This window comes from Gossypium raimondii, chromosome 7 (assembly GCF_025698545.1).
Source record: "Gossypium raimondii isolate GPD5lz chromosome 7, ASM2569854v1, whole genome shotgun sequence".
Lineage (NCBI taxonomy): Eukaryota > Viridiplantae > Streptophyta > Magnoliopsida > Malvales > Malvaceae > Gossypium > Gossypium raimondii.
In genome coordinates this window covers 45,567,618-45,628,565 of record NC_068571.1, presented here as the reverse complement: position 1 = coordinate 45,628,565, position 60,948 = coordinate 45,567,618, and the positions used below count along the sequence as shown (strand labels likewise).

At 31.9% G+C, this 60,948-nt stretch overlaps 3 protein-coding genes, 1 long non-coding RNA gene and 1 other non-coding gene across 10 annotated transcripts; 3 read left to right on the top strand and 2 right to left on the bottom strand.

Moving 5' to 3' along the window:
* The first annotated feature begins 826 nt into the window (after positions 1 to 826).
* Positions 827 to 5,293, top strand: LOC105788089 (uncharacterized). 2 transcript variants are annotated; one of them, XM_012614819.2, is made up of 7 exons: positions 827 to 967; positions 1,103 to 2,630; positions 2,730 to 2,811; positions 2,981 to 3,047; positions 3,710 to 3,895; positions 4,024 to 4,084; positions 4,856 to 5,293. In XM_012614819.2, the coding sequence occupies exons 2-7, from the start codon at positions 1,127 to 1,129 to the stop codon at positions 5,020 to 5,022; spliced, it is 2,067 nt and encodes a 688-aa protein (XP_012470273.1). In that variant the 5' UTR covers positions 827 to 967; positions 1,103 to 1,126; the 3' UTR covers positions 5,023 to 5,293. The 2 variants fall into 2 exon arrangements, with proteins under 2 accessions (XP_012470273.1, XP_012470265.1); XM_012614811.2 differs by having other exon boundaries at positions 2,978 to 3,047.
* Positions 5,294 to 14,484: 9,191 nt separating this feature from the next.
* On the top strand, positions 14,485 to 20,432 carry LOC105788104 (protein LONGIFOLIA 1). The gene is made up of 5 exons (XM_012614836.2): positions 14,485 to 15,537; positions 16,269 to 16,339; positions 16,647 to 18,713; positions 18,793 to 18,943; positions 19,362 to 20,432. The coding sequence occupies exons 1-5, from the start codon at positions 15,393 to 15,395 to the stop codon at positions 20,207 to 20,209; spliced, it is 3,282 nt and encodes a 1,093-aa protein (XP_012470290.1). The 5' UTR covers positions 14,485 to 15,392; the 3' UTR covers positions 20,210 to 20,432.
* A 3,855-nt stretch (positions 20,433 to 24,287) lies between these two features.
* TRNAT-CGU (transfer RNA threonine (anticodon CGU)) lies at positions 24,288 to 24,359 on the top strand. Its single transcript has one exon. It is a non-coding gene; the product is annotated as a tRNA-Thr (tRNA).
* A 2,988-nt stretch (positions 24,360 to 27,347) lies between these two features.
* On the bottom strand, positions 27,348 to 32,256 carry LOC105788111 (transcription factor TCP5). Of its 5 annotated transcripts, none has more exons than XM_052633227.1 (4): positions 31,874 to 32,256; positions 30,873 to 31,652; positions 30,734 to 30,798; positions 27,348 to 27,505 (listed from the first exon to the last, which is right to left on the bottom strand). In XM_052633227.1, the coding sequence occupies exons 2-3, from the start codon at positions 31,624 to 31,626 to the stop codon at positions 30,752 to 30,754; spliced, it is 801 nt and encodes a 266-aa protein (XP_052489187.1). In that variant the 5' UTR covers positions 31,627 to 31,652; positions 31,874 to 32,256; the 3' UTR covers positions 27,348 to 27,505; positions 30,734 to 30,751. The 5 variants fall into 5 exon arrangements, with proteins under 5 accessions (XP_052489187.1, XP_052489186.1, XP_052489185.1 ...); XM_052633226.1 differs by having other exon boundaries at positions 27,352 to 27,489; XM_052633225.1 differs by lacking the exon at positions 27,348 to 27,505 and adding an exon at positions 27,567 to 27,740.
* A 4,257-nt stretch (positions 32,257 to 36,513) lies between these two features.
* On the bottom strand, positions 36,514 to 38,772 carry LOC105788138 (uncharacterized). The gene is made up of 3 exons (XR_001131890.2): positions 38,604 to 38,772; positions 38,365 to 38,451; positions 36,514 to 36,745 (listed from the first exon to the last, which is right to left on the bottom strand). It is a non-coding gene; the product is annotated as an uncharacterized LOC105788138 (long non-coding RNA).
* Between the last annotated feature and the right edge of the window lie 22,176 nt (positions 38,773 to 60,948).

Below are 60,948 nucleotides of genomic sequence, written 5' to 3'. Positions count from 1 at the left end.
TGTTAAAATTATTAATTAAAAATAAAAAATATTTTTTAAAATACTAATTATAAATATTTAATGGTTATATTTAAATATTTAAAATATAGTTTATATATTCTAATTAAATTTTATAAATAATTAATATTTATTGCCTAAAAATATTTAAAATTTATATTTCATATATATAAATATTAACAACAAGTTATAATAATTTTTTATATTTTTACTAAAATATAATAATATTAACTAATTTAAATATTATTTAAATGCATATTTGTTACTTGATAATAACATGTCTAAAATGGACATTTTATTTTTCAAAAGCATTTTTTGACAACAATGCTAAACACTCAAATTTTAAACCAAACTTTCCAAAAACACTTCTCAAAAGCACTTTTCTACAGCACTTTTCTAAAGCATTGCCAAACTAGCCCTAATACTTCAAAAACTACATAGAAGAAGAAAATCTTGATAATCATAATGATGTAGATTCAAATTCAAATGATAATAAAGTGTATAACCCAACAAATATGCATTAGAACAATTAGATAAGAGGTTTGTTTTTCTTGTTATTTTTATTAATAATCGTGTTATTGAATACTTTTTAAACTAACATAATACATATGATAATTAATTTTAATTTTTGTTACTTGTTTAAAATTTATTTTTATTATACCAATAATTTTATATGACAAAAGGAAATTATAATATAAATTGTATTTCGTTATCAATCAAACACGTCTAAAAATTATAATTTTATAATTACAAAAGAGTAAAGTTGCTACTATAATAATTACACTTTTATTCAACAACTCTCTAATTTTCAAACATATCCTAAAATTTTAAAATATTTAATGATAAATCATTATTTCAAGTTCCTTTATTACTGGGTTTAGGGTTTGGGGACGGAAGACAGTATGACAATAAAACCCTAAATGCAAAGTCTGCAACAACTTTCTGGGTCGGCGCTGCTCATTATTTTCAGGTTCTTCTTTAAAACATTTCCCCCTTTACCTTCGCTCATTTTTAAGGGATTGTTTTGATGCTTCATTGCTTATTTTATAGCTTTAATCTTCTGCGCTATTTGTTTTAATTTTTAATTTGCGGTGAATGAAAACAGGATCGACCTTGGAATTAAAAAAAAATGGAAGTGAAAAATGTTTCAGAGTCATCGGTCTCGGATGCTAAATTGAGTCGTTCTGAAAGGAAGAAAATGAAGAAACAGAGGATGGAACGAGATATTGAAACTAGAAATGGTGAATCCCTTGACAAAGCAGCTTGTTTAGGAACAGAGGACGTTGATTTAGGGGCAGAGCAATCGAGTCGTTCGCGTAAGAAGAGAAAGAGGAAAGAAAATTCTTTTGTGGAGTCATCGGGATTGAAGGAAGAACCGAACTCGTTAATGAATGATTCCGTGTCAGGTAGAGATTCAAATGTACAGACTCCGGGGAATAATGTTTCGGAGAGTCCATTGAAAGGACAATCGGCTGATTCAGAAAGGAAGCGAAAGAGGAAGAAAAAGAAGAGTAAGATGGCTACATCTGTGGAAGTTGACAACTCTTTGGTAGATGAAAAGAATGAAAGTGATTCTCATTTGGAGCCTGGACTGGAAGGGGCTCAATTGAATGAACAAACTGTTCAAGCGGAAAGTAAAAGGAAGAAGAAGAAGAAGGGGAAAGGAAAGAAGACAACGCTTAATGTCATGGAGGATGAAGATATTAGCTCAAAGAGCAATGGCAAGGACAGTAATGAAGTTGAAAATGAAAGGTGTACTGAACCTCAAATTATTAATGAAAAGAATATTAGAAAGGAGGATCCTATTTCTATATCTGAAACTGTAGAGTCGAAAAATACTAACAAAATTTCTTTGATAACTTATAAGCAAAGTGATTTTTCAGGAATTCAAAATCCCCATGTTGATGGAGATATTGTTATGCCTGAAACTGAAGTTATTGAAAAATCAAAAAAGGTAAAAACCCATCACAAGAAGAAGAAGAAGTCTTCTAATCTATTGGGAGATGGTTTAGAACATGTCCAGGAGAATGGCCCAATACAGATTTCTGTTGAGCATAGAGAGAAGGAGCCTACAATTGGTTGTTCGGAAAATGGGTCCGGTGAAGTACCAGTTGGTCACGCTATGCCTGCACAGGCTTCAGGGGAAGCATTGGGCAACAACATAGGCATTGAATCTGATCTTAAAGGAAGGAAAAGAAAGAAAAGAAAGAAGTCGAAGGATGTTGAGAAAGAAACCAAGATGGAAGAAGTTAATCCTTCTCCTTTGAATTTGGCTGTTGCAAAAGATGATGTTACACTAGCAGCTAATGTTTGTCCTTCGAACTTGTCTGTCACAAAAGATGATGTTATACGAACAGCTAATGTTTCTCCTTCAAACTTGGCTGACACAAAAGACAATGTTACACTAGCAGCTAATGCTTCTCCTTCAAACTTGGCAGTCGTAAAAGACAATGCTACACTAACAACTAATGTTAAAGAGAACAATTTCTCACAAACATTGTACTCTTCATTTCAAAGAAAAAGCGTCTGGCGTCCTAGGAAAAAGCTTCTTGTGCTTGATTTGAATGGAATTCTTGTAGATGTTGTTCAACAACCAAAAAGAAAGCCAAATACTAGAGTAGATGGGAAAGGAGGTAATAAATAGTAATTGAAATAGAAATATCTGAAATCTTTGTTTGTCTTCCATTAATTATACTTCGACTGTGGCTCATGTTTTCTTTTTTTCTTTACAGTTTTCTTTAGACCGTTTTGTGTTGAATTTCTCGAATTTTGCTTCAAGACATTTAATGTCGGAATCTGGTCGTCAAGAGTAAAGTATGCTCCTGCCTTTGCTTGAGAAGTGTCTTCCATAGTTATACTGTTATTATTATTATTATTATTATTTAAGCGTTGCTATGTTACATAAGTGAACTGTAGAATTTAATGCTCCTTCATGAATGACGCCATGCCTTGACCGTGTTGCTATTAATTGTTGTTGCAGTAGAAACATGACGAAGATGATTGGGCTTCTTCTTAGAAAACAATGGAAACGTGAACTGTTTTTCTGTTGGGTAAGCAACATTCCCTGTGGTATTTAACTATTCCCAGTAATGGGATAATTGCCAAAGTTTTGGTTAGCTAATTAGTCTATATCATTTCTTTCTTGTCTTTTTCATCGTATGCATGGCCTTCAATCAATGAGCTACATTTAAATGATTAGTTAATCACATAAGGTGGTTTTAATTAGTATGTGTGATTTTTTAAAATATAAATGACATACTGAAGCTGAACTATACAGTATACAGGTTGTATATTATTCCAAGTTCAATTCTATATGCTTATATCTACCCTACTACTAATACATCTATATCTTATGGAACATTAAATGATATAGTACTTAACACATAGTAACACCCAACATTTCTAAATCTATCCAATCCAGCCTGTTGAATCACGAGTATGCAGACTCAAAATACTCGAGAGATAAAACAGAACCTAAGCAAACTAGCTTTGTTACTTTCCTTTTTTAACTAAAATAATATTCTTGTTCTAAATAAATCTGATTTTCATCAAGTTTTGTATTTTATTGGGGGGAATATAAGCCAGATATGCAAAACTCTTGTGGGCTAAAGTGGCATGAAATTTTTTTATAAATGCTTCTCTCTTTTGTAAGTACATTAATATGTTAGTGCTGTGTATAATTTATTCGTCTCATGGTATGGGTTTCTTGCAGGACCGAAAGCTGTGTACAATTACAAAATTCAAAACCCTCGAGAATGAGGAGAAACCGCTTGTTTTGAAGGAACTTAGAAAATTATGGGACAGGTGTTTACCCGAGCTTCCTTGGAGGAGGGGCGACTATGATGAATCAAACACACTATTGTTGGATGATTCGCCATATAAGGCTTTGCGAAATCCTGTGAGTTTTTAAATGTTTTCCTTTATTTGCTTACTCACTTGGTGAATATGGCTTATTTAACACTTTGGATTGTTGAAATTCAAATGCTGCTCTAATACTTATGCTAGCTTCTATCTTTTCATTCGTAGGCAAATACTGGTATATTTCCATATCCTTATCAATACACGGATGCCGATGATCATTCATTAGGTGAGACATGAGTTAAGCATGTTTTAGGGAATTAAAGGTACACAAACAGATTGACCGCGATGTAGTATATAAGCCTTCACAGGGGGCATATTGTTGATCTTACCTTTTAGGCCTTTTTCACAGAAGAGAAAAATGTAAAAGTGAATCTTATTAAATAGGCCCTGTAAATCCTACTCTTTAACTATGTTAAAATCATAAATTTGTTGGGTCCAAATACGTCTTTCTTGTCAGGGAAATCCGATAATGGAGTCATTGTATTTGCATGTATTACTGTGTTATAAAGTTGTGTTGACTATATGGAACAGTGTACATGCAGTCAGTAATCATATTAATGTGATTGTCGTGCCATTATCTCAAGTCGGTTATGCATATATATATTTATCTTCTAGGTATTGTGAAAACATCATTGACTTAAATCATTTCCAGCTGATCTTTTCAACAGTTGGTAATACTTCATTAACTTCTGCAAGATCAATGGATATACCGTTGTTTGGCTTGCCCATAACTTTGTAGATTTGGCTAGTGACGGTTTAGTTATGTTTCAGTAACTGGATATACTCTCATATTTCAGCAAAATTTTTTTGGGGGGGCTGGGGGGGAGCCCAAGCGGCTTTATAGATCATTACCTGTATATGATATTGGTCCATGTTACAGATCTGGCATTAGAGTTTGCATCGACGGTCATCTGTAGTGTACCTAATTCCTTCATTTTATTTATTCTTGTGTATGCATTTTATCACAATTGTCATTGTTAAATAATGTATGCAACAGCACCTGGAGGAGATATTCGGGACTATCTTGAACGGATAGCTGTAGCAGAGAATGTTCAGAAGTTTGTGGAGCAAAATCCATTTGGGCAACAGGCTATCACAGAGGCAGATCCGCATTGGGAATTCTATTCCCAGGTTATAAAAGATTTGAGGTTACATGCTGGGTAATTCCCATGCTGATATTTTGAATGGTAAGTCCTCCAATTTGGCATCTTTTTAAGTGATGTTAGCTGAGCTGCATTTAGAGTTTTGTTCCAACATTAGGCCTTTCATACTACACACTTGAGATGGCCTTCCTTTTATTGGTAACTCTCAATTCATTTTCTAGTGTCTTTACACATTTGTTCTCCGATGAGTTAAAATGTTGCTTCAATTACACCGATGTATGTTAGAATATGAGTAGGAGGATATAATCTTTCGAGGACGTTTCAACCAACAATTGTTGCTTTTTCTCTCTTTTCAAATGATAGTTATCCCTATGCACCTTGGAATGAGAGCAAACATGAAAATAGAAAGCATTAAATAAGTTGATCCATGAAATCTCTCTAATACCAAACTAAAAAATATACATAGGTATAATCAAGTGTTAGGTGCAGTAAGGGATATTGTATTCCCAAGGAAAGAACGTAAATTTGAACTTTGGAGTTGAGATATTATTGAGAGAGGCAGTAATGAATTTTGAATATGGACGGTAAAAACAGACATGAAAGATAAAAAAAATAAAATTACATAGGTGCAGGTATTGTGCAAGTATTACAACTTCTAATACAATTTTGGACACTTCTATTTGTTTATCTATACTATTATTTAAGCTTTTGATTGAGTTGGTGTTACGAGTCAACACGGTGGTTAGTGAAAATATCCTTTTGTACTTAAATTAAGTTATATTATTTAAGGGTATTTTAGTCGTTTTAATTTTTTTAAAGATCATAAAAAATTACATATGGTGTGATTTAAACTCATACCACTTGCACTGATAAAACTTTAATCTTACTACTCAATCAATTTTTTATTTTGTTCCATATTTTTAATTTTATTATACATATTTTATTATTTCTATCAATTGATAATGTTTTCGATTAAGTTAATATCACAAGTTGAATTGACACGAATTTAAGATTGATGACAACATCATAATAAACTATTGTAATGCATTTAGGATTCTTAATTTGATGTATTTAGGTTTTAAAATTTTGTTTTACTCACAATTTAATTTTTATATTTTAATATCATACATAATTTGTATTATTATTAATTGATTTTAAATTATACATTTTATTATTTATGATATGTTATTTTTAAACATACTTGTATATTCTAAATATGTAGTTTTCACGTGTATGTAGTGAATGTGATAAGTTTCGTTTCGATAGATGGTGTTCCAAGTCTTATAAGTTCAATCCATAACAAAAATTATTAAAAATTGGTTCGATCGATTTTTTTGGTCTAGTGTAATTAGTTCCAAACAATTCATTTAAAAGTTGTTTAACCTTTTGTCCGAATTGATGTATGGTTGGTTTTTCGTGTGATCGGTTTGTCTAATCTGAAGGTGTTCATGGCTGGTGTCGGGTTAGATTTAGTTTGGGTTTAGGTATGATATTGACGAACTTTATATTTGTTCAAGTTCGATTTTGCTTGAAATATGAGTTAAAAATTTTATCCGAGTCTGCACATATTTATAAATAGTTAACTTAAATTCATTTTAGGCTTGCTGGCCTTGCTCATATTATTATTTTTAAAATTAAAATTTATATTATTTTTAATTTAATATTTTTATAAATTTTATATATTGTTAATTTAACACTTTTTAATGTTTAAATTATATTAGTATATAATATATATAATATTGTATATTTAATTTTTATGTGTTATAAATTACATAATATATAAAAGTAACATGGTATAAAATATTAGACTTTTAAAAAAATGGGTTGGGCCAAACTCGATTCGTGAATGTTCAAGTTTGAGTTTACTCTATGTTTGCCCTATAAATTTATTTTTTAGGTTTAATATTTTTATTTAAACTCTTAAATTTTAGTTAGAACAAAAAATGTGATTCATGAATAGATGGGACTCCATTTGAGATGGTATAATCTTTGATGTGTATGGGAAGTTGAAGGTTGACCAAAATTCGGAACCTCAACAAACTAACTACCATGTGTTACAGAATCCTTGAAACTTTTGAGGAATATCTCAACATCTCATTCTTGGTTCTCATTTTCAGCCAAATTAAATAAAAATGAAAATGAGGTCCAAATCCTGGGTTAGGAATAGAGATGGTTGAAGGAGAAGAAGTTATGATGTGGTCCCTTGGTGGTTATATATATAGAATGTGGATGGACCCCCACCCCTACAATTGGGCCCAACCTACAGCTGTGCATTGGATCCAATCACTTGATATTCTCCTTGCTTCCTTCAGTTGTTAACAACCCTGTTTATTATACCTTCAATGCATTCCATATTTATAAATATTGTTTCATTGATGAAGTTAGAAATTTTATTAGGAGGAGCCGAGATAAGATTATAAAATTTTGGGACCAAAACTACAAGTTTTATATAAACAAAATACTTAAATTAAATTATTAATGTTTTTATTTAATTAAAAGTTAATAAGGATTAAATTGAATCTTTTAATTTGGGGAGGGACATTAAAACAATTTTTCATTGAGCCAAGCGCACCTTTTGCAACGCCCTGATGATGATGATGATGATGATTTCTTTTTAAGGCCATAATTTGGCAATCAAGGAGATTCGGTGAATGTAATTAATAATGTTTCCAATTTTTAATAATTGGATTATCTGTATTTTAGGTTACATTACCGCTGTTGATGAAAGAAAATTATATAATAAATATACTTATTAAAAATTATATAAAATTAAATCAAGCTTGACTGAAATAATAAAATTGAATGTTTGAGGTTTCTAGCCTAAATTTTATTATGAATATATTTTTTATTAATTTATAAGATAAGAAAAGAGAAAACGCTCTCATAATAATATAATTTATTTTACAAAATAAATATATATTTTTAATTTCTCCACTAAATTGGGACTCAGTTGATAAGTGATGCTCACTCAACTAAGAGTTTTATTATAGTAAAGATAACGAGATTTTAATACAATTATGATTAACTAGATTATGGCACACTCATGTTGTGGGTGAAAAACAAAATTATGTCACAAATATATCCATAAAAATCGATATGAAAAATAAATGAGGTTTTGGTTCAAATGAAGTAAAGATGTTGAAATTTATAGTGTTTTAGGTTTAAATCTTATTATGTGTTTGTATTATTCTACTTTTATATGAAAAGATATAAACACCCTCAAAAAATATAATTTATTCTATAAAGCAATGTTGTTTTATAATTTATTTTATGTGTTTTAGGTGCTTGAATTGACTTGTGATACAAATTTAGTGAAGAGATTAATATGTAATATGTATAATATCAGTATCATGTTTTTTTTTCAATTTCATATCATGTTTATAATAGGAATTTGGGTTGATATTAGACTTGTTCATGAGTCAGGTCAGGCTGAGCTTGGACAAGTATTTTTGCACCTCGGGTCGATCTGGTCGAGCTCGAATTAATTTAAATAATAAAAAATTTAAATTTAAATATAATATATATAATATCAATTAAAAATATATTTAATATTTTTTAAATTTTTGAATAGTGTAATGGACATTTTGGGTAGATTGATCGAGCCAAAAACTGGCCCAACCTTAAAATTTTTTTGGCATCGACTCTTGGTCCAACCTGATCCATGGATACATAAGCTTTTTTAATAATCCCATTACATGTTCTAATCATATTTGTTCCTTTTTTTTATAGAACTATTCATAGTCCCTCCAACTGATAAATAGGAGGATAATGCGCTTTAACATACTCGAACCCATACTCTCCTACATTGACAATAATGCCATATCAATCAAGCTAAATCTATCATTATACAAATCAATATGAATTTCATTAAAAATATGGATACACAATTATTAGTAGAAATATTATTTTAAAATCTACCTTTTAGAAATAAACCTACTTTATTGAAACATTATTTGAATTAGAAAACGTATATTTCTCACTAATATGCTTTAAAAAGAATAATTGGAAGATGAAAAAGCTATATATGGTACTAGGAATATGGGTAAACTATCTCATTAGTTATTTTAATATATATCGTTTTATTTAATTAATTTTAATTTTTTCTTTAATTTAATTATTTATTGTTAAAGGATAATGAAAGTCTAATGGTGCATTTTATGCTAGTCACTTTAAAATTAGGGTAAACTAGTCATTAGTCACTCTAAATAGGGATCATTCTTATTTTAGCCACCCAAAACTTTTCATACAAATGCACTATTAACATTCCGTTATCATTTAACGATATAGTAACTAATTCGATCAAGTACTTTTAGAATAATCAAATTAACAAAAAAATTAGATGATTAAAATAAAATAACCCTATTTAAAGTGACTAAGCGCATATTTTATCCAAAAAAACATGTGTACAAACGTGGTTAAACACTACCTTAATACTATCTTTAACCGACTTAAATTTGGTGTATTTATTAAATATAAATTTTATAATTTTTTAGTCAAAAGTGAATGTAATAATTTCAATAAAGTTTATAGTCCGACTCTTGAAATATGCACGTGTATCAACTTTTCCCTAATTTAGGATTGATTTATTATTAGATTGGATAATACAAATTAATTAAATAAAATATAATTATTAAGGTAGTAATTATACTCTCTTATAATTACAATAAATTGTAATTCTTCACACGTGTTTTACTTGCCAGAGTGTAAATACATCGTAATTTTCTATGTTATACTTGATGGTACAAATTGTAATTAAATATTTACATACTTTATATTTTAAAAATATTAGTATAACAATAAATAATTTTAAACGAGTAATAAAATTTAAAATAAAATCATCATGCGCATTATGTTAATCTAAAAAGTAGTTGATAATACGATTACTAATAAAATAGTAAGAAAAATACACATCGTATGCAATTTTATTTATTTGTTCTAGTGCATATTTTTGAGTTGTTCTCTCTTTAATATTTAATATATGCTTATTATACTAAGTTCATTATCATTTGAATTTGAATCTACATTACTAAGATTATCAAGATATCCGTCTTCTGTTTACTCTTCGAAATATGGATTATCTCAATTCAACCTGCAATTCAAGTTATGAAATATGCAATATGCTAGTATGATCCAATCTTGTTTTTTTACCCGCGGTTTTTTATCCTCTTCGGAGGGATTTTTTCACGTAAAATATTTGTGTTCGATCTTTTCGATTTCTTTGTTGTTTTACTTGTTCATTGCTTAACCGAGTTTATCCCCAACAATTCTTTTAAAAATAGATTTTTTTTCTTTCGATTTTATTTAGATAAAACGGGTTTCATGTGAGAACCAAACTCAAACCGAATTGTGCGATTTAAATGATAATATCAACTCGAAATTGAACCAAACATTACAAAGCCCGAACTGAATACATCGGTTTGGATCAATTTTTAGATTTTCTCAAGCCCTAAAATTCATGAATTTTCCAATTTGACAAATAATTAAACACAAAAATTTTAATTAATTAATTGTTTCTTCAACAAACAATTTTAATTTTCTCGGATTAGCAAGTCTTTGACTTGAAAAACAAAATTGGGGATATTAGCACAATTACAAAAAGAAAAGTGTCCAAGTCATTGACTTGGACTTTAACTACTACATTTAAAATTGCTAAATAAAATAAAGAGTAATTTAAAACCAACACTCAAGTTTTACTTATACAAATGAAGAAATTGGCTGCCCTTCTTATCTTTCTAATATTTCACTAATTAATCAATTTTATGAGTCTACATGTCTAATTCCTCTCATAATTTTCATGTTTAACCTTCCATTAATCTTGGGACCTAATCGATTTTTAAATTTAATTTAAATCAAAATAAATTTTATCACATACTTATGCGTGTGAAAACTATAAATATAGAACACAAATGTGTGTCGTAATAAAACATACGGCTTGAAACTAATTAATAACAATAACCATGAACTAAAATTAAAAAAAAGATTAAATTGTTTACCATTATGTTGTATTCAATCTTGAGTAGGCGTTGAGTTAACTTGTGATACCAACTCAATTAAATACATTATTAATATTAGAAATCCTATCACATGCATATGTGTGTGAAAACCATAATTTTGAACACAAATGCGTGTTTAAAAGTAACACGCAATAAATAACGAAATATGATATTTGAAATTAATTAATAATAATACATTAAATATGTACATTATTGAAATGAAAAATTAGATTAAATTGTTTATCATTGTGTTCTCATAAATCTTAAGCCGTGTCGAGTTAATTTCGACGCCAACTTAATCAAATACATTATTAGTATATAGAACTAGTGGAGGTGATAATGTGTGAATAATAAAATTGAAATATATCAAAATATCAAAATAAAATTTTAGTTGAGTGATAAATTAAAGGTTTTTAAATATAAATGGCGTGGATTTAAATATCACTATATGCATATTTTTTTGGTTTTTTTTATGTGAAAAGACTAAAATACCTTCAAATAATAATAATATTTTTTTAATTATAGAAGGACATCCCAGTAATTTTTTAACCGAGTTGGTGTCTGGTTGACTCGTGACACCAACTCAGTCAGATGTTTTATTAATGGTATAGATACAACTGGTGGAGATAATAAATTTTGCATATTAAAAAAATGTATAAAAAATATCAAAATAAAAATTTGATTGAGTTGTAAATATAAACTTTTTCTACTTCAATTTGTGTGGGTACAAATCCCACCATATCCATATTTTTATTGATTTTTGTTAAAATAAAAGACTAAAATACCCTCGAATAATATGATTTATTTTAATTACAAAAGATATTTTCATAATTTCCCTATCCGAATTGGTGTCCAGTTATCTCGTGACACCAACTTAGTCAGGTTTTTATTAATAATACGATATATACTATTGATGGAAGTAATAAAGTATGGATAATAAATTTAAAATGTATAAAATTACAAAAATAAAGTTTTAGTTGAGATGTAAATAAAGGTTTGGCTTGTGCAATTGGTTTAGGTTCAAATTTTACCGTATGCATATTTTTATTACTTTTTTGAAAATAAACTCACCAACTCGCTTAGGAGCTTAAATAATAGAAGTATAGATATACAATTGATGAAAGTAATAAAATGTGCATAATAAAATTAAAATCTATAAAATTATCAAAATAAAGCTTTAGATAAGTGGTAAATTAAAATTTTACTTGTGCAATTAGTTTTATTAGTTTTTTAAAATGAAAATGCTAAAGTATCCTCGGATAATATTAGCTTTTAATTACGGAAAGGTATTTTCGTAATTCTTGTAACCGGGTTGGTGACCTAGCTTTAGTTGAGCGATAAATTAAAGGTTTTACTTATGCAATTGATTTAGGTTTAAATCCTACCATATGCATATTTTTATTGGTTTTTTTTGAAAATGAAAAGACTAAATCTCATTATACACATATATTTATTATTTTTTGAAAATGAGAAGGCAAAATACCTCGAATAATATAAGTTATTTTAATTACAAAATGCATTTTCATAATTTCCATAACCAAGTTGGTAATCCGATTGAAAGTGACACCAACTCAATCAGAGCTTATATAATAATTAGAAATCCTATCACAAGTGTATGCATGTGGAAACTATAAACTTAGAACACAAATGTGTGTTTAAAATAACATACAATAAATAATAAAATATATAGTTTGAAACTAATTAATCATAATAACACATGAAATTTGTACCATATTAAAATTAAAAACTAGATTAATTTGTGAGTAAAACGAAATTTAAACACATAAATACATTAGATAAAAAAATACTAAACGCACTACAATTATTTATCATAGTTTTGTCGACAATTGTGAGTTAGAGTCCAATTGACTTATAACACCAATTCGATTAACAATATTATTAATAAATAAAACTAATGGAGATAATAGCTCGTGCATATTAAAATAAAAATGCATAAAGTATATTAAAATGAAGTTTTGGTTAAGTAATAAATTGAACGCTTTATTTAATCTAATTGATGTGGGTTTAAATCCCACCATATACATATAATAAAATTTTTGTTAAAATGAAAAGACTAAAATACCCTCAAATAGTATAACTTATTTTAATTACGGAAATGTATTTTCATAATTTATTAACTGAGTCGGTGACCCGGTTGAGGGTGACACCAACTGAGTAAAACACTTAATAAATAGTAAGTATAAATATACAACTAATGAAGATAATAACTCGTGTATATTAAGATAAAATGTATTAAAATAAAACTTAAGTTGGATGGCAAGTTTAAGATTATACTAATTTAATCGATGCGGTTCAAATCTCATCATATACATACTTTAATTTGTTAAAATATCTTCAAATAGTAAACTTATTTTAATTTCAGAATCGAGTTAGTGATTTGAAGGTGAAACCAACTCATTAAATAATATAAATATAGATTAAAAACAATTTAATATTATTATTTTAAAAAGATTGAATAAAATTTCTCTTAAAAAGCAATTCAACTTCCAAAAATATATTTGGGGTCTAAGTTTTAGGTACCAATACTAATAATGCATCCATTATTGATTAATTTTTCTTTATAAGGTTGTAACTTTTTTGCGATCTTTTGGTAAAAGAAATGTCCAAAAGCCAAGCTACGATCAAACTTTTTAGACTAGGCGATTTTTAATTTAGATTAAATATTAGAGGTATCGTATTCGGTGTGTTTATACTCGGTTTTAGCTTTGAGATTTTGTTTCTTAACTCCAAGAAAAGTTCAAAAGAGTTTACGAAATGTATTAAGAATCTATCGAAGAAATGTTTTATCATTTTGGCCTTAGCGGGATTCGAACTCAAGCTCTAAAGGATCATTATATAGAACATATTATTTTATTTGAAAGTTTTACGAGTACAATTAAAATACAAATACAAATACAAATATATGTCGCTAATATCAAATTATTACAATTCAGGTTATTCGAAGAATTACGAAGTAGAATTAAACCATTCAGCACGATAGATTAAAAATTAATATAATCTAAATTATTACAATGGTAATTGGAGGTTGAAGTGAGTCTCCACTTGAAAATTTTTTAATTGTCTTCATCCGGTCTGACCTACTGATCTAATTTCATTATTAGTTTAATAAATAATATTATTATAATTAAATTTAAATAAAATAATTAATAAATAATAATTGGGGATATCAAATTTTGATGGTCTAAAAAACCGCGTGAGGCCTACCAACTGCCCAAAAGTCTTTAAAATTTAAAAATCGTAATTTAATTATTATCATTTTAAATAATTTTGTTAAAACTTATCAATATAACATATTTATTTTTGTCGGACAAAGAATTTTAAATAAAAAATAAAAAAATAAAATCTTAAATTTTATCAAAATACAAGTACTAACAACATAATTTTAACCCTAGTAGAAAAAAAAAAGTAAACAAATTCCCGAAATTAAATAATTAAACAATCTTAAGGTAATGAAGAAGAAAGAGGAAAGGAATGCTTGTTTTGATTGTTTTGTCTGACTCCTGAAAGAATCACATGGCATTGGCATGCAAAGCCAGCTATTATCTATACACTCCCCCCTCCTTCATCCATTATTCCACATGGATTTCTCAGATAAGATGAACATCTCTCTTTGAAAAAACACCTCTCACTTCACTATTTTTCTTTTAATTCCCTGTCAGTTCATTGCCCATCACATTAATGCTCTTTATTTACATGTCATTATAACTTACTTTCTCTTTTCTCTTCTGGGTTTTTTTGTCTCCGAGGATGAGCACCACCCTCACATTTCTCTTTTTCTTGTTGGATCTCAACAGTTCTGTTTCTTTTTGACAGATGGGTCTTTTAGTTTTGTGAAATGGGGGTATTGGGTCCCTTCCCCTTTTTTCTTTCTTTTTGTTTGTATTATTATTATTATGAGATTCAACACTAGGCATTGTTTGCTTTGCCTGTCAGATTCTCAATAAGAATCCTTTTTTTTTTTAAGTAGTGTTTGGGTAAGTTCTTTTTGCCTCTTGCAATTTTGAGCTTTGGAGGGTTTCATTAAATTGTGGGGGGTTTGAGTTTTGATTGTGAAAAACAAAGACAATTTTGATATTTGTTGGTAGCCAAAGTTACTGAATTTTATGAGGAGTTTTAGAACATGCACAAGGAAGAAATCTGAAAAAATTTTGATGATTCTGTTTAAATCAAGCAGTGTTTGAAGTTAATGTTGGAGAAAGGTGAAACAAGAGACCTAATATTTGTTCTCATTGGTTCTTGAATTAATAGAGTTGATTCTCAATTGAATCCTTGTAGTCCATATTAGCAAAGAAATTGGTTCTGGTTTTTATGGTGAAAGAAGAGAAATAGTGGTTGCAATTCAATTGTTTGAAGAAAAAGGTGGACCAAGAAGGGGGGAATTATTAGCCTTTTTAGGTTCAATTATTTGAAGAAAATTATGGCTGCAAAGCTTCTACATTCATTGGCAGATGAAAATCCAGATTTGCAGAAGCAAATAGGATGCATGGTTGGGGTTTTCCAAATCTTTGATAATCATCATTTGCTCACCACTAAGCGCCTCAGCCATAGGAATCTTCCATCAGGTAGCTCTTTTAGGGATGTTGGCATTTTCTTTTTTGATGAAATCTATGTATTTTTTTTCATTGTTTGGTGCAATATTCATATAAAATTTGTGTCAATGTTCTTTTAGTTCATTGTCACTAGCATTGGCCGTGTTCTATAGCATTATTATCTATTGGCATCTGTATTTTCATGTTTCCTTTTTTTGTCTAGTCAATACTTTTCAATGATTGATGGCGCAATATTCATATGAAAAATGTGTCAATGTTCTTTAATTTCAGTTTCATAATTCATTGTCACCAGCATTGCCCATTTCCTACACCATTCTTATCTATTGGAATCTGTATTGTGTATATGTATGAATATGATTCATGTTGCTCTGCTGTCTGACTCAAAATACGTGGAAAAACTTGGAAAATTTACACATACCCGTGCTGGACATATGCCTGTGTTCGACATTCATTCTACTCGTAGTTTATGATTAATGTATGTTTGAGTATTACTATTACAGTGTGGCCTATGCTCCAACTAATTGTCATGATTTCAACTGCTTTCTATCTGTTCATTGATGTAAGGAAGTTGGATTCTTAAATGTTTTGAAGTAATGCTGTTGTATGAATGAATCTAATGGAAGAGTTTAGATTATTTAAGCTGAGTTTTATCGAAGCTGAATTTCTATTTAGAGCTTGTTTCATTTTCGCTTTCCTTTTTTTAGTATTTTGTAAACTCAAACATTTCATTCGTGCATTTGCAGGTAATTCCCACTTGAACAATGGGATCCATGAAGGGGATTCAAATAATGTATTCCATCGACAAACAGCAACAGTAAGTCTCCAGAAATTCACTCCGCATTTCTCATCCCCCTCCCTAATGTCACCATTGTTTTTATGTTGTGCAAGATCGGATGGTTTGTGGTTCATTTCTTCACTAAGTAGTTGCTTCCCTAACATATAAAAGATTCTCGCTATTGTGTTGCGATTTTATCTTGATGCCTCAGATTATGTTCATATGATACTTTCTGATATCTGATTGTGCATGCTGATTACTGAGATTGCTTCTTTAATTATTGAAAGTTAGTAAGGTGATGCCATTTTTGTACCAAAATCTGTCCTTACAGTCATTTGGTTTCCAGGAAATGAATATAAACAGAAGTGGGAATGAGAAACAAAGAATTTCGATGGAATCTCCAAGAGCATCTTTTTCATCATCACGCTCATCTTCTTTTTCTTCGTTGGATTATAACAAAACAGCTCAGCAAGGGGTCCCTTTCCCTGAAAATCCTGATAGGGACACAGCAATGAATCGACCAAGTACTTCTCCACATTTGGGGCCTCAATGTGTTGACCTCCGAGATGTGGTTAAGGATTCAATGTATAGAGACGCAAGAGGACTGTTGGTCAAAACAGCAACTAGAGAGGAAGTATTGGGCAATACGGTGAAGCATAGAGATTCGCCGAGGCCATTTCATGTTCCTAAATCAGTGGATGGGTCTTATGGTGTCAGGGTCAATGGAAAGAAAAATGTGCCTGATGATTTAAAGGAGTCTCTTAGAGTTCTTGCAAAACTTCGGGAAGCACCTTGGTACTTTAACAATGAAGCTCGGGAACTTCAAAGGTCATCACAGGAAGCAAATGGTTCATGGAAGTCAATTTCACGGGACACCCATGCGCCTCGGTTTTCTTATGATGGAAGAGAGGGCAAACATTCATCTTTTGAATCACGAGACACCTTCAAATCAGCACCAAAGCTTAAAGAGCTGCCGAGACTTTCTTTGGATAGTTGCGAAAGGTCAATGAGGAGTTCAAGTTATCTTACGGAAAGTTTTCGTAATAGTGGCAACTTGGACAGTGGAGTTGCTAATCCACCACAACCACCGGGAGCCCCGAAGCGCCCTCCTAATGTTATAGCCAAGCTGATGGGCTTGGAATCATTGCCGAGTTCTTCCTCAGCTGATGATGGGCAGTTGGGTGTGATTAAAACCTGCTTGACTGAAGATAACAATCCCTTCTCATGGCCGCTAAGAGGAAATGATCCGAACAAGCCAACCGGAACTAGCTCTACGAGAAGCTCATCGAAAGAACCGACATCTCCGCGGTGGAAAAATCCCGACTTGATCATGAAACCTATTTCTAGTTCAAGGTTCCCTATTGAGCCAGCACCATGGAGACATGTTGATGGAACTCGAGGTTCTCGGAAACAACCTCTCAAACATGTAAAATTTCCAGCCAAGAGTCCAAACACTTTCCCTTCCGTTTATGGTGAGATTGAGAACAGACTGAAAGATCTAGAGTTTAAACAATCCGGAAAGGATCTCAGAGCTCTTAAACAGATAATAGAAGCGATGCAAGCAAAGGGACTCCTTGACACCCGGAAAGAACAAGCTGCAAACTTGGTGAATCAAAGAGGCAATGAACCAAAATGTGCAAGCCTCGATCAGAATCCAAGAGGCCAGCAAAGTCTGCCGAACACTCGCATCAACACTTCCACAGCTAGGGGTTTGGATTCTAATAGAACATATGAATCTCCTATTGTTATCATGAAACCAGCAAAACTTGTTGAGAAAGGTGGTATTAAAGCTTCAAAAGTAATTCCAATAGATGACTTTTCCAGCCTTCCCAAGATTCAAAGTGGGGGATCTGTAGATAACAAAAAGGGTTTGACAAATACTCGAGTAGCTCGAGATCGTACTGCCAGAAATAGTCATAGCGGTTCTGCTTCCAGCTCTACTGATAAGAAAGCTAGTAGCAGGAGTATTAGGTCCATACAGCCTTCGATGAAAGGTCCGAAAGAAAGTACTGCAACTACAGTAAAGAATTCGGGATCGATGAGCCCAAGACTGCAGCAGAAAAAGCTTGAATTGGACAGGCGATCTCGTCCACCTACTCCACCATCTGATCCAAGCAAACCCAGAAAGCATTCCAACCAGCATTCATCTGAGTTTGGTTCCCCTGGTGGTAAACATAGACCAAAATCTCCAGAAATGCAGCAATGTGATGACCAACTGAGTCAGATAAGTACTGAATCACGGGCTTCTAGTCACCAAGGTGATGACATTTCTCTGCAATCAGACAGCAGTATCATCCTGCCGTCCAAGTTAGATGTGGAAGTCACCAGTCATGAACAAACTGTTGGGATCATTGATAGTCAAAGCCCATCCATGACGGCAGTGCAGTGTTCAATTTCCGACTTAATGCCGAAGGTGACATTTTATTTTGAGTCTTTACAATTCATTCAATTCTTCTTTTTGGTTACCTTATCTTACCTTACCTTACATGCAGAAATCAACATCAAGAATGGTTGAGGACGAATCAATGGAAGAACCTGCTGTGGTTGCTCCGGAGCATCCAAGTCCAGTTTCTGTCCTTGATACCTCGGTTTATAGAGATGATGAACCATCTCCAGTAAAGCAGATATTGAATGCCTCTGGAGGTAATAGTTCTGTTTTTGGGGATACTTGGTTCGGACCTATAAACTGTTGTGAATTAGATTAAAATGCAAATGTTTCTTAGTTTACGCATTCAATGCATATTTTATTCTTTGTCAAACATTTTGTTGCATGTCTGTATAAAGTTTTAATGCAATGAATCCAAGCAATGCATACTAGTTATAATCATACTCGACTAATAAGTACGATAGCAAAAGGCAAAGGAAAAATTAAGAAGGAAATCATATCAACATTTCATTGTGATTGCCACAATTGCTGTTTTTGTAAATATAGTATAAGTCCTAATACTTTTTGAGTATTTATATGCCCTCCTGACCGCATTATCCCGACTGACTGAGAGAAACCAATTGTCTCAAATAGATCTGTGAACTAAAGATCTCACTCAAATATGCGTTGTATCAGGTAATGGTGCTGAAGGTTTGAACGAAGATCACAAGGAAGAGCAATGGAACCCTGCAGATAAGTGCTTGGCTAACAATGTGGGGTCTGGTCTTACATCCGAGATTAATCGCAAGAAACTACAGAACATTGAGCATTTGGTCCAAAAACTGAGAAGACTTAACTCCGGACATGATGAAGCCAGTACGGATTACATTGCATCCCTTTGTGGAAATACAAATCCCGATCACAGATACGTTTCTGAGGTATTATTAGCCTCAGGCCTTCTACTGAAAGATCTTGGTTCTGGCTTGACAACATTTCAGCTCCATCCATCAGGCCATCCCATCAACCCGGAGCTGTTTTTTGTTTTGGAGCAAACCAAAGCAAGCTCTTTGTTATCAAAGGAAGAGAATAACACCGTAAACGCTGGATACATTTCCCATTCAAAGTTGAACCATCAGAAATTCCATCGAAAGCTTATATTTGATTCTGTTAATGAGATTCTAGTTGGAAAGTTGGCTCTATTTGGAGCATTTCCGGAGCCTAGGATAAATTCCGGCAAGTTGGCAAAGAAGACCCTCACTGCACAACAGCTTCTAAAAGAATTATGTCTCGAGATTGAGCAGCTTCAAGCAAAGAAACCGAATTGTGACCCGGAGGAAGGTGAGGATGGTCTGAAAAACATATTGTGGGAAGATGTAATGAGTCGATCAGAGAGTTGGACGGATTTTAACAGTGAGATTTCGGGGATGGTGCTGGATGTTGAACGGTTGGTCTTTAAGGATTTAGTTAATGAGATTGTGATTGGCGAAGAAGGTAGCTTACGGGCCAAGCAAAGCAGGCGGAGGCGGCAGCTGTTTTCCAAGTAAACTATTTGCAAAATGCCTTCTAAATGTTTTTTTTTTTCCTTTTTTTTTTTTTTTGGTTTTAATGAAAGTATAATAATTGATGGATAAGAATTAAGAACTGCAAGCAATGTTTTGTATCATACTTTCTTAGATTATGACAGCATTCATATTTTGTATTAAAACTCATTGTATATGAACTCATGTTTTGTTTTATGCTGATCAGCTAATGGTCTATGATGTTTCATGCCCTGTCTTGTGAACCGAAGTACAGTTCAAGTTCATTACAATCAAGTTTGCATGTAATCTCATAATTCTTGTATATGCTGCAGTTGAATCTGTTTATTAACTTTTATCTGCAGTAGTAAAATAGATTTGGATAATGAATATTTAATAGTTTATATTCATATCTGGATAATAATTGAAATGTTATTGGAAGTTATATATACATATATTCCTAGACGGGATGAGCCATGTAGCTTTATTGACAGATATATTCAAGTATATCATATCAGCACGTGTCTCTTTATCGAGCATTTAGAGTTTGTGTGATGTGGCATGGTTTTTATTCTTGATTAAGGCAATGAGCCTTGATAAGATGAACACTTGATGAGGTTTCTTTCTTTTTTTGTTTTGGCGTGGAATGCACCTATAGCTGTGCAGTGAAGGGATAATGCGCATGCTACAGACAAGTGATGTTTGACTTATTCATAGCACCCTTTGAATTTATGATTGCGGATGCATGTAGAGTTTTAATTCATCAAGAAAATTGGTAGATATCAAAAATTTATTTAATGAAATCTTATGTATGATTCAACTTAATTTTTAAAATTTGATGAAATCGATATATATATTTTTCAATTTTTAATTAAATCCAAGGAAAAAAATGAAATGTATGTTAAAAAGTAGAAAAACATAAAAACAAATTTAAGATAATTATTTGGTAATGAAATTAATTAAAGGAGATGTATGATCAAATCCATAGTGAAAATTTTTAATTTTACAGGCGGAGTTGATATTTTGTGTATTATTAAATTTTATTTAAAAACATTAAAAATAAATAATAAGGTATGTGACAAAATCTCAACTACTTGTGAAATAAAATTTTTCACAGCCAGCATACCAATTGATTATCCCCATATATTATTTATGAATAATTATTTGGTATACTAGTGAAAAGTTTTAACTCCACAAGTGATGTTGAGATTTTACCATGTGTTCTTAAATTATATTTAAAAAATTAAAATAAACAAATAAAACACTCGTTTTTCCACGACTTGTAATTAAATAATTACTCATTATTTATTTTGTTGAGTATCACTCTTAATTCAGTCAAATTTGAGAAATAATCTTTCAGTTAAACTTTATTTATTTGTTTCAATCAAACTCGATTAGTCTAGATTATTTTATTATTATTTGACTTATGAATTTAGCCTATAAATAGACTCTTTTATAACATTAGAAAATACACACATTAGAGATTAGAACTCATAACACATTTAGAGAATTTTGTGTTTACGTTTTGAGGGTTCTTTGTTTTTTGGTTTTCGGGGTTTAGTTTTTATCTCCATATTTTGTTCTCTTTGTTTTTTTGTCATTATAGTAAAATTATCTTTACCCTTGGTTTTTTATCCTCTTTGGAGGGGTTTTTCCACGTTAAATTTGTGTGTTCAATTTCTCAATTTATTCTGCTATTTTTTTTTACTTGTCGCTTAATCGGGTCGATCCCAACAAGTGGTATCAGAGTTAGTTCAATTTTCATATATCAGCCCGTTTAGAGATGGCAGCAACAATGTTTGAAATTGAGAAGTTCGATGGTGAGATAAATTTCAATATGTGGCAAGTTCGGATGATGGCAATTCTAGTTCAAAGTGGCTTGAAAAAGGTTGTTATCGAGAAAAAATCTAAGAATTTAAATCAAACAGAATGGGAAAAGCTTGATGAAAAGGCTTTGTCTGCAATCCAGTTGTGTCTTACGAATACAGTATTGCAGGAGGTATTGATGAAGTATACCTTATCCGCCTTGTGGAAAAGATTACAAACTCTTTATGCGACTAAGTTTCTAGCTTAGCATTTAATGTTGAAATAACGTCTATTTACATTTCGTATGAACGAATGTGAGCTTCTTAGAGATCATATACGTCAATTCATTACTAATTTAAAGAACGTTGAGGTTCAGATTGACGATAAAGATCAAGCTATGCTATTATTGTGCTATTTACCCATTTCATACAAGTCTTTCAGGGAGACCCTAATTTATGGCAGAGATAAACTCTTGTTCGAAGATGTGAAGGGTCATTTGTTGAGTAGAGACAAACTCGACAATGAGTTTGGTTTGGATAACAAGGCAAGATAGGCAAGCTTCTGTTTTGGTAGCATCAAAGAAATGAGACAAAAGGTGTCGCTATTGTAAAAAGTTATGTCACGTCAAAGCAAATTGTTATAAACTGCTAAATAAAAGAGCTGCTGAGAGTAACAAGGAAGATGTAGCTGGTGCTAATTTGGCCGATGAAAGCGGTGATGATTTTTTGTTAGTGTCAACGAGCGATAACTCCAAGCTCACGTCCGAGTGGATCATAGATTCGGGATGTTCTTTCCACATGTGTCCAATAGAGAATGGTTCTTCACATAGAGTTCGGTTGAAGGTGGAGTTGTGCGCATGGTAAATGATTCATCTAGTAAGGTAATTGGTATTGGTACTGTTAAAATTAGGATACACGATGGGATGATTAAGACACTCAGATGTCAGATATATACCTGATTTACGAAAGAATCTCATCTCCTTGAGTATTTTGGACTTGAAAGGATGCAAAATCAACATCAATTCGAGCGACATTAAAGTGTCTCGTGGAGCTTTCGTTTGGTTAAAAGGTAAAAGAACCGACAGTCTTTATATTTTGGAAGGTTCTACAGTGATCGGTGAAATCAAACATCCCTCGTCCGTTATAAAGTCGAAGTCGACTCGTTTGGAGCGGAGACAACTTGGTCATATGAGGAAAAAAGGAATGACCGTTTCATTGAAGAGAGGTTCTCTTTTGGATGCAAGTTTTGAAAAGTTAGCGCACTATGTTCGTGAAAATCAGACTTAAGATAGTTTTAATTTGGCAGTGTACAAGTCGAAGGCTAGAAGTCTTCCAGTTTCTAAGAATAGATTCGACTCAGCTAATTCCTTGCATAGTTCAAGATAGGCCCGTGGCGGGCCTTGGCAAAGATGAGATTAATGAAATATGAGTCAAGGTGGAGATTTGTTGAGTATAACTCCTATTTTAGTCAAATTTGAGAAATAATATTTCAATTAAACTTTTTTTATTTGTTTCAATCAAATTCTGATTAGTTTAGATTATTTTACTATTATTTGACCAATGAATTTAGCCTATAAATAGGCTTTTTTACAACCTTAGAAAATACACACATTAGAGATTAGAACTCATAACACATTTAGAGAATTTTGTGTTTATGTTTTGAGAGTTCTTTGTTTTCGGGTTTTCAGGCTTTAGTTTTTATCTCCATCTTTTGTGCTCTTCGTTATTTTGCCATTTCAGTAAAATTATCTTTGCCCTTAATTTTTTATCCTCTTTAGAGGAGTTTTTTCACGTTAGATTTGTGTGTTCAATTTCTCAATTTATTCTACTATTTTTTTACTTGTTGCTTAATCGGGTCGATCCCAATATATTTATTTTTAAATTTTTTAAAATACAACTTACCAACTTCACTTATAGAATTAGAAATTGTCACCTCAATATATTGAATAATTATCCTATATATTTTTTGTATAAGTTCGATCATATATGCTGTTTTTGATAATGTGCTTTAGTGTATTTAAACTTATATCTTCTTACATTGATATGCCAATCGAGTAAGACACAAACCTAATTATCCTATATTTTAACTCATAACAAACATGTGATAAAGAAACGTAATGACATTTACCTTTTATCCAAAACTCAAGTTTTTATATGAGAAGTAATAAACGTGGCCGAAAGTTTTCAAAACCAACAGTTTATTATTATTGTTTTCTTCGAAAAAGAAACTAGGGATTCTCATCAAAAGTAGAAAGATTTAGTATTAATATATATCTAATTTACTACAGATTAAAGCAACTGCCTTCGTAGCATAGTGGTAGTGCGTTCGCTTCGTAAGCGAAAGGTCGCGAGTTCGATCCTCGCCGAGGGCTATTTTTTGTTTTTTATTTTCAACATTTTTTTGTTATATGGGCCTTTGTTTTTTGGAAATCTTAACGTGCAGATTCAGCCCATAAGAAACATCCTTGCCTTTTCTGATTTTTTAAATTTCTTGTAGTAGCAATCATATTTTTCATAATGATAAAAAAAATATTTTCCATAAAAATAAAACACGCTTACTTTTCATAATGATAAAAATTATTCTCCATAAAGAAAAAGTATAATAGGTTCCTTTATACGTGTGAAAAAATCTAAGTACTTTTTTATTGAAGAGATATATATATATATATATATATACACATATATTATTTTCTTTTATCTATGCTACCATTTAAATTTTTGGCATAATGTCTTATTTGGTCCTCCAACTTTATAGAAAAAGTCATGTTAGCCCTCTATTTAATTCTCTCTTTTAGCCATTGAACTTGTATTTTTGTCAAATCACCCTAAAATGGATGAAAATGTTACATTTGTTAACTTTGTTGACACGGTATACACGTGGCATGTCAGTATATAATTAATTTTTTTTAAAATTTTAAAAATATCCATTTTAGGGGATTAGACAAAAACTTAAATTTAAGAGATAAAAGATGCGAGAAACTAAATAGAGAGCTAAAATGACTTTTTTATTTTTTGTAAAATTTGAGGGCCAAATAAGTCATTATGCTTAACTTTTTTTACTAAATTAGTGTCACCTTCAACCGAGCCCAATTTAATTATGAATTTACTAAAACCCCTTACTTGTTACAAAAGGATAAATATTATTTTGAGGATATATTTTTTATGTTTTATATAAAATCTAAAAATACATACACATAATAAGATTCAAACTCAACATCATGAACTCTATTTTTTCAATTCTTTCATTTCAAGTAAAGACATATTTAGTATTTATATCAAAATTTTAAAATTTATTAAATAATTGATTTCACCCATAGGTTACAATAATTATTTTCACCTATCATCCCAACACACGGAGATAACCCTACATTGATTGGGTTTGAGGTATTTAAGAAAATGGCAACTGTTGGAGTTCAGAAACTCAACATCCAAATTTTATCTTTGAAGCCTTTGGATGGAATATAATGAAATAGAGCCACTTTGAGGTTCCTTATAAAATGAGGTATAGAACGAAGCCTTTACGAGGAAGTTTTGAGGGTTACGAAAGAAACTTCGAGTTCATATTGGTCATGGATTGAGAATGAGAATTGAACTCTATGAGATAATCTCCCGTTGTTCCTCAGTAGCTCAGCGGTAGAGCGATCGACTATTGACTGACTGGTCGTAGGTTTGAAACCTTTTGATAAAAAAAAAGTTTAGATTCTTAAGTGAGAAAAGTTCTATAGTTTAAGGGTTAAATTTTCATTTAAGCCTTTATTATTATTTTTATATAATGCATATTTCTATTTCTAACACTTCAAATCATTAAATTGGAGAAAAAAATAAGCGTGCATCCAAACTCACACTCTTTTTTATTGGTTTTGATTTTCAAATGCTTTAGTATAAAAATAAAATAATTAAAAATTTCTCCTCAATCAAATTTGCAAAACTTTTGACAAAAACTTAAAATATTATTTTCAAGTATTTCCAAACTCATAAACTTGATTAAAATGATTTAGAACATATTTTTTTTAGTATACAATCCACTTTAAAAAGTCACTAAAAATACTTCTAGACATTTTTAACCAAGTCCGAGGTATAATATTGGTACCTTGACCTAGTTGTATTGACTCGACTAAGGCAATAAGCAAAATTGTGAAACCTTGGAGAGTAGTGCCGCAACTAACCCAAAAGTATTGGTACTTCTAAGGCTATATCGGTATGAAGCCTAAGGCTATATAGCAATAACCTTGATAGTCTACTACTCTCTTTAGGAGCTGCATCGGTACTAGCTACAGTGGCAGAGCCAGGGGCCGACAGGGGCCCTGACTCCCCTTAAAATGGAAAATTTTCATTTACGCTCTTTATAATTTATAAAATTTTAAATTAGTAATGGTAAAATTGCACTTTGGCCTCCCAAAAATAATAAAATTTTGATTTAATCGTTTAAAAATTATAAAGATATAAACTATTAAAATAGTGAAATTACATTTTTACTATCGTAAAAATATACAACTTAATTCCGCCCCTTCCCCCCAAAATTTGTATCAATACTATGTAATTGCAGACTATAATTGATACATGAATTCAATGCTACAACGGTTCCAATCATCTTCAAACTTATTAGAAGGTATAAATATGGATCAAAGACACTCAAATGAAGACAAGAAACAAGCCTTCAAATGATCAAAAAGCAAAAATCCAATATTTTACTTGATTATTCTCATTTTCACTTGTAAATACTTGTGAGTACAACTCTTATTCATTATCTTGAATGTTGATTTGTATTTGAGAGAGCTAATTATCTGTATATCTACCTTCTAGAGGTAATCATTGATTCACATTTGTAATTCTCTTTTTGTGAGGGTTGCTTAAGATTTTTAGGTAGAAAATTTTAAGGGAAAGTGATTTTATCTTGTCTAATTGAAAAGATGGTGTTGTAAAAATGAAACCTTACTCTTAAAAGATTTCGAATTAATGAATTTGAAAAGCCCTTAATGGTGGTAAGTTAAAGATAGTGGACGTAGGTAATTAGGGCTAATCACTCTAAATCACTTGTATAATATTTTTGGAGCTTCATGTTTTAATTTTTTAAAAGCATCGATCTACCGTTCTCTTGGTGCACATTGATCATAACATTTTTGTTGTTACAATACAATCGATACGGATTAAAAAAATTAACAAAAAAAAGGTTTTATTACTCCTTAAAATACAATATATATTCATTCACCCTCATCTAAATTATTATTTAATAATAAAATTAAATTTAATTATTAAAAGAAAAACAAAGGCATTTTGTTTCAATTACGATAAAAGGGATCTCATTAAAAAAATGTTACTTTTGTTTATTTTTCTCATGATTATTGATTCATCTAATAATTTTCAAACTTGGTCCTTGAATACACGTGTCCATATTTTAATAAGCAAAAGAAGAGAGATCCGAAGGGGGCAACTTGCAACAGTCCTTTTAGTAAGGCTTTTCTTGGATCTTGTGTCACACTGTTCCTTTCCAGTCTTTCTCATCTGCAACCATTTAGAACTGTAGACATTTATATCTTTTGTCCTACACTCCACCTTTAAAAAAAAAAAAAAAATAATGCATGGAAATAAAATTATTGTTGAGAAAATGACACTAGATGAAAATGGCAGGTTGTTGATGTTAACATAACATAATAAGTTAAGCTCATGCCCCAGCCGCTCCCCCTCCGCGTGCAGTCCTGCATCCATCCGCATGCTCCCTTTTATAGAATAGTGAAATTGCTTTCCAACTCCCTCTATTATAGGAACTAAGTCAAATTAGTCCTTTTACTATTACATGCTTCAATTTAATTCCCGTCAAAAGAATAAAATAAGCCCAAATTGTAATGAAAGTAACATTTATTGTTAAAAATGAAATAAAATATATCTTTTTCGTTTGCAATTTAACTCTAAAATAAATATTTCATTTGCAAAATCATAAAACTTTCAAAATATTAACCGTGTCAATTGTAAATGGTGTTTTAAAAAAAGAAAATTTGAAATTTGAATTTATTTGATTCTTTTTAATGGTGAAATGATTATATTGACCCTGAATTTATTTATAGTTCTTCCACTAAATCAGTTTGTCCTAGTTTATGAAAATGTAGCATTAAGATGAATAAGATATCGTAATATTAAGATGATGAAGGTCGGGTAGTAATAAGAGTTTTGTGTGATTTAAAATTAAAGTCTAATTGATAATATATTTTTGTGACAAAGTAATTGATGACATTATTAGTTCCCATTAAATTTGAATGTGTGAGATTACATTATAATTGAATTTTAATTAAAAAAGATAAATAGAGAAATTAAGAATGCGTTGGATTTCAGAAAATAAGGATTGTTTTCATTCTATTTTTTGAAAAATAGAAAATAGTGAAGAAAATATATTTGGTTAAAATTTTGAAAATAATTTTGGAGTGAAAATTAGAGAATAAAAAAAACCCTGTTTCATTGTTTTCCATAAAATGTTTTAGAAAAATAGAAAAGTTGAAAACAAAGTTTTTCTTAAATTTCATTTTATGTATTAAATTTACCTTGATTCGAATATTTTTAGAAGCAACCTTTTATTTTTAAGGTTTTTATGCATTCAATTTACCTTGGTTATAGTGAAGCACAGTGATTTTTAAAAATGAATATTTGACTTTTCTTTATTTGATTTTACTGTTGTAATAAAAGTTTAATAAATTATATTTTAATTTAATTATTTTTTCATTTCTATTTTGAAAATAGATATCAAATGATTATTTTCATTTTGAAAACAAATTTCTGTATTTTATAATTTTCAAAATAGAAAATGAAAATTGTTTTTTAAAAATTAAAATGAAAAACGAAAAAAATTGTAAAAACAACAAATATATGTTGAGATATAAACTAGAATAAATATGGATTGAGAATCCACAAATGTTTTACCTAGAGTAGGACTTAAATTTGCGATCTTAAAGTTTCCAAGGTTTTAGCCTCACCATTAAGCCAAAGTTTCACTAGTTGCAAGTTTTGCTGTGATTTGTGTCCTTAGTGCAATGATTTTGTCATAGTCTACTTGTAATTTTTTTTAATTGTCACATTATTATTCAATATTCTTTGTATGTTTGTCTTCAATGATTTTTGCAAGTAAAACAAAATGAATAAATAAAAATAGGCTCATTAATTACCTAAGGTTTAATTAATATTAAGTTGCATTATATAGTTGAATTATATCACACGAAGATAACATATATTAGTAGGGAATCAAGTTGAGCAAATGATTCATGTTAGAGGTCATTTGTCTTAGCTATCGAGCTGGATAGACTTCCAAAAATAGATCATAGATGTGATAGTTTGGACTAAGAACACATCAAAAATGACCCAAGTTGAATTTATCCTAGATCACTTCATGGATTTATTCAATTTTGACATTCATAGTGCGACTTACCTAAATGTTGAGGAAGATGAATGACCATGTGTGTACCCATTGATTTCAATTCATCAAAAATATTCTTTAATTTGTAATGGATGGAAGAAAAACAATATATATTTTATCCAACCAAAGACGTACACATTTAAACCTATTCATTGAGTTATAATAAATGAAATTTTAAGACCATTTAAACAGATTTATCTTCCACACTAAAAATATAAAATCTAATTAATTAGTAATTACTAAAGATTTAAACATAAATCTTCGACCGATGATTCAGTCAATTATGTATATATATAGACATATACACACTAATCCTTTGATCACTCACTTTTGGAGTGAAATTATTGAATAACTAATTATTTATATATTTATAAAAGAATAAAATGAAATAATTAGAATAGGAAAAAGTTGAGACAGTACTGAATGTTCTAATGTTGTATGATTCTATGGAGGGGCTGCACCAAAAGGGTAAGTAAGGATTCTGGCCCCTTATCCCATGCTATGCACATTTTTCCTCCAAATCATAAAATTATGATTTAGTAGAAGAAATTGTAAATTTATAAATTTACGACGATAAAATTATATTTTAATTTTTATAAAAAAAATCAAAATTAGATTCATGAATATTAATATAAAAACTAGAATAACTACTTATAGGGATGTGATTTTTCATTTTCTACAAAATCAAATTATCAACACAACATTGTATTTATTTTATAATTTGATTTTTACTTAAAATTTTTAATTGAATTGGTATTATCAAATTAAGTGATACTAAGTATAGTGAGAATTTTTATAATAGTGTATATTTATATCTATTATATAAATAGATTCGTATATGAGAAATGATTTATTTACATCGGTCTAAAAGCGCTTTCTATATATTTTGAATGATTTAATCATTGAATTTATTGATATAATGGTACTTGTCATGTATGTAAAAATTTTGATATCTCTCTATCATATTGATCTAAAATATTGTACATCATATACGTAGAGTTTAAAAAGCTTAATTAGATATAAAAAATTAAAATTATCGAGAAATGAACTATAACAAATACTAACTCGTATAGAGGTTTACTAATTTTCATGGTCATGACAGTATACAGTTACATGAACATGTCATTCAGGCAAAACAAAACTATATAAATGAAACTATATATCGATTCTATCTTAAACATACATAGCAAACTATAATATAAAATGTTGATTAAAACACAAAATTCATTGACATAACAGTGGAGAGAAAAAAAAACAGTACAAATAAACTCACCTACACCTACTTAAAAAACCCTTGTGTCTGTGACGAAAAATATGCATTTAGAAGCTACACATGCATCATCTTACCTGCTATATTGCAGTTAATTATGTAAAAAACTGAAGCTTTGAATTATCCTGATCACCTGCAGCATCTGCATCAAATTTTACGTTTTAATGAGAAATTTTTTTCACTTTTTGAGTTCAATAATGAGAAATGATTCATTACCTTGATTTGTGTTTGTCCCATACCAAGGAAACGTCGGGAAATGTGAAGGCGTTGTTGACGGTGGAGGGCACGACGGCAATGGCGGATAAGTGTTGGCAATGGCGCCATGGAAGTAATTTTCAGGTTGGTGATGATGATGAAATCCATGGTTTGTAAACTGAGAAGGGTTCCAATGATGGTTATAAGTATTTAAAGGCATGGAATTAGTCCCAGTGTTGAACATGAATCCTCCTGGTAAGGATGAACCATGATTGGTTACTGGGAAAATTAACTTTTCTTGCTCTTTGATCCATTTTCCCTTCATATCTGTGATTTCTCTTTCAACTTGCATACTTGTTTCTCCTTCATAATCTTTCATAAACATCAAATTTGGATCCATTAAAGGAGTAAAGGGAGAAGATTGACAAGGGTTTGGCATCAATGAATGATGAAACTCAAGTGGTGGGAGTTTATCCACATCATCTTTAGTTGCTTCAAGTAACCAATCGATTACTTTACTAGGTTGATTAAGGCCGAGCCGATCTTGTAGATCGTATAATTGAATCGCGGTTGGCACCGATAGCCGAATCCGACGGTCCCTTAATCCCCTTATCGTACAAACTTTGCTGTGCCGATCTTTCCCACCAAAAGACCTCGACACTCGGACGATCCTCGGATTCCTAAACCCCTGCCACTGCCTCGAACTCGAGACCTTGCCCCCATCGCCTTCTTGCTTTGCTTCAAAACAACTCTTTTCTCTTGAACTTGAAATCATCTTACTCCTCTCATCATTTGTATCAACTGAAAGAAGCAATGAATTAACCTGTGATTAGACAGTAATATAGCTTCAAGGTTCAAATAAGGGTTTATGAAAATACCCTTAGGTCACATATATGCAAAATTTCAAGATATTAGGTTTTTCTCTAAGCATACATACATACATACATACATACATACATACATACATACATACATACATGCATACATATGTCATATTCTAAAAACCCGATTGATGAGCTTACATAATTGATGCAGATCTTGAAGAAGATGAGTGATCAAATTGGTATTTGATTGACAAAGCTTCTTTTAGGTGTTTTCATGAAGGGTTATAATTAAACTATACGGAAAGGGCTTAAAGGTTTGTTAAGAATATTATATAAACCTAGCTAGCAAAAGAAAATTCAAAGCTGTAGGAAAGAAACAAAAGATGCTGGAATTTTTTCTTTCACTGCAAAACTTTGTTGCTTGGTAATGGAGAAAGGGAAAGATAAGGGGAATCGGCGGCCCAAGTGGCAACCCACACGCGTCGGCATGTCGATTTTTCGGAAGAATATATAATCAACATTTAAATCTTCATCAACTTGTTCATATACACCACACACTGAACAATCACCAGTTTAATTATTGGTAATTCATGCTTTGAATAGCAAACAAAGTAGAAGGTTAAAAGTTCATACACATATATATTGGGGACCATTTAATGTATACTAGAGAAAAAAAAAGGAAGGCTTATGCTTTATTGGCTCCTACAAATAGCTTTATTATACAATGCATGCTAGCTTGATAGATGAGTTGAAACTGAAAATCAATCAATAAATAAATATCAAAATAAAAAGTTTTTAACTTTAATTCAACAATAAAAGTGAAAACAAGAGGTTTAATGTTGGTAAAAGTATCACAGAGAGCCTTGTATTGGGAGTTGGATTGCATTTTGATCTCTTTACCCAAAAATGAGTAAATTAGCCTTTGGATGTTAGATTAAAGAGTAAACTAGTCATTTTTTTAAAAATTTCATCCATTTCTACTACTAAAAGTTGGTTCTTGTACGTTGGCATGAAGTATACACGACCCACCACATGTCACTATCTGGTTATTCTGTCAGCCATGCCAGTTTTTAACAGTATAAAGGGATGAAATTTGTAACAGAAAGAACCAATTTGCTCTTTAATTAATCTAATTTACAGTGACTAATTTATTTATATTTTTAGTAAAAGGGCCAAAATGCAATTTAATTTCTGACATAAAAACCTTCGTGATACTTCTTCTGTTTAGAGGTCTTTAACTTGAATCCCTTTTTATTAACTCCTTTAAAGTGAGCTAATTGGGAAGGGAATTAGGGTTGATATGTAAGGGGAAATTTATCTTTGATGAGTGTGATGTATTTGGTTACATTTAGAGATAAGTATAGAGCTAGGGTTTTGAATAGGAGGGACCAAACATTGTTAGGGTTCTTTAAAGCATCTAAATCTGAGTAGAATCGAAGGACCACTGACATCTATGGCTGCACTCAGACTCTTATACCAGACAAGTTGGAGTTTTATTATATTGTTACTTATAGTACTTTATAAATTTGTATATTTATATTCCAATACAAAAAACATTTACTTCACAGTTTCTCACCCTTCAACTTCAGTTTCCAAATCATTTCATGATTTTCTTTTTCTCATTACAATATGTACATATCTTAAACTTCCATGTGATACAAATATATATATGTATATATATATATATATATATGCAAATTTTAGCATATAGACATATTTTGTGAAATCAAAATTGGGTTATTTAGGAAGAATGATAGGTTCATTGCATAAAATTACACATTAAATCAAAATTCATGTATAATTTTGAGATTAAATACTGTAGCTATGAGGTAAAAGATTTCACAGCACCATAATCACCGCCCATCCAAAGGAGGCCTTATTCACTACACACACATATATATTATATGCCAATTTCAGCATATAGACATATTTACACATATATATGTTGGTAAAAAGTGCCATGGAGACCTATGTACTAAGAATGAAATTGCATTTTGCCCCCTCTATTCAAAAAATTATCATTTTGTTAAAATTTTCATTCATTTCTACCATTAAAAATTGGTCATTATATGTTAGAATGAAGTACACGTGGCACAACAGGTATACTTGCGTGATTATTCTGCCATCCACATTAGTTTTTAATAATAAAAATGGATGAAACTTTTAGCAAAAAAGACCAATTTACTCTTTGATCGAACGTACAAAAACTAATTTGTCTATTTTTTAAGTAAATGGGCCAAAATGAATCCTGAGCGTCTGTTTTACCTATATTTGTGAAATCAAAATTGGGTTATTTAGGAAGAAGGATGGTTTATTGCATGTATATATAATCACGCATATCCCTGCAATATTTACATGCAGGCTTTAAAAGAAGGAAGAGATAAAGTGTATGTATGTGTGTGTTAGTGGAAAAGCTGGGGGGTGGGTTCAGCAAAAAAACTAGAGTTGAAGCTGATGTACAAGATTCGCAGTCATCAGTTGTAGGCTTGCAGCAAGCAGTTTCAAAAGCTGAAGTCAACTTTATATCCTTATCGAGGAACCCTATGAAATCTGTAGAAACATATCTTACAGTATATATATATATACACATATAAACCAAGATTCTGTTGTATTCTATCTGTGAAGTGAATTAGCAAAAATTTAATGAGGCAAAGCCATTGTTTCCCTTTTTAAGGCTTTTAAGGCATCAACAGTTTTGGTGATGAGACAAAGTGGGGGCAAAAACAATGAACCCTAATTGGACAATTCCTTCTTTATTATTTCACAAGACGTAAACGTGTTGTTGGAAGTACTTAATAATTTCTTTGAATTTGTTTTTAGTTTATCTTTTTCTTTGAAGACCAAAAAAAGGGGTGTTCTCTGATTTTACTTCAAAGATACTCTATGACTATCAGATTAAAATGGTCCCAATTTTGAGACAGACATGCAGGCAGCCATTAATCTCCTCAGTATCATCACTTCAAAGTTTAGTTTAGTGTGTAATATATATATATATATGATGCAATGGCCTCAATCTTTAATGGGCTGATTGAAAAACATTTTTTTGTTTCTTAAATTTTCTCATATATATTATAATCTTCCTCAACTTAATATCATGGCACAAATTCAGTTGAGAGAAGACTGGATTTTTTTAAATAACCGTATTTATATTTTAACATAATGTTAATTTAATTTATATTTTTTGTTAATATTTTTACTAAAATACGCTTTTAAAAAGAATTAAATAATTTAAGTAAATGTAAAATACTAACTCATAGGGTAAACTAATTAATCTAGTAAATGTAATTCTTTTAGAATCGTATATATACTTTCTCTCTTATACATTCTTTTTTGGATTTTATAATTAGTAAGCCCCACACGCGAACGTGTGATAAATGCACTGTAAATATAAAACTATTTTTCAAAACTTCAAATTTTTATTTCAAAAATTATACCATTACTTAAAGCGGGTTAATAATATATACAATGTTGTGAACTTTTTTTTAGATAATGAAAGAATCAGTGTTTTTGAACCCCATGTGATGACCTAATGGGAAAGTGTGTTCACCATCCCAGATGTGGCTAGGGTTCAAATCATGTTAGCCATGTTTACTGTTTGGATTTTGCCCTATTACTATAATTCACCAAAAAAGAATAATAGGTGTTTTCTTTTTGGTATTTTTAATCATATAAAATTATTATTTACTTTAAAAAAATTATTTTAATAATATAATTGACTAAGTTGGTGTTATTTTACTCATTATGAAATATATATATACATTTCTCTCTTATATATGGAGAAGGCGAAATCAAAGTGAAAGTCGTTTTATTAAAAAGAAAATAATTTATACTTATCTTTAAAATCTTTAATAAATGAATCATCAAATTCATTAAATATAAACCCTAATTAAAAATTTTGGTCAAATAATAGGCAATATACATGGTAGGTTAGCTTTAACTTGCTACATATATATAGTCTAATTGATTAAAATATTACCTAATCGGGAGAAGTACCTTTTACTTACAATTAAATTCATCTAAGACGGATAAATAGAGAGAAGGAAAGGTGATGCTTTTGGTTGTGTAGAGAGTGAAATGAAATGCTTAAAAAGCAAACTGGATGTAATTGAAGAGAATGGAGAGTTGAGGGACCTCCAGTCCGCAGAGTTATAGAAGAAAGGAAGAGAGTGCAGCAAACTTTGTGGTCCAAATTAAGATGTCGTGAATTTTTATGGAGACAAAAATCAAGAATAGCATGGATCCACTACACCAAAACATACTTTTTGCGGCATTTTTTTAGGCCTTTAGCGGCGCTTCTTAGCGCCACTAAAAGTATTTGCGGCGCTTCCACAAGCGCCGCAAAAAATGCCGCTATAGAGAACGTCGCTAACGTTTGCGGCGTTAGGTCATGTTCTTTAGCAGCACTTTTACAAAAACGCCGCTAAAGGTCATGTTCTTTAGTGGCGCTTTTTCCACAAATGCCGCTAAAGGCCATGTTCTTTAGCGGCGCTTTTCCCACAAACGCCACTAAAGGTCATGTTCTTTAGCGGCGTTTTTTCACAAACGCCGCTAAAAGTCATGTTCTTTAGCGACGCTGTTCTCACAAACGCCGCTAAAGATCATGTTCTTTAGCGGTGCTTTTCCCACAAACACCGCTAAAGGTCTTATTCTTTAGCGGCGCTTTTCCCACAAACGTCGCTATTGTTTGGTGACCTTTAGCGGCACTTTTCTAAAAACGCCACTAATTTTGGGATTTTTATAAATAAATTTTTTTATATTTTCAGCCCTCCTATAGCAACAAATCAAAAGCAACCTAATCTAAACCAGCCAAAAGCAATAAATCTATATAATATTTCAAATTAAACAAATAAAATAATATTAATATCAATAAATCAAATATAAATCATATTATTTTTACAAAAATGTTAAAAGTTAAAATGATAAAAATATTTATACAATACACTATGACGGCGGATGTTGCGACTGCTGAAACATCTTCATCATATTCTGAAGCTGCTGTTGGAGTTCATCGTACTTTCTGCTCTGCTCTGCTTCCCTCGCTACAACCTCTACGCGTCCCACCATTTTCAGCTGAAAAATGGTATATTATAATATAAGAATTTGAAAAATAAATAAATTTTAAGTCAACACACATGTAAATTAAATGTAAAATTACTTTAAACTTCTGTAGGATCCTCATGTGTAATCGAAACATTCGAAGATCCAATTCCTGTCTGTTGTTCACTATTTATTTCTGCGGAGTTTGGAGCATTTTGAACAATGCTTAGATCTCGCATTTTTCTTCTAGGCATTTTATCTAGTGAACAACAGGCATGATTTAAATCTAAAACATCATAATTTTTCGTGTGTTGATTTTACTAATTCAATCAAAACGACATTTATTTTTTACATCGCTTTTTATTAATATATTTGTTAAAGATTTTTCCCACATCGCATATACATAAGAATTTAATACTATTCAATTAATTTCAAACTATAACAAAAATAACTAGGAAAATACAGTAAAAAATAAATTACAAGGGTAATTTTGAATCTGTATACTAAAAAATTTAATTGAAAACAATATAATTCTAATAATACATAAAACTAATAATGTAAGCACTTGCTATACATATTTTACTAGTTGGTCGCATGAAATTAAAGAAAAGAATAATGAAATTAAAGAAAAGAAAAGAATAATGTAAGCACTTGCTATACGTATTCCATAACTCATAACCTGGAAGCAACTGCACTTTTTAAGTTATGTGAACAATGCAAAATCTTTGTGGAATTCATGAATCAAAATCACCATAATTAACGTCACCATGCAAAATCTTTTTTTTTTCTTTCCTTTTTGGCAGAATCTTGATTACCAAACAAAAAAAACAAGTTAACGTCAGAGAATCATCAAAATATAATTAAATTAAAAACTGAGATTGCTCAAAGTTCATTGCCTCTCAAGCTTTGACAATTTCGAGTTTCTTTCTAACGAGCTACAGCTTCTAAAAATGGATAAGATATCCTTTAAAATCGCTGCCTTCAAGCTTCCAACTGGACAACCTTGTTGCAGTACATATCTTGCCATACAGTCGCATTGAACAACTTTGGAAGGGAAATATAGTAAAAACTAATTCATCTTATCCCTATCTTTTAGCTTAATTTAAGATGAATGGTTAAAATTTTATTAAGATTAAAAATTAGCAACAAAAATTAGTTTACTTAGTTTCTCTTTTCTACCTAAATTATTATTGTTTTCAGCAGCCCCTCTACAAGTTAAAAGTGTTCAACCTCAAAGGCACCAAAAATCTAATCAAGACACCTACAGTTTTTGAACAACTTTGGAAGGGAAATATAATAAAATCTAATTTGTTATTGTTTTGAGCAACTACAGTTTTTGTTAGAGCTTGACTTAAGTGAAACTCCCATTCGGAAGACCACCATATTGCATTCTTCAACTTAAAAACTACAAAGTTTTGTATTTCAATGGGCGCAAGGGAGCATCATCTAAGTTACGAATGAATCTACCTCCCTTATTGAAGTTAAACCAAACAGCAATGATAGAACCCATGCATATACACATACAAATTTAGGCATTTTTAAAACAGTTAGGCAACAAGGAAAAACGAAGAATAACCATCGAAAGAAATCCCTAAAATTGACAGAAACAAAACCGTAAATGCTTCTCCCATAATCGACAGAAAAAGGCATACCTGGGATCGGAATTTCACAGCTTTGAATGCTCGATTCGACCCTTCCTTCGGTTCAGTTGTAGCTGGACTTCTCCTCTGCTTCTTTCTCTTTGTGTTTCATGCGTATCCACATACAAATAGCAGCATTTTAATACAGTTCAGTAGAAAGGAAAAAATAAGAATAATGACCGGGAAAAATCCCAAATTTGACAGAACAAGAACCTTAAATGTAGATCGACAATCGATAGAAAAATGGTTACCTGGGATACGAATTTCGCAGCTTTGATAGATGGAATCAACCCTTGCTTTGGTTCTGGGTTCTCCCCTGGAACTTTTTCTTTGTATTTTTTCCCCTTTCGATTCAAGCTTTCCTCTGCGTTTTTTGAATTCCCAAATTTCCTTCCTTTTCAGACAGTAAACGCAATAAGGCAAGTTAAAACTTATAAGTTTAATACCGTGTAAAGAAACGGCACCGTTTAGATAAATTTTAAGAGATATTTGCGGCGTTTTAGGGAAAAACGCCGCTATTGCTTCCGATATTTGCGGCGTTTAAATAAAAAACGCCACCAAAAAATATAGTACTGAACACAAAACGGTGCCGTTTTATTAAACTTTAACGCATATTTCCGGCGTTTCGAGCAAAAACGCCAGTATAAATTCATTTCATGAAGCGAAACGGGAATGTTTTATTCAATCTTGCGGCGTTTTTAAGAAAACGCCACTACAAGATTTTATTCCAGTAGAGAAACGGCGCCGCATTAGCAAACATTAGTTCACTCTTGCGGCGTTTTCTTAAAAAACACCACTATAAGATTTTATTCCAGTAGAGAAACGGTGCCGCATTGGCAAACATTAATTCACTCTTGCGGCGTTTTATTAAAAAACGCCACTATAAGATTTTATTCCAGTAGAGAAACGGCGCCGAATTGACAAACATTAATTCACTCTTGTGGCGTTTTCTTAAAAAACGTCACTATAAGATTTTATTCCACTAGAGAAACGGTGCCGCTTTGCCAAATTTTAATAAATCCTTGCGGCGTTTTCACTAAAAACGCCACAAAAAAAATTTGTTCCTCTAGATAAACGGCACCGTTTTGACAAATTTTAAAACATAATAACGGCGTTTTCCGTAAAAACGTCACTAAAAAAATTAAACTCCTAAACTGAAACGACGGCGTATATAAAAATTTGAATACATATTTTGTGGCGTTTTTATTCATAAACGCCGCTAATGTTACCTTTTCCGGCGTTTACAGAAGAAACGCCACTAATAAATCACATTCTTGTAATGAAATGGCAACGTTTTGGAAAATTATAACACATATTAGCGGCGTTTTTGCTATAAACGCCGCCAAACCTCTCATATTTTACAATTTTTTATATTCAAATTATTGTATATTGCATATAAATTTCAAATTAATAATCTTTACAATTAATAATCTTTACAATTATATAAGAACTTATTTAATATATAAATTAAAATAGTAATTAATCTAAACCTTAAACCCTAACCCGACCCCAAATCTCTAACCACTAATCCCTAACCCCTAAACCATAACCCAACCCTGAATCCCTAACTCAACCCCTAACCCCTAACCCCTAATCCCTAACCCATAATCCCTAAACCTTATTTAATATATAAATTAAAAAACACTAATTAATCTAAACCCTAAACCATAACCCAACCCCAAATCCCAAACTCCAAACCCCTTAACCCCTAAACTTTATTTAATATATAAATTAAAAAAGCACTAATTAGTCTAAACCCTAAACCATAACCCAACCTCGAATCCCTAACCTGCCCCTAACCCCTAACCCCTAAACCTTATTTAATATATAAATTAAAAAATACTAATTAATCTAAACCCTAAACCATAACCCAACCCCAAATCCCTAACCCCAACCCCCAACCCCCAACCCCTAACCCCTAAACCTTATTTAATATATAAATTAAAAAACACTAATTAATCTAAACCTTAAATCATAACCGACCCCGAATCCCCAACCCGACCCCTAACCCCTAACCCCTAACGCCTACACCTTATTTAATATATAAATTAAAAACACTAATTAATCTAAATCCTAAACCATAACCCGACCCCGAATCCCTAACCCCTAAACCTTATTTAATATATAAATTAAAAATACTAATTAATCTAAACCCTAAACCATAACCCAACCCCAAATCCCTAACCCTTAACCATATATTAAACCCTAAACTATAATGATAATTAATTAAATATTTTAAAATTAACATATACCTGAACCATATATATTAAACCCTAAACTATAATGATATTTAATTAAATATTTTAAAATTAATAATATCATATCTTTTACAATTATATATGAAATTATTTAATGTATAAATTAAAAATCAATTAGTCATGTACTCAAAAATTTTAAAATTATTTTAAAATATAATATATTTTAATTTTTCCATTTTTAACAAATATTTTTCTATGTTTTTATTTGAAATTATTTCTACGTCTCATTATTTCAAAATTATCCATTTTAAGAAATATTCAATTAAAAATAAATTGAATTGTAATTAATATAAATAAACAAATTAAATAGTAAATAGACAGATAAAATGTTTTTGCGGCGCTTTTTCACAAACGCCGCTTAATCCCCGAGCATTAGCGGCGCTTCTTTAAAAATGCCGCTAAAGCTCTGAGTATTAGCGACGCTTTTTCAAAAACGCCACTAAAGCCCTAAAAGGTCAGAAAACGATGCCGTTGGCTTAGGTTTTTTGAAAAAACGCCGCTAATGCTCTCTTTTTAGCGGCGTTTTTTGTTCAAACGCCACTAAAGATACTGCTAAAAGCCTATTTTGGTGTAGTGATCAAAGGAGACAAGACCCGTGTAGAGAGTTTTTGATGGAGACAGGGCTTTTTTGGCCAAATGGTCAAATTGCTCTCCAGGCCTTACCCAAAATTAAACGATTTAGTTTTGGTCTCTTTAACCTTTGATTAAACAAAAAGTTATAATTTTAGTCCTTTTGAAAAATTAACAATACAATTTAAGTTTTTCTAATACAAATTTTTTAGCTTTGCCTTCCTTGAATTTGATATTCTTATGTTGGCCCCCCATACGAAATTTCTGACATTACCCTTGGGTGGAGAGAGAAAGCGTTGCAAATAAGTGAATGAAATCAACCCAAGTTCTACCATGCATGTATGTCCTTATCGAAGTTATGATTTTTCAAGTGTTAAAGTCTTCTTTTATGTAATTTGGTGTTTTACAGTCTTGTGCTTCGAGTCTTCATTATTTTACTAAATTTTTTCGATGTTTGTTTTGGTTGCATTGATGTTGTCAATGGGCTTTTTCTTTTGTTACTAACCTTTTGGTTAGCTTGGAAAATTCTTATGAATAACATTTATTTTAGCTGAAAAAAAGAACTATAGCGAAAGAAGGCGGATAGGAAGATTGATGTAGATCTGATAACATTGAGTGTAACGACAAGTGGTGATTTGTAATGTGGAGGAAGGTTGTGTATGGTTGTGGAAAAGGTTGAGCAATGAAATAAGTTAAGAGAGCTTAAAGAAAATTTTGGCAATCCAAATGCCAAGAGTGTAAAAAAATGAGAGTTACAAAGCTTAAGTAATTAATAGGAGTAATAAATGATATTGTAGGTTGCAAAGGAATTAATATTCATTTTATAGGTGAAGGGTGTTGTTGATGATTGTGATAGTGAATAGTGAATAAGAGCTCACCATGTTTCAGAAAGAATAAAGAAAATTTTAATGTTACAGTAAAAGGTTAAGAGGAAACCTCTTAATTACCTCCATATTTGATCAGCCAAGCCAAGATCTCCATATCCCAAGAGTGAACACAACCTAAAAACCCTACCATATACCAGTGTTATTTTTGTGAAACATCTTCTGCGGAACATCTCTTAGAATGTAAGACGAGGATTATTCCTAAGTAAAGGATATTTAGACTTGTTCCAAATGTGAATTGTTCTCAATATAGTTGTTCTCAACGTAGAGGTTATTTCAAGCTAGAGTTGTTTAGCGATGATGCTTTCTTTGAAGAGCTTGTTATGAATAGCGACTCTTTAAAAATTCTAAATAGCATTTGTTTTGAACAAAAACTAATTTTAAAACACAATTATTCTAACTAAGAGTTGTCTTGAATGTTAGTTGTTCTCAACATGAGTTATTTTCAAATAACAATTGTTCTAAACTAAAGCCCTGTTTTGAATATAGTTGTTCCGAAAGTAGTTATACACAAAAAATAGTTGTTTTAAACAACAAATATAATTGTTCTTTTAGAAGAGATATTAAGTAAAAAAATAAGAATGCTACTTGTTCTGAGTTTGGTAGCATAATTTCTTGAAACAATAGTCAAAACTAAGTATCTACAAACACAAAGTCCTTTCACACAATGGCCAAGGTTTAGGCACATAAAAATTGCATTTGTGGATTGATGGTAGGAGATATATAGATTTAGAAGCCTTTTGAGATTAAAAAGAATAGTATTTGATTTCTTTAGGTCCCAATTTCAAAGTATGGGCGATGGGAGAAAGTTAAATGTAAGAATGAATTTCAACAAATTAGAGCTCTAACAGGTGGTAGATCTTGAAAAACCATTTACAACAAATGAGTTACAAATTGTTATATAGAATTGTGATAGTTTCAAAGGTCTATGTTAGGTTTGAGCATCCATAATGGACACTCATTTGTAATATTTTTTTTATCATTACATGATGCCTCTAATGGTAGCTATTTTTGTTTTGAATTCAAATAATTAAATGCCAAAGGTAGTTGGTTCAATAGAAAAAAAAATAGTTTTTCCTTGTTCAAATACTCGACAAGAAAGTGTTAAGTATAATAATTCTCAAATTTTATCTCTTTGATTTGGGAAGATAGTGTTGTGGACAAGTGAACAATTTTCGTTCGTGACTTCATTCCAGATCAATATATCAAACTGTAACTCCTTACAGATTTAGTATGTTTCATTTTTTATTTGATTTCGCAATAATCAAATCTTAATTTAGTGCTGATATGATAAATGTTTGCTTGCACATATGGAATATGTTGTAAAAACAATTTCAGTGGTCTATAATTATTTACACCACTAAATGTGGTTGTATATATGCGTTTGTTTTACACAATGAAGATATATATTTTATTTGAGAAAGGTGTGGAGCATGATGGCGTCTATTCCCCCTAACGCCTACCTAAGGATGAGTTCTATGTTAACCTTCATAGCTAAACGAAGGGGATGAGTTGCTTAGAGGGCGGAGGTCTTGGTGTCTGGTACAGGGGATCTAGCATTTCTCTATTGAATTTCGTCACTTTTCGCAAACCTGTAAGCAATCTCATACAAGGTGGAGAGCTTGTCCGGGGAGTTGCTCACAAGGTTTTACTTTAAGAAATGATGGGTAGTACACGCAATAAAGGCTTTAATGACCAGATCATGGTGGCGAATTAAATCTTCGGATTAAATCATAGAGGGATTCTCCTTTCTTCTGGTGAATGGATATCAAGTAAGTCGAGCATTGCTACAAAGTCTTGTTAAAATTGGCCAATTAATTAAAATTGTGGATGAAACTTTTGGGTAGCGACAAGTACTACGCTCGGGCAGTATAGGTGAGCGTCATAGAAAATGCTCTATACTTGATCTCATCATATGCACCTAAAATGTTCGTGTGATTGTTATAGTGGGCCAGATGATGTTCAAGGTCTCCTAGACCACCATAAGAGACCTTTGGGAACTTGAAGGACAAGAGGAGGTTGTAAACCAATACCTTTGTAACATGTGGTTCATTAGCATAACTCTAAGAGGCTTCATCGTCCTTATCCCATTGGAATTCTTGCAGTAGTTCCTTAATGATTGCATTTACTCTCCAACGGAACACCATCACGGGGACCTCTGCCCTAGGAACTAGCCAAGCCAACATTCTTAATTAGAGGATTATTTGGTTGCCTTTGACCCTGCTGTTTGTGGAGGACGGATTGGGTGGTTTCCTTCTCCTAAGGTTGGTTATCTTTCCTAGAAGGGTCCTTACCTGCCTTGAGTTCTTTAATAAGTTGGTCATTATGGGCATTTTGCTAGTTAAATAGACATTGCCTCTCCTTCTACTCTTAGTAAAGACGTTGTTGCTCTAAGGGCTGAGCCTCAAGGTGTCTCATTTTCTCCTGTATCTCGGTGAACTATTACTGAGAGCTAGAGTTAGGATGCTAGGAGGCTTGATTCAAGGGAGGAGTAGCGACATTGCCCTAAAGAGGCGGGGCACAGTACCAAGCTAGAGGTGGGAACTAGTAGTAGGTGGATAAGTGTGAGTATCTCTAGGGAGAGTGGGGGAAGTGCCTAGTAGAGGCTGAGTTTGGCGTTAGGTAGTTTGGTCAATGTTAAAATGTGGTTGTTGGGTGATTTGTATAGGTGGTTGAGTTTGCATTTAGGATGAAAAGAACTCCATGTTAGGGTTTGTTGTTAGGCTAGTAAGGGTATCTGTAACACCTTTAGCCCAGTCTGGTCGCCGAACCCTAGCCACAGAAGGTTACTACACGAACTCACAAAGTATTATCTACTTTAAACATTTGTGGTGGATTATTTCGTGGATACTATTTCAAGAGTAAGGTAGATATAAAATTTAAAAAAATTCCTGCAAATACCCCAAAAGAATGGTCCGCTAATACTCCAAATTGTGAAAGATGCCACAGAACCTAAAACACGAAACATTACATAACTGAACTTCATGTTTATTATCATACATCACAGAACTCAAAATAACCTCCTTGAAGGTTTAACAAGTTTGCTTACAACTATTCAATGATTATATACATGCCACTTGAATTGACCCAAATAAATCGAGAGTTTACCACAATGCCTGGCGGATAGTGTGAACTTCTTGTTAATCCGATTTGCGAGTTCTGGATGTTCTAATAATCTATAAGGTAAAAATAATCTAGATGTAAGTATTTAAAATACTTAGTAAGCTCATACAAATTCGAAAGTTTACTTACATCACAAAATAATTATATGATAACTTAATACGCAAATATAATTTACCTATCTGCCAACACAGTACGCCAACAAGATGGATGCATATATTCTTTTGTACATAATGTATTGAATAATGTCATAATAGAATGACACTCCTCCTGTTAACTCCATTTTAACCATTTCGTTAATGCGGACTTCAATTATAATAATTAATTCTTTCATTTCCCCTAATTTCTTAACTTTCAAATTTTACGTTTCACATGCTTTGCATTACCAGATGAACGTCATAAAAGAGTCCAAAACATAGGTACTATTCACATCAAAGGCTCATTCAAGCTAATCACATACAAAGGTGTTAAGTTACCCGTCCAGACTAAACCTTTATCGACACAAAACCTTTATCAACACAATGAAAACCTGGCTAGGGCTATATACATATAAGGTTACCAGTCTAGGCTAAACCTTTAAAACGACATCAGATTACTAGTCCAGACTAAATCTTTGCCACATGTATCTTCGAGTCCACAACAAATGCTGGATCTCGAAATCATCAGGAAATAACATGTAACCATGTGTATGAATCTTTTACTAAGTTCATTGGGACACTATCATTTTGTATTTCTATTTGCATTCTTTCATAACATGTTTCAGTATTCTCACTTATATGTATTTAGAAACTACATCTACTTAGCACATTTTTGTTTATATAATTTAAGAACAAAAAGGAAAGAAGGTTAAATAATGTTCCTATTGTATGAACTTACCTGGTAGAATATAACACACATCAATGAAGTCTACTTAACAACCTTCCCTTTTCCATAGTCTTCTCTTGGCGGATTCAAATCTTGGTCTATATTATAATTTAATTCAATTCATATTAACCCGATATCATTCATCAACTCACTATATATATCCTATCACTTGAAATTCTAAATTCTATGAATTAACTTACAATGCACTTAAACTAGTTTGGACATTTATACTTTACTACGTGAAGCCTTTTTCATATCTAAACTTCTCAACAAAACACTTTTCAAAATCTCAAGCATTCAAAAATGGTAATCTCATGAAATCTTTAACCGTTTTAGACATACACACCATGGGTAGCTAAATTGAAATGTGACAATCTAAAAAAAAACAAAATTCATACAAAACAGGCTCGAATTAGCTTACCATGCAGAGCTAAAAGCTGAATAAATTCTTAGATCTTTTCCTTCTCCCAACTACGGTGAGACTTCGGTGGAGAATATGAGAATGAAGATCATTCTCTTTCTTTCCACTTAAATACCCACTAACACAATTATCAAAATATTACATAATCTTCTAAACTTAGGCATGAACTGTCCACAATATCTAAAGTGGGCAAATTGCCATATAATACCTTTTTAGCTTCTAAAGGGTCAAGGATAACTAACTTTTACCTTCTTTAATATTTAGCCCCGGTATTAAAATCAACTATATACTAACCAATTTACTAATCAGAATTTCATTTAATCAATATAATAGACCAACAGATATCAAATTTTAAAACTTACTAACTTAATCATTGGTAAACAAAGCTTCGAAACCACCGTTTCTGGCATAACTGAAAATAGGTTGTTACAATATCAGCTAAAGAACGAGCCATGGTTTTCGATTCACTCTCATCGCACCAATTGTTGATATAGGGAATCGACAAGGAGAAGAAGGTGGTGGAGAGGAGATGATAGTGGTGACTATGAGACCGGTTCACCTATGATAGGCAGAGAACCGAATATAGGAATTAAGAAGGAAGGATTAGGAGGACTTAAGAAAATCTAGAGAGGAGAGTGCTATGTGAGTGCTTGAGAGAGAATGGGTCTTTTGCTCTTCGGGTGGTGGGGTATATATAAGGTAGGTCCCTTTGTCTAGTATTGTCATGTCACCAACAATACAGATGGTAGGCTACTCGTGTAGTCGACTAGGTGGTAAGTTCGTTACATATTAGTTGTCGTCAATCATAGTACTATTTGGTCTTGCTCTTGACATTCTCCTTGATAAGGGAGTACGATGTTGTTATGCCCTAATGGTCCCTATGGGGAATCCATAGCGGATGGCCAAAAGTGGTGTGAAGTACGCAGGTAACTAGTCATGAATGACCAGCCAGATCTCGTGACCAACCAAATGGTCGTCACTAAAAGTACAAGGCAAATGACTATCCGTGGGTGCTCACTAAGTCATTCCTCATGCTACCACATGTCCAAGCTGAGGTAAGGATATTTTGATTTTGGTTCGATATTTTGATTCAAGTAATAATAAAATAAATTTAGTTTATTTTTTTATTCATAAGTTAAAATTAGTGACTGTAAAATGAAATTAAATACATTAAATCAAGTCCAACTAAGTTTATTGTCCAAAGTAAGACTCAACTAAACTAAAAGAATTTAATATTAAATATTTAAACCATGATTCAACCTAATTTAATTATTGAATAAATAATCCAACTTTAAACAAATTCATATACAAATCAAATTAAATTTGAAAATATAATTAATGGATGTTAGTGAAAACAGTGTAAGTGAAGGACGTAAAAACATGACATCCGTGGTCCAATATCTGCATTCACCATTCACTCAACTTTAAGATCAACCTTCTTTTTTTTCTTTTTCTTTTTTTTTTTAGTAAATTTCTTTTATGCCTTTGATTAACTTTTTTTTTCGTTAATTTCATTTTCTTAGGGGTGTTTTGGTACTAACTCAATTCCATTAATTGCACTTTAAGAAAAAGGTTAAAATAATTGGATTAGAGGTTAAATTCGTGGGCTTTTGATTGCGGTCCATAATTTAATTACTTTTAATATTAAGTAAATATAAATATTGTTGGGCAGTTAATTCTTTTCGGATAAGTCTTTAAAGTGTCATTCGTTTAAAGTTGACTGACCCCTTAACGGGTCATTATTGTTCTTGGGTTAGATTGGGGTTGTCTCTCGATTTTGTTGAGAGCTTGAGTCACAGGCTAGTTCATAGAATAGGAGCGTCTTGTCAATCAAGTCGTGCATGTCTTTCGCTAATAGGAGATCAACTCTTTCCAAAGAAGTATTCGAAACCTTGCATGCATCGTCACCATGACTCGTATGAAACACAAATGCACGATATGTAAAGTTCCTTCAACCTATCTCACTAACAAGTGTTGGGTTTTCTCTTGTATGACACACACGTGGTACCTCATCTAACCTACATTTGTCCCATCAGCCTACCAGAGGTTAGTGTGCTTCCCAAGTGGCTTACTAAGTTGGGACTTGTGCCACACACATTCAACACCCAAAGTTATGAGAAAGTCACTCTTATCTATGAATACTTGTGTCTAAACTTGAAAGAGGATACTTCTCCTTTTATCTTGTCTATGGCTCTTCGCACGTTCCACACTATGTGAATCATCGCTTAAGTTTCTTGCCTCTTCTCCTCTTCAACAAATCTAGTAAATAACCAATGAAATATAAGAAATTGATGATCAAACATATAAAAACCTAGCTTTGAATTAGTTGTCAAATTTGTAGAAATATATAGCATGAGTAATTTAGTAGAATAGGACGGCTATTTTGCATGTAGAATTAGGTGCAGTTGTTGGATGACAATAGTCGGTTAGATATTTAATTTTTTTTTCAATGAATAATTATAAGGAAAATTACGTTTTAATTATCATACTTCTATAAATTTGAACATGGAATTTTATTTGAAATTTTGTTAATGAAAATTTTAATTTTACAAATAAGAATAAAAATTAAGTTATGACTTATTAAACAAATAATTATTTATTCCAAAAATAATTTAAATTGGAATCATCACCGTACAAGTAAGATTTAAAATGATAAATATAACACACCATTTTAAAGTAAAATATAAAACAAAAATCCAACAAACTAATATAAAAGAGTTTTAGAGAATAACAAATATTTTTAAGATAAAATATATGTACGGTGAAATATCAGCGTTTAAAGCAATAATTTTATCAATTTTGCCAAAATCTCGTTTACGTTTAACATAATTTATTATACCATTTTTTTCCACTCACGTCATTAATTTGCTATAATCTAATATAGACATCTAGTTCGGGAACCATGCGATTCATGGGCTAGTTTCAAATATGTAAATGTAATAATTACTTTTTTTAAAAATATTATAATTATTTTAATAATTTAAAGTAATGTTTGATAATTATTTTTAAGGCAAAAGACACTTTTACCTCTTATGGTTTTAAAAGTTAAAAGTTTATAAATCTCCTCAGACTTATTTACTAAACAAATTTTAAATAGGAAGACTCTTGTTATTATTTTTTAATTCAAAATTTTCAATTTTAATCACAGAATAATGAAAATTTTATTATATATTGAAGTGTTCTAAAATTAAATTATATTTGACTTTAATTTTAAATTTATATTTAATTCAGTTATATATTAGCTTTGAGATTATTCATTAAATTTTTATGTGAAATTAATTAGTTACCATTATTTACAAGAATCTAATAAAATTATTAAAATATAAAATAGCTCAAAGCTAATATATATATATAATTAAATTAAATTTTAAATAGTTAACATTTATTTAGATAAAATTAAAAAGAAAAGAAATATAATTTAATTATCATTAGTAACAATTTAAAAATAAATAAACTTATATACAATGAGGCATTAGCTTAATGGCAAAATTATGGTATTGAAAAATTTAAGATATAAGATTCAAGTGTCAAGAAATCATGTTTACGCCCACCATATTTGTTCTTGTATGGATTTATGTTGGTCTAAGTTTGGATATATTCTGATTATTTGTTTGGTCGTGCTTTATAATGATTATTTCTAGTCATAGTTATTTGGATGTATTATTTGTAATTTCAATGTGACTATACTTGTAACTTCAAAAAAGAAAAAACTTACATATACTAAATGAAAATACATTATATCTATCATATGATTATATTAGAATATGCTAAAATTTTAAATTAATTAGGAATGATAAATTTTTTAATTGATTATATTTTATTATTTTAATTCAAAATTATTGAATGAATATTGAAGATAACAAAAATAAATAGGTTTTGGTATTTTCTTGTCTTCTTGTTTATGTTTACGTTCATTATTTGTTTTATGTATCTTATGATCATTACGTGTTGCAACACACTAGTTACAATAAACTATCATAACAATATGTTTTATGTTTATTAGAGTCCAATTGCAACTTACGTGATAACAATTATCACTCGACAACCTTAAAACTTTCATATTTCATTCATAATTTATAATATATATAAATATGTATAATTCTTACCAATATGAATTTAAAATATTAAGAAGTTTAAATTTTGACCACCAAAGTTAAAATGTGACAAGTTTATTTTGGACAAAAGGAGAAGTATCTAAGAAAAATCATTAAGAATTAAAATAAAGTTTTAGTTAAAGTGGTAAAAGAAAGATTTTATAGATGTTGGTTGTATGAGTCCAAATTTTAACATTTATAATTTTTTATTGTTTTAAATAATAATAAAAAGATAAAAGTAGGCTCGTAATAATATAATTTAATGGAAAGTTTTTAATAATTTCATTAATTGAATTAATGCCAAGTTGATTTGTGACACTAATTCAATCACACATTTAAATCATAGTATAAATAAAAATTTTATTAAAAATAAGAAAGTTAGGGAAGGTTATATTAAAAAATTAAGGATGAGAATGACAAATCTAATTTATTAAAAAACAAATAGAAATTGTTTTTTTTCTTTCTAATTTTAACATATCTTTTAGTTCTCAATCTATAGTTTTTTTTTACCCATTTTGGGTATTGGAGTAACACTTATCTACATATCAAGGATAAAGTAAAAATATCTCCTATTTAATTTGTTTAGATGATGCCTTAGTAAAATAATTAAAAAAATATTTGGTATATAATTACCTTCAATTTATTTGCGTAATTTTACTATATAATTACCCTCAAAATTGTATCTTTTAAATCGTTTAAGATGAACATTTTAATCGAGTAATTTTTTCACTTTCCTCAAATTCACGTTTGCAGTGTAGACTTGTTTCAAGTTAGAAAATTTTCATAAAATTACCGGTGGGCTATTAAATTAAATTTAATAGTAAAATAATTAATTTAATATTAAATTAATAAAATAATTAAAATGATATTTGGTATTATTCTAAATTCATTTGTAGAGTATAGTAGACAGAAAATTACCCTCAATTTATTTGAGTAATTTTGCTTATAATCTTGCTGCTTTTTTACTAATTTAGTTTTTCGTATCACCTTGTTAAACCCCAATCCTTTTGAATAAAATGATGATTTAGTTTTCCATCAACCATCCTATCTCTATATTTGGTTCAACAATTGAGCCATTAGACCCATCAGTTTTTGATTTAACAGTGTTGTGTGGAAGCGTGTAAAAGAGTAAAATTATTGTACTAAAAAATCACACTAAGTTCAATTCCCAGGAAAGAGAGGTGGATCACAAGGATCGCTTAAGTACCAGGTCTTTCCTAGCCAGAATATCCCTCAATCGTAATTTAATAGCACAATAAATCACTACAATCATACTCACAAGAATCATACAATAAAGATCACAAGAATTTAACGAGGTTCAGCAAATTTTGCCTACGTCCTCGGGCACTAACAAATATATTTCACTCCAAAATACAAGTGAGAATTTACAAATAGAGAGAGAGAGAGAGAAAACAATGCCTTAAGTAGAGAATGACAAATTTGGGATGATGATGAAGAGAAATGGTTAGGCCTATTTATAGTTGAGGTTCAGGGATCAAAATTGCAATTATCTTATGCCAAATCTCAATCCCACTTTTGGTGCCTTAAATCTCAGATTTTGATACCCATATCTTTCTGATACCCATATCTTTGACTTTCTATAAATATGGATGATTTCTAATAATCTCCACCTTGAATATTTGATTCGAATAATCCTATCTTCACACAATTCTCTCTGCCTTTGTCAACAACACTTGATAGTGCCTTCTTCAACTGTTAAACACGCTCTTTCATAAACTGATCAAATCGCTTGTACCACTGCCTCGATTGTTTCAATCCATAAAGCGACTTTGTCAGTTTGCAAACCCAATTTTCTTTATCAGCAACCTTGAATCCATTTGGCTGAGTCATATAGATTTCCTCTTCCAAATCACCGTGTAAAAATGCGGTCTTCACATCGAGCTGAACTAGTTCAAGGTCATATTGCGCAACCAAGGCTAGCAAAATCCGAATAGACGAATGCTTCACAACTGGAGAAAACACTTCATTGTAGTCTATTCATTCTTTCTGAGCATAACCCTTTGCTACCAATCTAGCCTTGTATCGAACTTCATTTTTACCAGGAAATCCTTCCTTCTTTGCATATACCCATTTGCATCCAATTGCCTTCTTTCCTTTGGGTAGTGTCACCAAATCCCAAGTCCTATTTTTATGAAGAGACTGCATTTCTTCATTCATAGCTTGCTTCCACTTTACACCATCAGGGTTACTTCTTGCTTCTGTGTAAGTAGAAAAAACATCATCATCTGCAATTGGAAGTGCATAGGCCACGATATCATCAAAGCGAGCAGGCATACGAATCTCTCTTCTTGGCCTTCTATATGAAATTGAATTATGTTGCTGTAGAAGTTCTTGGGTCGAAACTTCTTCATCATTTGTTCCTTCAATATTAGCTGGATCATCATTAACCTTTTTGAGCTCCACCTGCTGCAAAGTGCCACTGGTTTTGTTATCCTTTTGTGAATCATTGTTATTTATCATGGTTGATTTATCAAAAGTCACATTTCTACTGAAAACAATCTTCCTTGTATCAGGACATCAGAGACGGTATCCGTTTACTCCACCAGTTATACCTATGAATAATGTTTTCTTTGCTCTTGGGTCTAACTTAGATTCTTTTACATGATAATATGCAGTGGAGCCAAAAACATATAAAGAATCATAATCAGTAGCAGGTTTACCAGCCCGCCTTTCCATAGGAGTTTTTCCATTTATTGCAGCTGATGGCAACCGGTTAATTAGATGGCATGCATATGTAACTGCCTCAGCCCAAAATTCCTTGCCCAATCCAGCATTGGACAACATACATCGAACTTTCTCCAGTATAGTCCGATTCATACGTTCTGCCATCCCATTCTGTTGTGGTGTATTTCGAACAGTGAAGTGTCGCACAATGCCCTCATCTTGACATACTTGTAGAAATGGATCATTCTTGTACTCAGTACCATTGTCTGATCGAAGTCGTTTGACCTTTCGACTAGTTTGGGTCTCCACCATTTTCTTCCATTTCAGAAATGCATCCAAAACTTCATTTTTCCTTTTCATTAGATACACCCATACTTTTCTTGAATAATCATCAACAAAAGTAACAAAATAGTGCATATCTCCTAAAGAAGCCACTTTAGTAGGTCCCCACACATCACTGTGAACGTAGTCCAGAATTGTTGAACCAAATTTTATCCTCGTCTGCTTGCCCAGAACGCAATGTTCACAGAATTCCAATTTGCAAGAATTTGCACCTTTCAACAAGCCTTGTTTCGCCAAACTCTGCAAAGTTTTTTCACCAGCATGTCCCAATCGCATATGCCATAACCTGGTAGCCTCTGAATCTGCATCTTTCGCAGATGCTATTGATGTTGATCCAATAACTGTACTTTCATTTAAATAGTACAGGTTATTCCTTCTTGTGCCTTTCATCATCGTCAATACCCCAGCTACTACCTTTAGTAATCCATCTCTCAAAGTGATTGTGAGCCCTTTAGATTCTAGGACCCCTAATGAGATGAGATTTTTCTTCAAGCTAGATATGTAGCGAACACCTGTCAAGACTTGAATTGAGCCGTCGTGATTGTTCAACTGGATTGTACCTACTTCCATTGTCTTACAAGCGCTTCCATTGCCCATAAAAACAACTCCACCTTCTAGTTCTTTAAGACTAGAAAACCAGTCCTTATTAGGACACATATGGTAAGTACATCCCGAATCCAAAATCCACTCATCTGTATGACATGCCATTGCCATGCCAACCAAGCTAAAGACTGACTCCTCATCATGCTCCGCTACACTTGCATCAGAAATAGCCTTGCCCTTTTGTAACTTAGGACAATTCTTTTTCCAATGCCTTTTCTCACAACAAAAAGCACATTCATCTTTGGCAGGTCTCCCTTTGGACTTACTCCTTCTACCGTTTGTTCTTTGTCGAACGACCTTTTCTTGTTAAGACTTACGTAGTTGTATCTCTGTGATCTTTTTATCTTTCTTTCGAGTCTCGAGATCTATACAACGCAAAGATGCATCGCATCAAATGTGATTGTATCCTTCCCATGAAGCAATGTGGTGGTAAGATGATCATATTCATCAGGAAGAGAATTCAACAACAGTAATGCCTTGTCTTCATCTTCAAATTTCTCATCCAAATTTAGCAAGTCTGCTAAAATTTTATTGAATGAGTTCACATGGTCATTCATCGACATACCGGGTGTATACGTGAATCAATAAAGTTTCTTTTTCATATAAAGCCTATTTTCAAGACTTTTTGTTAGAAACTTTTCCTCCAGTGTATCCCACAACTTCTTCGCTGATGTATCCCTCATGACAGAGTACTTCTGCTCTTTGGCCAAACATAGGCGAATTGTTCCACATACCTGTCTATTTATCTTTGCCCACTCCTTGTCATCCATCTTGTCAAGTTTTTCTTCAAGGGCTATATCCAGTTCTTCCTGACATAAGACATCCAGGATCTCATATTGCCACATACCAAAATTATTGGTACCATCAAATTTCTCTACTTCAAATTTTGCATTGGTCACGATGAGTCTTTCTTGATGACGATGCCTTTTCCATTTTCTCCTCAATCCCAACTATTGACGTGAATAATTAAGTGAACGATCGTATTCCCCAAGTACGAATCTAGCTCTGATACCAATTATTGTACGGAAGCGTGTAAAAAAGTAAAATTATTGTACTAAAAAATCACACTAAGTTCAATTCCCAGGAAAGAGAGGTGGATCACAAGAATCGCTTAAGTACCAGGTCTTTCCTAACCAGAATATCCCTCAATCGTAATTTAATAGCACAATAAATCACTACAATCACACTCACAATTCATGCAGAATCATACAATAAAAAACACAAGAATTTAACGAGGTTCAGCAAATTTTGCCTACGTTCTCGGGCACTACCAAATATATTTCGCTCCAAAATACAAGTGAGAATTTACAAAGAGAGAGAGAGAGAAAATAATGCCTTAAGTAGAGAATGGAAAATTTGGGATGATGAAGAAGAGAAATGGTTAGGCCTATTTATAGTTGAGGTTCAGGGATCAAAATTGCAATTATCTTATGCCAAATCTCAATCCCACTTTTGGTGCCTTAAATCTCAGATTTTGATACCCATATCTTTCTAATACCCATTGTAGGACCCAATTTTTGCCCAGCCTGCTAAAGAGAAAACAAAAACAAACAAAAATAAAAGACCCAATACAATGGCCCAAAATTAATTAATTACAGCCCAAAATAATGTCATTAACAAGCCCAAACCTTAACCAATTTCCAGGTCAAATCGAAACCCTAGGGCAACTTAGCACAAGACAGAAGTGGCGCATGCACCCTTTCTACCGCATGACGACCGAGTCCTTCTCCGCGTAAATCGCACCTCTACGACCGCCATACCTGCAAGGAAAACGGATTCAACGCAACAATAGTAGAAAATAAGGATGTTTTTTGTATTTTGCGGGATTTTTTTGTTTATTTTTCTTTGTTTTCAGTTATAAAAACAGAGGAGAATTCAGTGTAAAAGGGGGGATTTCAGTGAAAAGAAGGACGAAAAAAGAAAATACAGAGAATACAAAACATTTTTTTTGAAGGTGAATCGAGTCTTTTTTTTATTTTGTCTATTCTTGTTTCGATTTATTTTTTTTACATTAAAAATATAAAGAAAATAGGGAAGAGGAAACTTACCTTTTCGCCGAAATCGCCGAGTTGGTGCCATCTCCGTCGCGATTGGAGACCGGGCATCGACGGAGGCCGTGTGGGTTCTTGAAAACGGTGGCGCTGAAGGGTTGATAAAACCCTAAAGAAGCAGTCTGCTTCAGGGAAAGGGAAAACATATTTTCCCTAATTTTTTTTCTATTTTTTTAATTTAAAACAAAACGTAAAACGGCGCCGTTTAGGAGGCCATGACCCGCGTGGTAACCCGACTCGGAGGGGAGGATCCGCGCGTTCTGGCCTTAAAGGGTAAATTTGCGCAATTGGCCCCTCCTGGTTGCGACGCGCTTCAATCAAGCCCATTTTGTTATTTTTTTAAAAATTAAGCCGCATATTTCGTTTTTGTTTCAATTTGGCCCATCTCTGCGCAGCGTTTTGGGAAGGCGGAAATAATTTCCCTTTCGGTCCTCCATTGTTTCCTGCGCATTCAAAGTGGTCCCTCTTTTATTTATTTCAAATTTGCCCCGTGTTTTCATCTTTTGTTCAATTTAATCCATTTTTGAACTATTTTACTATTTAATTATTTATTATTATTATATTATATTATTACTTGTTTATCATTATTTATTTATTTATTTATTATTATTATTATTATTGAAATTATTATTTTCGTGTACATACAAACATTTTTTATATTTTTAATTTCAAAACCTTTTACTTTTGTAAATATGTATATACGTGTATTCCTATTTTTTATATTACTTTCTTTATTTTACAAATGTGTGTATATATATATATGTAAATATACATGCACATTTTAAAATACACATACATTTCCCATATATTTTTTTAATTTTTAAAGAGAAGTACATTCGTCCTCTATAATATATATATATATATATTTTATATTCTTAACTTATCATAAACATTTTTTGATTGTTCTATATTCCTTATTTTATACATATTGCACATGTATATGTATTTGAATATATACGTATGCTAATTTTCAGGATTTACCTATGTATATATATTTATACATTTTATTTTTCTATTTTGTAAATATATATGATTCATATTAAAGTGTTTGTTTTATTGTGTATTAACATTTTGTCATTTTTTTTTATATATTTTTACCTCAAAGTCATTTTCTTTTGATTTAAAGGTTTTTTTAAATAAAAGTAATATTCAAAGTTTGGGATTTTCAAGGGAAATGGAGCCCTAACGTATTGGGTTCTGATTTTCTTTGATGATCTTAAGTAACCGAGGATATTCTTTATTCAAAATGCATGAGTATAAAAATCATTTTAAGGAACTTAACTTGTCGTGCCCTAACGTATTGGGTGTGACATGTTACTTTCTCGAAATGAAGATTTTTCGCATAAAATAAAAGTGATATTCAAAGTTCGGGGATTATGAGGAATTGTACCCTAACGTATTGGGACTCGATTTCTTTACATGACTTGAACAATTTGTTAGCTTTTTGCAAATTTCATCATTCAAGCTTATTTTAAAATCTTTTTAACTTTCGACACTAAGACATCAAATAATCAATTTGGTGCCGATTTTGGGCGTTACGAGGGTGATAACCCTTCCTCGTGCGTAACTGACTCCCGAACTCGTTTTCTCAAAATTCGTAGACCAAAATCATTTTAAGGTGAGCCGATCACACCTTAATAAAGGATCGGTGGCGACTCCAGTTTTTGTTTTTTAAGTCGACAACTAAAATTTTTGTTTTTCAAAAAACGGTTTCGACAGCTTGGCGACTCCGCTGGGGACATTTGAGAGTCGAGCCATGAATTGATTATGCTTTGTCTTTTTGTCGAAAGTCAAAAGTTTTTTAAAAAAAATCATGATTTCCTTTTGCATTTATTGATTTTCATCATTTGCATGATTGAATCAAGTTGGTTGATCTGTATTTGCATTTTGCATTGCATGGTCAGTGTTACCCTTTAAGTGGGAGCGAGAAACTAGTCCTTCGTGAGGTTTTCACCTCCGTGCAGGGTAGTGGACCGCTTTCGGGATACATCCGTACCTATGTCTTCGTGAGATTTTCATCTCCGTGCAGCCATAGGGAAATGCATCCCCCTGAACTGAACTCGATTCACATGAGCCTTTAATGGGTGAGGATCGAGGAATCTGCTGGTTCGGGTACCCTTACTCTAGAAAATAACCCTCATATAGTAAACGTTAGGAACTTACCCTAGGTAGAGCTATACCAAACCCTAGAGGGGTCCTGAATAGGTGCTTTTATAATTTTCTGTGTACATTAAATTATGATTTTATGCATGATACTAACTTGTGTGTTTTGTTTTGGCTGCATGACATTTTTGATTGCATGGCATTTCATCATATAAAAGAGATGTTGATTCACGTTTGGTTGTTAATAGAGAACTTACCAGGGAAAACGAGTTTCTTGATAAGGTGAAGGATAATACGGTTGTTCGAGTATAGTCTACGAAAACGTGACACAAAAGGTAATAGCCTAACAAGAGGAGTATACGACTTTGCTGCATGACCTGAGGATCAAAATTGTCAAAGTTTATTCAAAAGTCATCAAAGGTCCCAATTTTTTAAAGAAGCTAATGAACGTGAGTGAGCAAGGAATTGCGACCTAGATCGAACAAAAATGAGCTCAAATTCGCGAGTTGTATCTTAATATCTGAAGGGTCGATGTCTTCACTTGGAGTACGAGGGTAAAGCCGTATATATATCCGCTTTGTGTAAAGAGATTTGTTTTCTAACGAAGTTTTTCTAGTAAAGAATTGAACCGGAATCAACGTCTCTTTTTGCATTCATTTCATGCATTTGCATTTCATTACATCATATGCATTAGACACCGTTTAATTGATCCTAATTAACTAAAATCATTGCTCAGTTAACCTGGAAACCAACCAACCAACCTAACACCGATATGGCACTCGGGCAAAGACGAAAGATATGGATCAGAGATTCGAAAAGCTCGAACAGTATCAGAAAGAGATGCAGGACCAACTTCAGCTACAGGTGCAGGAGCGGTTAGACAAGATGAAACAAGAGATGTCTAAGAAGATGCGAGAATCCCAAGAAGATATAGTGACAAAGTTAACCCAACTAATAACTAAGGGAAGTGACAAAGGAAAGGGCCCCATGGCAAATGTCGAAGAGGGAAATGATGATGAACCTCTCTATCCTTCAGGCTTCACCCCTCCACATGTTCGAACCCAAGTTGAATACCTGCATAAACCTACTGTTACAATCAGGCCTCAGCAGTCCCAGGCCAGTGCTTCGAACTTTCAAGTTAGATTGGGCTCTAACCCCAAAAACTACCCTGTTAACTCTGCCATTCCCGACTTCGATGAAGTGGCTGAAAAGGAAAGAATAAAGGAGGAGTTACCGACACAGTTAGAGGAAAGGTGCAAGTGGCTCGAGGAGAAATTTAAGGCGATAGAGGTCACTGAAGCCTATCGTGGGATTGACGCTAAAGAGCTGAGTTTAGTTCCGGATTTGGTACTCCCCCATAAGTTTAAGATGCCAGAATTCGAGAAGTACAATGGGGCAAGTTGCCCAGAAGCACATATCACTATGTTTTGCAGTAGAATGGCTGGATATGTTAACAATGACCAGCTACTGATTCATTGTTTCCAGGATAGCCTCACAGGGGCAGCATCTAAGTGGTACAATCAACTGAGTCGTACCACGATTAGTTCATGGAGGGATTTGGCCCAAGCATTCATGAAACAGTATAGTCATGTGACGGACATGGCTCTTGATAGAATCACCCTTCAAAACATGGAGAAGAAGCCGAGTGAAAGCTTTAGGCAGTACGCACAGAGATGGAGGGAAGTCACAATCTAAGTTCAGCCACCGCTCTTAGAAAAAGAAACGACCATGCTGTTCATTAACACACTGAAAGCCCCGTTCATTACGCATATGTTAGGAAATGCTACAAAAAGCTTTTCTGACATAATTATGAATGGTGAAATGATCGAAAATGCTATAAGAAGTGGGAAAATTGAGGCGGAAGAGAGTAACAAGCGGTCAGCCTCAAGGAGAAGAGAAAATGAGGTGAACAACACAGGTTATTCTAAATCAGTTGCTGTAAGTCATCCAAGAAAGGGGGTTGCTAGTTAACAAAGTTCAATGAGACAGGAATCTGGAGTGAAACCAGGTACTGAGAAGCTCCGGTTCACGCCAATTTCGATGTCGTATAAGGAGCTGTACCAAAGCTTATTTGATGCGCACGTTGTTTCCCCTTCCTACTTAAAACCCCCACAACCTCCGTATCCCAAGTGGTATGATGCGAACGCACAGTGTGACTACCATGCGGGAATTACAGGGCACTCAATCGAGAATTGCATTACCTTCAAAAAGCTAGTTGAAAAACTCATCAACATGGGTGTTGTCAAGTTGGGTGACTCATCAAGTGCAGAAAATCCGTTACCCAATCATGATTGAGGATGGAGGGACTGCAATGTATGAAGAAGTGGTGAGAAATTTGTACATCGATGCCATATATGCAGACACATTTTAAAAGGATCCTTGTTAGATATTCGCCTTAGAGGTGTTTTAAATAATGAGACTGTAGAGGAAACCCCTAAAGTATTTAGAGTATGTTGGAGTAATGTTCAGAACACACTTGTTGCTTTCAGCCTAGAAGCAATAAGAATTTCTTTGTGAAATAGGCTCACGTCTGAATATTATTATTTTAATGAATACATTATTGCAATCATCTTTGAGCAAACGTTCTTTCATTCTTTACGT

Bases quoted from the DNA above. Each gene is read 5' to 3' on its own strand.
- LOC105788089 (XM_012614811.2), top strand. From the start codon at position 1,127: ATGGAAGTGAAAAATGTTTCAGAGTCATCGGTCTCGGATGCTAAATTG. The intron at 2,631-2,729 runs GTAATAAATAGT...TTTTCTTTACAG, and splicing joins TAGAGTAGATGGGAAAGGAG to TTTTCTTTAGACCGTTTTGT. The intron at 2,812-2,977 runs GTATGCTCCTGC...TTGTTGTTGCAG, and splicing joins ATCTGGTCGTCAAGAGTAAA to TAGAAACATGACGAAGATGA.
- LOC105788104 (XM_012614836.2), top strand. From the start codon at position 15,393: ATGGCTGCAAAGCTTCTACATTCATTGGCAGATGAAAATCCAGATTTG. The intron at 15,538-16,268 runs GTAGCTCTTTTA...GTGCATTTGCAG, and splicing joins CCATAGGAATCTTCCATCAG to GTAATTCCCACTTGAACAAT. The intron at 16,340-16,646 runs GTAAGTCTCCAG...TTTGGTTTCCAG, and splicing joins TCCATCGACAAACAGCAACA to GAAATGAATATAAACAGAAG.
- LOC105788111 (XM_052633227.1), bottom strand. From the start codon at position 31,626: ATGATTTCAAGTTCAAGAGAAAAGAGTTGTTTTGAAGCAAAGCAAGAA. The intron at 30,799-30,872 runs GTAATGAATCAT...AATTTGATGCAG, and splicing joins TGGGACAAACACAAATCAAG to ATGCTGCAGGTGATCAGGAT.